Source organism: Salmo trutta, chromosome 8 (genome assembly GCF_901001165.1).
Source record: "Salmo trutta chromosome 8, fSalTru1.1, whole genome shotgun sequence".
Taxonomy (NCBI): Eukaryota; Metazoa; Chordata; class Actinopteri; order Salmoniformes; family Salmonidae; genus Salmo; species Salmo trutta.
In genome coordinates this window covers 20273536-20345624 of record NC_042964.1, presented here as the reverse complement: position 1 = coordinate 20345624, position 72089 = coordinate 20273536, and the positions used below count along the sequence as shown (strand labels likewise).

At 42.2% G+C, this 72089-nt stretch overlaps 2 protein-coding genes across 4 annotated transcripts; both read right to left on the bottom strand.

Moving 5' to 3' along the window:
- Positions 1-13817: 13817 nt before the first annotated feature.
- LOC115198428 (ventral anterior homeobox 2-like) lies at positions 13818-35686 on the bottom strand. Its single transcript, XM_029760352.1, has 3 exons — positions 35358-35686; positions 31701-31888; positions 13818-14883 (listed from the first exon to the last, which is right to left on the bottom strand). The coding sequence occupies exons 1-3, from the start codon at positions 35605-35607 to the stop codon at positions 14389-14391; spliced, it is 933 nt and encodes a 310-aa protein (XP_029616212.1). The 5' UTR covers positions 35608-35686; the 3' UTR covers positions 13818-14388.
- Positions 35687-44345: 8659 nt separating this feature from the next.
- LOC115198429 (UPF0687 protein C20orf27 homolog) lies at positions 44346-69829 on the bottom strand. 3 transcript variants are annotated; one of them, XM_029760353.1, is made up of 6 exons: positions 69651-69829; positions 58981-59059; positions 55805-55959; positions 54056-54194; positions 53216-53341; positions 44346-45986 (listed from the first exon to the last, which is right to left on the bottom strand). In XM_029760353.1, exons 2-6 carry the CDS (start codon positions 58997-58999, stop codon positions 45886-45888), a joined length of 540 nt encoding a protein of 179 aa, XP_029616213.1. In that variant the 5' UTR covers positions 59000-59059; positions 69651-69829; the 3' UTR covers positions 44346-45885. The 3 variants fall into 3 exon arrangements, with proteins under 3 accessions (XP_029616213.1, XP_029616214.1, XP_029616215.1); XM_029760354.1 differs by having other exon boundaries at positions 58981-59047; XM_029760355.1 differs by lacking the exons at positions 55805-55959; positions 58981-59059; positions 69651-69829 and adding an exon at positions 54386-54867.
- Between the last annotated feature and the right edge of the window lie 2260 nt (positions 69830-72089).

Below are 72089 nucleotides of genomic sequence, written 5' to 3'. Positions count from 1 at the left end.
GGGCATGGGCCCTGGAGCTTCAGCCCCGGTATGCCCCTACGTTAATCCAGCCCTGCCTACAGTACATAAACCCAACCTCACTCCGAATTAACTTTCACATACAGCTTGGTTAAGAAAAGTTATAGGAGTTACTTTCAACTATTTAATGGGATTTATGTAGTCTACGCAAATGAGTTTCGAGGCTGATCCATGTGTTGACACTATGTCTGAGCTGAATCAAACATAGCTCGTTTCCGGATCTGAGTAGGGTACATAGAGGTAGGCATCTCGATGGTAGACTTGTTCTCACTGAAGTGCATTACCCCTCATATACCAGTAGGAGTCAAATGTTCAGTCGGGAACTGTTGGACTGTGGCTTCAGGGGTGAAAATCTGATATCAACTTTGGAGGGAACAATTACATGACATTTTCTCAAGAGCAATTCCTGAGGGGGACACCAAAAGTAGTGCTGTAACACATAGCCTACATTGTAATATGGTAAATGTATATTGAGGAAACAAAGAAATAAGGTGTTTGCCGTACTCCTAACTACCGGTACCCAAAACTACACAACTAATCACAACAGCAATACCATTGCCTTTAACAAATCTTAGTTCAGTCACCAGTTTAAGTTGAGAGTGGGGGTATCCATGGCATTTTCCAATTATTTTCCTATTTTACAAGTAAAAAAAATTGAGAACCTTTCATAATGTTGCTAAACAAAGACTCAACAAACTTACCTGAGACTCTTACCTGTCTCTGCCAGTCTGTCCCTGCATATCTGTCCCCAACTCTGCTGTCTGTGTGCCATCTGTTGCCTGCTCTGCCTAATGACATCATTGTGAAACATTACCATTAGCATTTCACTTCTTTCTTATGAACATTTTATCAACTAGTCTGAGATATTAGGCTACTAGGGTTCTTACTTTGCGTTTTGGTGTACTGAAAAACACTCTGATGTCGTCTTTTATCTGCCATTTTTCTACCTGGCTGGCTGGCTGGCTAAACACACACGGTGTGTAGGTTATTTACAGTAGGAGATGGGCTTCTATCATCTTATCTTCTATCATTCTATATGGGCTTCGATCTAAAAGGTAGCTAGCAAATGTGAAACGGATTGCAGTGACAAGAGTTGCCAGCTGTATGAGTTCACCATTTACACAACATATGCTGCAACCTTTTGTAATTTTAATCGTTTGTTTCATATTGGCTGGCTTCCAACAATAGCTGAATTTGCAAAGCTAGCGAGCACAAATTCCGTTTCAGTGGTGTTTGCTATAATCTTTGCTACCCGGGTTAAATAAAGGTGAAATAAAATAAATAAATAAAAGTTCCCTTGCTACAATTTAGCTTTTGCAACGAGACCATTAAATATATTTAAGACAATGGTAGAAGAGAGTGTAGTTCTGTTCAGTTTGGACTTCAATTTATCGCTAACCTTATCACAGGGACTTTGAAGCACTAACTTACATGCATGCTGATCTTGGAATAAATTGACGATAGCAAAGATTCCATCTTTGACGACGCCACATAAATGGAATAGGTACTAGCTAGCTTAATAGTTAATATTTGTGCGCTAGCTCTGCAAATTCAGCTAGTGTGTGTGTGAACCCTGCCAACATAAAACAAAACATTGCTATGGCGCGATTGACTGGATGAACCTCATGTCAGTTACGTGCATTGAGTGCCTTTCAGACAGTAGACACGACCCCTCTGTTACCTTGCCAACTAAGGAACTGGCAGTGGATCAAACCATTGTGAGGCCAAGGGCGGGGGGTTGCAATCTTTTGAAACTTAAAAACGCGCTATTAAGTGTCTATAATCAACACAATTGCTTTCATTGCGTATTATTAATATTATTTAAATTACATAGTTATGTTTACAGTGATATATTGGGGGGGACAAATCATATTTTTCCCAGGATGGGGGGGGTCGTGTCCCCCCCGTCCCCCCTGGGATTTCCGCCCCTGTGTGGCTTCACATTTAATTTCAAAATACCTCTTTATTTAGGTTGATGGCATGTCATTGAAACAATGACGTTTTCAAACATCCCATTTTACTATCAACATTGAAAGATAAAATCAAATATGTCCAATCAAATATGAAATTCTACATCACTTCAACCACCTGATATATATGATATATAACAGGAATAAAATGATTTCTAACATTTCTTTGTGTAATTTTCAACACAATTTCAACGTATACATAGTTCTGATGATTATGTTGAAATCAGATTGATGTAAAAACCTGTTATTCAGGTTAAGTCAATGAATTTAAGTTGAAGTTTTACCCTAATTCAATGTTTACAACGCTGGTTGAAATTAGATGTAAACAGTACTGGTTGATTACTTTTTTCAAATCCAATGTATTTTCCACATTGATTCCACGTCGCAATAGACTGACAAATTACATTGAAACAACGTTGATTCAACTGTGTGTGCCCAGTGGGATAGCACTAAACTGACTACACACACACACACAAACACACACACACACACACAGCACTACACCATAGAACGAAGAAAAGTACATACAAGCAAAGATTACATTTGCTGATACTAATATTTTTCTAAACATTCCGATTATGACACTTCACAATAATATCCATGTTCCGGATTTAGCATCACTGTGAAGCGCAGTTGCGATGATAACTTTAGCCGCATGCAAGCCTGTTGCACTGGCCCGACAATCCATTAGTGTTTATCTTCTCTGCTTCCGTCCAATGCTACAGGGAGGGCTACCCAGCTCCGGGCCACCCATCTGTTCTCCTTTCTCCTGGCCCTCTCGCCTTTTCCCCTCTCAAATAAAGGCTCCAATCATTTTAATTGGCATCCTGGAGTCAATTGTCCCTGTGTCACTGGAAAGGAGGAAGCGAGGAGAGGAGAGGACATCAATAATATATGAATGAAGTTTGTAATTCAGAGAGGGTATAGCTAGTGGCTAACTTATCAACCAGTATAATATGAAATCTGTTTCCCCATTGAGCAAATGCTATAACTTACATACAGGCCTTGATATTTAACAGTGGGTTTTCCATACAAATGAAGTATTTTCTTTATATATATTTTTTATTTAACGAGGAAAGTCAGTTAAGAACAAATTCTTATTTACAATGATGGCATACACCGGCCAAACCTGGGCCAATTGTGTGCAGCCCTATGGGACTCCCAATCACGGCTGGATGTGATACAGTCTGGATTCGAACCAGAGTGTCTGTAGTGACATTTCCAGCACTGAAATGCAGTGCCTTAGACTGCTGCGCCGCTCAGAAGTCAAGTGTTGTGATGAATACAAAGAAGAGACGGACAGAAAGACAATTACATAGACATATATTTATACGCATATGAATACAAATACATATACATATTATACAATATCTTGGCCTTTCAAGCCATAGAGCATGAAAACAGCTCTTTCAAACCAGAACACAAAAAAATGATCTTTAAATAAGTGCAATTTGTTAGAGACAAAGAATTGTAAAACATACTGTATATATAAAGTTATTTTTTACATCATTCTTTTTTTGTTTTGAGTAAAGATCACATGGTACTGACATGGAGATAGTTGTGCAAAGACCTATATATTTACATTGAGTTTGTTCTTCACTGTGAGTAATAGAATGTTGCCGGTTAACTTGTCATGGTCAATTACAACTTTTACTTAGCCTGATCCCAGATCACTTTGTGCTTTTATCCAACAGCATGACAAATAATAGTTGGCCTAAGCACATACAGATCTGGAATCAGGTTACAACTTTAATGCCCAAAGGAATTACTGTACTGTACGGCCTATATACCCTTGGATGGCCTATATAACCTTAGATGTGCGTAAAAACAAAACACTGCCTCTGTATAATTTTTTTTTTTCAAATAAAGAAACATTGCCACACAATCTCATAGGACATAAACCATCAAACTCATGATACAATAGCACCATGTAGATGGAGAGAGAGAGAGAGTGAGAGTGTGAGAGAGAGAACTGGGCCGTATTTACAAAGTGTCTCAAAATAGGAGTGCTGATCTAGGATCAGCATTCCTACTCTGAGATACTTTGGGAATATGGGCCCTGGAGAGAGCTTGAAGGAAGAGAGGGAACTACTGTATTCTCCAGGGTTGGGGTCAGTTTCATTTCAATGCTATTCAATTCAGAAACTAAAGCAAATTCCAAATCCAAATTGAAAAGCATTGAAAAGAATCGGATTTATAGCGTACTTCCTGAATTGATGGGATTTTAAATGGAATTGAACTCTGGTATTCTTTACCCCCAGTCAATTCTCTCTGGCATGGGTTTCTTTGTATATGATGCTGTATTTTCGGTGCTGCACGGTGTCAGGAGATTGCACATCACAAAATAAACGATTCCATTCAGTCAGTGAGCCCAGAGAAATAGAAAGAGAGAAACTGTTTGATGCTGAACTATTTGCTATGAAAGCATTATCATCTTCGACCCAGTAAGGCCAAGGGCTAGATTTTCTTATGTGGTGCCTTCGAACAATTTTTTTTCTTCATATGAGGCGTTGTGTGTTTTTGAACATGAGAATGGCCTCTTTTTCAGTGTAACATTCACTATATAGCTTTTTAGTTTTGTGCTGCTTTTCCATGTGGTTACAACACTGCATTTGAACAAGTATAGCGTCTGTTGAACATGCAATACAAACACACGACTGACTGTACACCTGAAGGAACGGGAGTTGTTATTGAAAGAGATGGGGGTCACATGACCGTTCCTTCTCTTCTAGGTTAGTTATTATCTGAGGATGTTTTGAGGGGATGTGCTGGGTGAATATCGGAGTTGGATCCAGATACTGAGACCTGAAGAAAAAAAATACCATTTGACATTACAAGAGGAAATGCAGTAATTATTTCAAGGAATACCCAAAACGAAACCTAGGCTACTGTGTCTCACTCTCGCTGTATGAAGAGAGAATGCCTTGGGAAAAGCTGCAGGGGAGCAACTGAAAGAGTTTTGGGGGGAAAAGATAGAAAGAAACAAAAAAGGAAGTAAAGTAGAGGTGTGAAGCTAGCCAAGTCAGCCAAGTCACCCGTGATACAAGTCAGTATTCGACATCCATGCATGTCCGAGGACGTTGGGAGATGACGTGGAAATCAGCCACTAGTGCAACAGTGAGCGCTGTTTTCTTCAAATAGGCATTGGCCTCTGATTTCAAAGGTTGGAAGTTCAAATCTAGCAAAAAAAGGTTTCATTTTAAACCTATCCCAAACCTTAACTCTGAATGGTTAAGGTAAGTGTTAACACCTAAACTTAACCCTAACCTTAAAAATCCAGAGTTAATGCCTAAACTTAACCTTAAACACTTAGAAATGTGAAGTCTGCAACAACTTCAAAATGTGATGTTTAGAAACATGGATGAATGTGTAATTGTAACGTGAGACTGTGAGCCAGTTGAGCCAAGTAGTAGGACTGTGAAGCTAGCAAAGTAGTAGACTGTGAGAGCCTGTTGAGCCAAGTAGTAGGACTGTGAAGCTAGCCAAGTAGTAGGACTGTGAAGTTAGCCAAGTAGTAGTGGTGCAAAGCTAGCCGAGTAGTAGCAGTTTGAAGCTAGCTAAGTTGCTTCCTCCCTGCCTGCCTGCTTCGCTGCCTCTCAGGTCCATCTCTCCCTTCAATATTTGATGGAGGACGGTTTGAATTATGGATGTTGCTTATTGAAAAAAAAAACAGTGTTCAACAACAGCCCCAGTAGAACCACGGCAACAAGACACAAACAGAGACGTTTCCACAACTACAAGACCCAAATCGGTGCTACACTACGGCAACGAAAAAGGGACATTGGCTTAGTGGAAACCCCCGCAGCACTCACTCTCCAGGTCATAGAGTGAGTGCATTGTTCAAGATGGATAAACAAAAAGCAAGAACAGGTGGCGCACAAAAAGAGTGCAAAAAAGCTTTATCTGATCAAGCTCATGACAAATTACAGAAGATAACCAGTGCTTGACTTGGACTGAAACAGGCGCCGTTACTCAATTTGTATGCCAGTACTGTTTATATCTAGGTGCAGTAGCTCCACAATACATTTGAGCTAATATTCTATAAGAGGAACAGGAGCTCTAGCGGTAGAAGATTTGAGGTGCCGGTATTCAGCTCCGGTGAGCTCCTGCCCAAGTCAAGCACAGGAGATAGCCACATCAGCAAAGCTACAACCTCAACTGATGAAACACCATCACAGGTGGAAGCTAGTAGACCTACTTATGCAGCAGCTAGCTAGGACTAGCAGTCTCCCAGTCCCGACAGAGACCTCACTGCCTGGGCCTGGCAATGACAGTAGCCCTGCTCCTCCTCTTCTTCTTCCTCCCCTCGAGAATAGTGACAGTTCCTCTGGTGAGAGCGCCGGCCCTGTTTCTCCTCCTTCTCTCCCCCCAAAAAACCAAGCTGACGACTGCCAGAGACCCAGCGATGCTCAAATCAAAACAAATTCTATGAGAGCAACCCACCTTCTGTGAAAAACTGGTAAGCCTACAAGTGATGAGACGGATAGCCCCGTCAGCGTGTAGTCCGAGTTCCAATGTGTAATATAAATAGGTTACCAGCTAAATACTGTATATAGCTATACATACTGGTCTCAGACTGGAAGTAACATAGTAAATGTAAATCCAGAACAGTCAAATGAGTGTGATATGTTACATTTGGTATGGACGGTTGCATAAGATAGAAGGTTACTTAAGGCACAAACGAAGCGGGTGTGGTTGGGTTAGTGTATAATGTGAATGTCAGCAACGCAAAGGTTGTGTGTTCAAATCTCATCACGGACAACTTCAGAATTTTTGCAACTACTTAATACTTTTTTTCTACTTCGCAGCTACTTAGCATGTTAGCTAACCATTCCGCTAACCCTAAGCCTTTTATCTAACCCTTCCCCTAACCTTAACCATTTTAGCTAACCCTTCTCCTATCCCTAACCCATTTAGCTAACCCTTCTCCTATCACTAACCCTTTTAGCTAACCCTTCCCCTAACCCTAACTGGGGTGGCAGGTAGCCTAGTGGTTAGAGCATTGGGCCAGTAACCGTAAAGGTTGCTGGATTGAATCCCTGAGCTGACAAGGTAAAAATCTGTTGTTCTGCCCCTGAACAAGGCAGTTAACCCACTGTTCCCCAGTAGGCTGTCACTGTAAATAAGAATTTGTTCTTAACTGACTTGCCTAGTTAATTAAATAAAAGGTTAAAAAAATAACCCCTAGTACTAGCTAACATTAGTTACAACAAATTGGAATTTGTAACATAATGTACAATTTGTAACATATTAAATGGATGATGGACATCCACGAATTAATACATACCAAACATAACATATCATGCTAAATGGACTCCTGAGTGGCGCAGCGGCCTAAGGCACTGCGTCTTAGTGCAAGAGGCATCCCTACAGTCCCTGGTTTGAATCCAGGCTGTATCACATCTGGCTGTGTTTGGGAGTCCCATAGGACGGCGCACAATTGGCCCAGCATCGTCAAGGGTAGGCAGTCATTGTAAATAAGAATTTGTTCTTAACTGAAGAAAAAAATGGATGTCTTGGTTTTACGTACAAAACAATACGAAATGATCTGAGACCACATTGAGCTATTAGTAGGCTAGACTGCATTGTCTGCATAATGAAACAATCCCTAGTAAGCTATTGTTTTGACGGTGGACTGATTGTATTATTGAGCATTAATAGACTGGTTTTAAGCAGCACAAACGTTTTACCCAAGCTGCGAGAGAGCACAAGGAAGGCTAAGGTAGGCTATAGACCTAACAGGACAGTTGTATATTCAAACAATAATTTATTGGTTACTGATTAGTATGCTGTTGCATCGAAAAATTCATTTTACAATCTTCAATGTTTGAATTTCCCACTTTAATTACTGAACAAGTAAATACATTATTGCCGCCAGACAGCATTCTAAATAGCAGCACTGCGACACTGTAGGCCTATAGCTTCGTGAAACATTAACATTAGGGATGTACGATATATCGGTAAGCATATCGGAATCGGACGATTTTAGCTAAAAATGCCAACATCGGCATTGGCCCGATGTCTAGTTTAACGTAAAACCGATATCAAAGCTGACGTGCATACCTATATAACGTAGGTAGATGACGTAATGACGCCAAGAAAAATACAGCGCTACACGTGCAACACAGCATTCCTAACCTAGCCCACAATGTCTGCTGTGTGGATCTATTTTGGTGTTTCAAAGGAAGATAACAAAAAGGCCATATGCAATGTTTACGCTGCTATTATTTCCTGAGGAGGGGAGAAAGTGAAATCGTTCAATACCACAAACCTAATTACTCATTTGAAAGTGCATCACCCCCAGACGTTCAGCGAAAAAAAGCGGAAAAAAATAAGTGCACACTTCCAACAATTAAACAAATTCAAGTCAAGCAGTCATTTGAAAGAGTAGGACAATTTCAGCGAGACAGCTCAAAGGCAAAATCCATTGACACCAAGTTAATGGAATTCATTGCCCTTGACAATCAACAGTTCTCTGTCGTGGATGATGTTGGCTTTCCCCGACTGGTCGAGCACCTAAAGCCCCGGTACACACTACCGAGTAGGTGTATTTTTCAGAAGTAGCCCTACCGGAGTCACACAGTATCGTTGAAATGCACATCGATTGCTATGGGCGTCACTGCTATTAGCGTCATAACTGACATTTGGACCAGCAATGTCAGCCCCATGAGCATGCTCAGTCTGACAGCACAGTGGGTCGACGAGGATTTCGTACTGAGGAAAGCCATATTGCATGCTCAAGAATGTGGTGGTTCTCATACCGCTGCTGCCATTTCAATGGCATTTGAGAATATGTTTGAAACTTGGAAACATGAACACACTCCTAGCTCCATTCGAACAACTGACTCGAGAAATAAGCTCATCAACTGCGTCTGCGGCAGATGTGATACTCCCTATCATGTCATTGAAAAGCCTGCTCAACAAAACTGCTGACACAGACCGTGGGGTTAAAACTTGAAAAAGTACTCTACTAGAGGCTGTGAACAAGCGATTCGGTGGCATTCTCTCTGAGCCTCTTTACTGTGTTGCCACCATGCTCGATGCTAGGTACAAGGACCACTACTTCGATGCAGACAAGAAACAGGGCTTACGTGAAATGTTACAGACACAGCTGGACAAGATGGAAATGGACACAGTGACACAGTGACAGCCACGGAGAAGACTGAGCTGAAACTTCACTGCTTGACATGTATGATGAAATCCTGGTTGAGAATGAAATGACTGAACAAATGAACAACGAAACAGCACAGCAGGTAAGTGAAAGAAATAGGTTTTGATTATGTTTTACTGTTTTACTTTTTTTTACACCTTTATTTAACTAGGCAAGTCAGATTAAGAACACATTCTTATTTTCAATGACAGCCTAGGAACGGAGGTTAACTGCCTTGTTCAGGGGGGATTCGGGGATTTGTTTTTGCAGCCTTCCGGTTACTAGTCCAACGCTCTAACCACCTGCCTTACATTGCACTCCACGAGAAGCCTGCATGGCAGGCTGACTACCTGTTACGCGAGGGCAGCAAGAAGCCAAGGTAAGTTGCTAGCTAGCATTGAACTTATCTTATAAAAAACGATCAATCTTAACATAATCACTAGTTAACTACACATGGTTGATGATATTACTAGTTTATCTAATGTGTCCTGCGTTGTATATAATCGATGAGGTGCCTGTTAATTTCTCATTGAATCACAGCCTACTTCGACAAACGGGTGTTGATTTAACAAGCGCATTTGCGAAAAAAGCACTGTCGTTGCACCAATGTACCTAACCATAAACATCGATGCCTTTCTTTAAAACCAATACACAAGTATATATTTTTAAACCTGCATATTTAGTTAATATTGCCTGCTAACATGAAATTGTGTCACTTATCTTGCGTTCATTGCACGCAGTCAGGGTATATGCAACAGTTTGGGCCGCCTGGCTCATTGTGAACTGATTTGCCAGAATTTTACGTAATTATGACATAACATTGAAGGTTGTGCAATGTAACAGGAATATTTAGACTTAGGGATGCCACCCGTTAGATAAAATACGGAACGGTTCCGTATTTCACTGAAAGAAAAAACTTTTGTTTTCGAGATGATAGTTTCCGGATTCTACCATATTAATGACCTAAGGCTCGTATTTCTGTGTGTTATTATGTTATAATTAAGTCTATGATTTGATATTTGATAGAGCAGTCTGACTGAGCGGTGGTAGGCACCAGCAGGCTCGTAAACATTCATTCAAACAGGACTTTCATGCGTTTTGCCAGCAGCTCTTCGCTGTGCTTCAAGCTGTTTATGACTTCAAGCCGGGTGGGTATAATTTGTGGAACATTCCAACAGGAATCTATTCCAAAAACTTCGTAAATAACAAGGTTGCCAAAAAACAACGCATACAAAGTTGTATAGCGGCAGAATAAGATACCGGGTAGGGAGTGGTCTACTTCATTGCGTTTTTCACTCATCACGTTTATTCCAAAAAATGTCTGTCCTCACTCTGGTTGCCTATGGACAAACATTAAGAATAAGCTACGTGGTGAGTTGATGCCTATTCGGCAGCTAGTTAGCTAGGTTTGTATGCGTTGCTACTTTGTATGCGTTGTTGGTTGGCAACCTTTTACTTTACGTTTTTTTGGAACAGATTTCTGTTGGAACGTTCCACAAATTATACCCACCCCTTCAAGCCTATCAACTCCCAAGATTAGGCTGGTGTAACCGATGTGAAATGGCTAGCTAGTTAGCCGGGTGCGCGCTAATAGTGTTTCCAACGTCACTCGCTCTGAGACTTGGAGTAGTTGTTCCCCTTGCTCTGCATGGGTAATGCTGCTTCGAGGGTGGCTGTTGTCGATGTGTTCCTGGTTCGAGCCCAGGTAGGAACGAGGAGAGGGACGGAAGCTATACTGTTACACTGGCAATACTAAAGTGCCTATAAGAACATCCAATAGTCAAAGGTATATGAAATACAAATCGTATAGAGAGAAATAGTCCTATAATTCCTATAATAACTACAACCTAAAACTTCTTACCTGGGAATATTGAAGACTCATGTTAAAAGGAACCACCAGCTTTCATATGTTCCCATGTTCTGAGCAAGGCACTTAAACGTTAGCTTTCTTACATGGCACATATTGCACTTTTACTTTCTTCTCCAACACTTTGTTTTTGCATTATTTAAACCAAATTGAACATGTTTCATCATTTATTTGGGGCTAAATTGATTTTATTGATGTATTATATTAAGTTAAAATAAGTGTTCATTCAGTATTGTTGTAATTGTCATTATTACAAATACAGTATTTATTTATTTTTTCTTTATTAAATCGGCCGAATTAATCGGTATCGGTATCGGCGTTGAAAAATCATAATCGGTTGACCTCGAGTGTGTGTGTGTGTTTCATATCCTTTTATATCCTGCCTGTTTGGCCCTGTCCGGGGGTATCATCGGATGGGGCCACAGTGTCTTCTGATCCCTCCTGTCTCAGCCTCCAGTATTTATGCTGCAGTAGTTTATGTGCCGGGGGGCTAGGGTCAGTCTGTTACATCTGGAGTATTCTCTTGTCTTATCCGGTGTCCTGTGTGAATTTAAATATGCTCTCTCTAATTCTCTCTTTCTCTCTTTCTTTCTCTCGGAGGACCTGAGCCCTAGGACCATGCCTCGGGACTACCTGGCATGATGACTCCTTGCTGTCCCCAGTCCACCTGGCCATGCTGCTGCTCCAGTTTCAACTGTTCTGCCGGCGGCTACGGAACCCTGACCTGTTCACCGGACGTGCTTGTTGCACCCTCGACAACTACAATGATTATTATTATTTGACCATGCTGGTCATTTATGAACATTTTAACATCTTGACCATGTTCTGTTATAATATCCACCCGGCACAGCCAGAAGAGGACTGGCCACCCCTCATAGCCTGGTTCCTTTCTAGGTTTCTTCCTAGGTTTTTGGCCTTTCTAGGGAGTTTTTCCTAGGGAGTTTTTCCTAGCCACCGTGCTTCTTTCACATGCATTGCTTGCTGTTTGGGGTTTTAGGCTGGGTTTCTGTACAGCACTTTGAGATTTCAGCTGATATACGAAGGGCTATATAAATAAATTTGATTTGATTTCAACTATTTAACTGTACAAGAATGCTTAAAAGGCCGCTAAAATGTTAAATATCGGTTATCGGTATAGGGTTTTTTGGCAAAGAAAATATTGGATATCGGTATCGGCCAAAAACGTAATATCGGTGTATCCCTAATATACGTTAGGCTTAACATGAGAAAATTACGACCAAACACCGTAGCCTACCTCAGCGTTTATTTGTGAGGATGAGGTCAGCCATGTTTTATTGATGTCATCATGTAGCAACCAGGGACCTCACGAGGAGAAGAGATAGAGCCATCTTGAGCCCCCTATCTACGTGGCCTATTGTGACTCCATGAAGAGAGTCAACTGACAATAAAAGCAAGCCGATATTACTTATGGAATTAAAATATGAATGGCCAGAGCATAGGGAAAAAAGTTGTCTGGTCACAGTCAATACGGCTCAGAGCTTCAGGTCTCTTTGGGCAAAATCAAAACATGTGTCCTCCTGCTTCTCTGTATGGTTCAACAACTGAATCCAGAACCTGTAACTAACTCTTAAGCTGTCTTTTTAATTTTACCAGACAAGTCAGTTAAGAACAAATTCTTATTTACAATGACGGCCTAGGAACATTGGGTTAACTCCCTTGTTCAGGGGCAGAACGACAGATTTTTGGCTCGGGAATTTGATCTACCAACCTTTCGGTTACTGGCCCAACACTCCAACCAATGGGCTACCTGCCACCTCAATGGGTAGTCCGAATACATTGCATTTAAAACTGTACCTATGGGAGAGTGACTGTAGGGAGGATTAGTAGTGCACTATATGGGGAAAAGGGTGACATTTGTGATACAACCTGTGAATATCTGATATCTCAAGATCTCAAATAACTTTCATGAGAACGTACTTTCAACCAGAAAAAAGGGAGAAAAATGGAGAAAAGCTTCTAGGAACATAAAGTGCTTTATATCAAAGGTAAATTATGTGCACAGGAGAGTGTCTGGGAGGGAATAGCCAAATATCATTGCTAAATAATAGCAACGAGAAGGGAAAAAGAAGCAACTGGCTTTGAAAGTCCCAATCTGAGAAAAGATTTACATTAAAAACAGTTAAAAAGCGATGACGCATACTGCACCTGTGTGTGTTGACCTATCAGAACATCACATCACGAGAAGTATTGATATGAACCGGTTAGGAATTCTCTGTGTGTGTCTGTCTGTGTGTGTGTGTGTGTGTGTGTGTGTGTGTGTGTGTGTGTGTGTGTGTGTGTGTGTGTGTATGCATGCATGCGCACCAAACCTAGGTGATCAACATTCAACCACAAGAGAAGGAGTGGTGAATACCAGGTGATGTGGTAGTATACGTACCGGATAGATGGGTAGCATTTTATGTACACTAAAAACAAATACAAATCCCCCACCCCCCATGATGATAAACCCTTTGTGTTTCAAAACATTCTGAGATTATCTGAATGGGGGTCGTCAGGGTAACCTGCTTGCTTTAAACTAGAGCGTAGTCTCTGTAGCCAATGGTAACGCGTACTGCGGGCAGAGTGATACTGCTTCACTGGTGAATTACATATCAAGAGTTCATCTCATGGGAGGGGATAAAAGGTCAGTGGGTCAAGCTCATCAAGTTGACCTCGAATTTACTCCAGTTAATTGTACGACAAAACAACGTGAGGGTGTAGTGCAGAGCAGCGATGGAGCTAACAGCGCTATCGCTAACCCGCTACTTTGGCGAGGACATATCCCCAGTACCTTTTCTTTTTATATTTCTTAGCATGGATTTGACCTAAGACTAGCTTTAGTTTACACACCATTTGTCCACATTTTAAAACACACACACACACACACACAACCAACCAAATAAAGAATTTACAGGAATCAGTGTTGGACACTATACAATACGAACTAATATTAGAAACTGCTAAAGTGTATGATTATTTTACGTAGAACGTTCTGGCAGAAAGCTGCCACACATGATGAGAATCCTAGTCATTTTGCTGGGAAGTATGTAATGTATTGAAAGGGTAACTGGTTGCACTGCTTGTAATGCAATCTATAGACGATATTCAGTAGCAAGTAGCTGGAGAACGGGTGGGTACAGGGTGCAACCAATGACACAACACGGCGGCGCAAGGATAGCCCTGCTCCTTCTGGGGTGCACCTCCTCCCAGCAGTCTGTCTGTCCATCCTTGTCAGCCAATCTTGGACAATGATGTTGGTGATCCAACCAATGACGGACAACAGTGTTGGTGTGTGGATAGGTGGTGGTAGACCAGAGGCAGGGATGGAGGGAGAGAGGGGGGAGTCATCCCAACCCCATCCCAAAACCCCAAATAGCCGCCCCTTAGGAAACTGTCTTCTTCCCAGTCAGATCGCCATCCTTGGAGATCCTGTCTAGCCGCATGTAGGGTTCGAACGCAGAGGAACCGCACCCATACCCGGATGCCAGTTCATGATGAGCACCCCCTAGCAGCGGCATGGAGAAGCACAGTGAGTGCGACGGCGATACGCCCAGACGCGACGAGGGCGGAGTCCCACCCAGGGAGGGCAACGACAGCCCGAAAGTCCCGCCCACCCCATGAACGCCATTTCCTGGTGGTGTGCTGCTACCCGGCGAGGAGGAGGAGCCTCCGGGGCTGCCCAATAGAGAGCCGTTTCCTGGGTGGTGGCTGCCCAATAGGGGGTTGGGGGGCGGAGCGGAGAGGAGGCGCCCCTGCTCAAGGAGGCGCAGGATGTTACAGGTGGCCAGCGACTCGGAGGTGGAGGAGGAGCGCTTGTCAGAGTCCTTGGTTGTGTCTTTCTTCTGCTTGGTACGACGGTTCTGAAACCACACTTTGACCTGGAAGGACAGAAGAAGGGAGAGGAAAGCTAAAGGGTTAAAACATGGTTTTATTAATTAAATGGTTTGGTTCACTAAAACAGCTGACAACAGGATAAATAATAACTCTTACTTATGTACAGTTAAAACCATACAAACACATTACATTTTGTCACTTATCCAGAGCAGTTGGGGTTTAAGGGCCTTGCTCAAGGGAACATTGACAGATTTTTCACCTAGTTGGATGAGGGATTCGAATCAGCGACCTTTTGGTTACTGACTCAAAGCTCTTAACTGCTAGGCAGCCCCAGATTCATTCTCACCGATCATCTTAGCCATCACTGGATTTCAGTTAATTCTGTTGCATGAAACTTTAATCCAGAAGTCGTCATTGAGATTTAAAAGATCCCATTTTCAAGGGAGTCTTTGTCAAGAAGGCAGCTCTAAATTGAGAGAGTTACCCAACACATTACTGAAGGCTAGGGTAAAGCACATGATATGCCCACAATATGCACACGTTGGTGACACACAATACAAAAGTGCCTCGCCATCCATACACCCACAGACACAAGCATCATACATACAAAAGCAATCCCAAGTACACCTCATTGGATCAACACTGTTGTTTTTCTGACTGGGTTTGACCATGATTGGATGGTTTTACCCTCATCTCTCTCACTAAGGTGCCTGATCGAGACAGGGGGGAGGAGTCTGTGTGCGATTGGAATGGAACGGGGACCTTGTCAGCCAGTGAAAGTTAGAGTTAGTGAATCTGTTTTTTGTCTATGAGTGCAAAGTATACAACACATTTCCCAAGTACGACAAAACTATAAGCACAGCAATAGCTTTTAAGGGTATACGGGGTGCTGGTGTTACCTAAACCTGTTTCGACTGAGTCAAAGCAAGGACAAAGTGAAGTGTTGTGCTGTGGTAGGTAGGCAGGGCTACACAGTAGACTTCTCTACACAGCACACATCGTGCCATTCGTGAGGGTAGCTCACTGAACATTGACTGTCCTTGTTTCTGGATGTTTCATTGATGCGCAAGTGCTTTAATGTATATCGTGTGTGGTACTGTAGAGTTGGGGGGGGGGGCAAGGCATGTGCCACACACACACACAATACACAGGGAATGGGGGGGGGGTCAGGGGAGATCAGATGCTTTTGCTCACACACACGTCATAGGGTGGACTTGAGCTCGCCCATGAATTGAATTATCACTAATCTTTGCATGCTCTCACAAATGATTGACCTTAATACATTTCCGATGCCCTTAATTGATTGCATGTGTGTGCTGTGACTTGGAGATGGTCTATGCTAAATTGTATAAACCTTTTTTTTTTTTAATCACCCTCCTCCTGTGATTGGAGCATCCCCTAACCATGCTCTCTCTTTCGTTGCAGTTTTCGTCCTCTGCCTCCTTGATATCCTGGAGCAGGAGCACGAGACGCAGGCTGTCGGTCCAAACCGCGAAGGTCTGAGCTGCAGCGCTCTGGTCGGAGCCAACTCTGAGTCAATTTATGCTTGATCCGAAAATGTGGTCGGAGGCGCCTTATGGACGGTGTGACGCGGGCCAAATTGAGCTCTATACCACGTCTCCGTGCGCCTCTCAAATCTTGTAACAATGCGGAGGGCTCCGTACAGCTCCGCATTTACATGATTGGTTGACGGTAGGTGAAGGCGGGAGGTCCTGTATAAACACAAACTCACATTCTTGACCACTTCCTTCACGACAGCACAAGAAGTATGAATGCCCTGACTTCTGCAGAGGCCGCATCACCGCAAATGCCGCACGGCCAATGCAGACGTTGGATTGACCATGCAGCGCCTTTAAGTGGCGTCTGTCCTAAACATAGTTCGCCCTGCGTTCAGAGCTGTCATCTAGCATAGTTTTTTTTTGTAGGTCTTGCTCCAAGCGTCACTCCCCATGCGCCCCCGTGCTCGCGGTGATGGTGGCTCCGCCAGGCAGCTGTTGTTATTTATATTTTTTGATCAAGTTTTGCCTGGTGAATTGTATTGCTCATGACACCATTCAATGGGTGACCTGTCATGAACCTGTGTGTTTTATAGTGGAACTCAGTGATTTGTTGTATAAGAATTTGCCCCAAACATAACGCTTTGTATTCAGGCCTTCCCTGTAGCTCAGTTGGTAGAGCATGGTGTTTGCAACACCAGGGTTGTGGGTTCGATTCCCACGGGGGGCCAGCACAGAAAAAAAATGTATGAAATTGTATGAAATGTATGCATTCACTACTGTAAGTCGCTCTGGATAAGAGCGTCTGCTAAATGACTAAAATGTAATGTAAATGTAAATGTAGGACAAAAAGATCATGCAAACAGGATTGGAATATTTTTATTCTCTACAGGCCTCCGTTCTTTTCACTCTGTCATTTGGGTTAATATTGTGGAGTAATTACAATGTTGCTGATCCATCCTCAGTTTTCTCATAATCAAAACCATTAAACTCTGTAACTGTTTTAAAATCACCTTCATTTCCTTCTTCTCCAGCAACTGAGTTAGGAAGGAGGCCTGTATCATTATAGTGACTGGGTGTATTGATACACCAACCAAATCCTAATGAATAACTTCACCATGCTCAAAGGGATATTCAGCGTCTACGTTTTTATATTTACACATCTACCAATCGGTGCAAATCTTTGCGAGGCATTGAAAAACCTCCCTGGTCTTTGTGGTTGAATCTGTGCTTGGAATTCACAACTCTATTGAGGGATCTTACAGATAATTACGTGTAGGATTTGATCAAAAAATCATGTTAACAATTATTATTGAACATGCAACTCGTGCAATGGAGGAGATCTTCGTGGGCTATACTCAGCCTTGTCTCAGGGTAGTAAGTTGGTGGTCTGTTGACATCCCCCCCAGTGTCTCCCGACCCCCCCGTCTCAGCCTCCAGTATCTATACTATAATAGTCTATGTGCCGGGGGGTTAGGGACAGTCTGTTATATCTGGTGTAATTCTCCTGTCTTATCTGGTGTCCTGTGTAAATTTAAGTATGCTCCCTCTAATTCTCTCTCTCTCCCTCTCTCACCAGTCTCAACGTCAACAGTGAAGAGGTGACTCCGGGATGCTGGCCTTCTAGGCAGAGTTCCTCTGTCCAGTGTCTGTGTTCTTTTGCCCATCTTAATCTTTTCTTTTTATTGGCCAGTCTGAGATATGGCTTTTTCTTTGCAACTCTGCCTAGAAGGCCAGGATCCCGGAGTCGCCTCTTCATTGTTGACGTTGAGACTGGTGTTTTGCGGGTACTATTTAATGAAGCTCCCAGTTGAGGACTTGTGAAGCATCTGTTTCTCAAACTAGACACTAATGTACTTGTCCTCTTGCTCAGTTGTGCACCGGGGCCTCCCACTCCTCTTTCTATTCTGGTTAGAGCCAGTTTGCACTGTTCTGTGAAGGGAGTAGTACACAGCGTTGTACGAGATCTTCAGTTTCTTGGCAAATTCTTGCATGGAATAGCCTTCATATCTCAGAACAAGAATAGACTGACGAGTTTCAGAAGAAAGGCCTTTGTTTCTGGACATTTTGAGCCTGTAATCGAACCCACAAACGCTGATGCTCCAGATACTCAACTAGTCTAAAGAAGGCCAATTTTATTGCTTCTTTAATCAGAACAACAGTTTTCAGCTGTGCTAACATAATTGAAAAGGGTTTTCTAATGATCAATTAGCCTTTTAAAATGATAAACTTGGATTAGCTAACACAACATGCCATTGGAGCACAGGAGTGATGGTTGCTGATAATGGGCCTCTGTACGCCTATATAGATATTCCATTAAAAAAATCTGCCGTTTTCAGCTACAATATTCATTTACAACATTAACAATTCATGTATTTATGATTAATTTGGTGTTATTAAGTGTTATTAATGGACAAAAAAATTGCTTTTCTTTTAAAAACAAGGACATTTCTAAGTGACCTCAAACTTTTGAATGGTAGTATATATATATATATATATATATATACACGTCTTCTTTTTTTTACGTAGAATTAAGCTTAATGATAATGGCTCTAGATTGCAGGAAAAAAACTGTTGCAGGTATTTGAAAAATGCTAAATTCTCCAACCCCACAGCCATCCTCACATATTTTCTGCCCCCTCAGATTTTTGGGGTACATGACGCCCCTGCATAGTATTTACATGCTCTGCGACCATCAACGCATCACCTGTTTATTTTGAGAACCCTGCCATCTAATCCTGCTAAAAAGGGGATTGGGCTATTGGTACAGCAGACTGAGCACCAAGCGGCTTCCATTTTGCAGCTAGACACCATAAAGTGTTCATGTAATATTATTAACGTTTCACAACAATTTGCTGATTTGACAGTCAGGCAGAATAATGTGAGGATGTGGCTTTGAACATGCCATCTCTCAAGTCAGTGCACACGCCGTATAGCCTAGCCTACACAAGGAGGGAGGGATATCATGGGTTGCGTTCCAATGGCAACCTATTCCTTATATAGTGCACTAGAGAATAGGGTTCCATTTGGAAAGCATCAATGATGAGTAGGACCTAGCTAACCTATATGATTAGCAGCAGCATGGCAAGTACAGGACACACACAACACAACACGACCAAGAGCTGAGCTGCTGCATTCACGTCACACACAGCAGTCACAGAGAGGTCATATGTATATAAAACATGCAACCGATGGCAACCACAGGACAGAAACCTCCCCAGTCGCCACCACAACTCTCTCTTTAACATTTACTCACACACACAATCTCCGGTAACCTTGAAGAGAGAGGGGGAAAATATTCAGACACTCTAGGAGGAGGACAATGGAGGTAGAATCAAGAAAAATATTCACCCAGTTAAAGAGTCTTGATCTGATTGGACAGGTGAAAGCTATATGATAGAACTGTTGTTTACAGGGTTGGGGTTAATTCCATTTCAATTCTAATCAATTCAGGAAGTAAACTGAAATTCCAATTCTCTTCAATGCTTTTCAAATCAGGAAAATGTGGAATTGGAATTCAGTTACATTTCTAAATTTACGTGAATTGAATTGAAATGGAATGACCCCAACCCTGAATAAAACTGTTGTTTACACTTGGGGTCCTGGTGGTTAGTTAAGTCTCAGGACTTCAGGTCACCATCGTATCAGCGGTTCCATTAGTATGTACATAATGAGATTGGGAAGGGATCTTCCCCCGCTGAGAAGGACACTGATGCCACATCTTAGACTTAGAGTAAAGACCTGGGCCTCAATCCACATAGTCTCGGTCTTGTCTTAACCCTCTTTATGTATATAGTGCATCTGCCTAAGCTAATAACACCACTTCCCACACCAGGGTTTTTCAAACCAAAACCTCAGATGGAGTCTTGTGTCCCTAATGCCTCCCCATTGGGTGAAAACCCACAATCACCTCTCTCCGCCTCCTCGGTGGGGGCGTGGCTTAGCCAGGGACTGAGATGCGGGGAGGCTGGAGGGGGGCCGGGCCGTTCATATCACAGTCGTCCGCTTGAAGAAAAACCCTGGGGTTTACAGGGGACTACTACAGGAGGGGGTGGGGTGGGGGGGAATTATGAAAAGAGAAAGAAAACAAATCTCTACCCTCTCGTACATATACACTATTGGAAATAAATCCATCCTAATGAGATCCAGGGTTCAGAGCTAGGGCAGAGATTACAGAGAGAGAGAGAGAGAGGGGAGGAGAGCTGGCCTGGCAATGACCTGAATTTGCCCTGCAGATCTCCCGCTCCCCTCTGCTCTCTGCTCTGCTAGGGCACGGCCGGGGCACAGCCGGGGCAGGGCAGAGCAAGGCTGGGCATGGGTGGTTAGAACAGAGGTAGGAGAGGAGAGGATAGAGCAAAAGTAGAACATTCTGGATAGTTGGACTGCTACAGGGTAGTAGGCCTGTGTCCACTACTACACACTCCATCTCACAACACAAGGGTTAGAGTAGAGCAGGTAGGGCAGGACAGAGCTGGATAGTCCTGAGTCCACTAGTACTAAACACTGCCAAACCACAACAACACAAGCAGAAAACAAGCAGGGATGGAGTGGTGTTAGTTTGAGCCACCTGCTAGGGCTAACTAACCCAGGGCAAAGGTCAACTGGGAGTCCATGCGTGAGTCTACCGAACTGAAGCAGCTCAAGTGTTGGATGTCACGCTATTTACAGTCACGTCAGCAACGCAACACCGGCTGTACATGCAGACAGATAGCCGGTGTCATAAATAATTCGGTGTCTAATGAAGACATCAGACCTACACATCAGAATGATTCATTAGAAAATGTAATGCTATAAAAAAATATATATATATATGATTAGGCTGGCCAAAAAGTGGTAACACTTTTATCACCCTTTGTGTAGGATGACTTTGTTCCTAAGCCTCCATATAGTTCTTATGAAGGCTTTATGAATGCCCTATAAAGCTACTAAAGGCTGTAGGTGTGACCAAATAATGGGGTGTACTAGTGAGAAGCTAGTTAATCTCTCAAAAGAGAGTCTGTGGGGTAGGAAAGCCTGGCTCCATTAAGCGGGACGGACACCTGCTGACAATATTTCGAACACTTTCTGTGACCCTGGAAGAGGCTCAACGTTCCCCCGCGACCCCGCTGATCCTACACATGTGATGAACATCTGACCGCCTGGCCTCGGTCTAGGAGTACAATGACTTCGTTTTCTATATGACTGTATGGGCCCTTTTCTATAGGGAAACTCTATGGTAACAATGACTTTCTTTTCTATAAGAGTGCTCTACGGTAGCAATTACAAAATGTTCTGTATGGAAACGGTACGGTAACATTGTACCTGGATGAATATGACAAATGTTCCTTTTCCTTCACAGCCCTTCTCTCTCTCTCTCTCTCCAATCCCACGTTCTGTTCTAACACCTGGGACCTCATCCAAACGCGGCCCCAGTTTCAATTTCTAACTCCCACCCCCTATCTCGTCATCGTTTTCACCTTTTTTCACCTGCTCATCCTCTCGCCCTCGTGCCCTGCTCCTTTGCCCTCATCCCTCCCTCCCTCAAGCCCTCCTTTGCGTTACTGAAACACATGTCCAGGCAGGTTCAACCAAGGGTCGACCCCATCTTAGCCACTCACTGGTAGATGTAGCTCCCTAATCCTCCTTAGTGCAAAAGCACTTGGGACTATTATTAGGCCCTCTGCTCCCCGCTCTGTCCCCCTCCCCGCCCCACCCACTGCCCCGCCCCTGGGTGGGGCACGTCCTTCGTCCTAAGGTCCTATGATGTCGAGGTTTAGATAAACCAATTCGGCTTGTCGTTCTTGCTAATCCAATGAGATAATTGCGTTACGCTATTTCCCGGTGAATGAAATGAAGGCCTTGCACGCACGCACGCACACACACACACACACACACACATTCTTCAAAGAGATTTGTTGCACAAAAAAAAAAAAAAAATCCAAAAGCGTTTCGGAGACACCAGACAATGGCTGTGTAAACGTTTTTTGTGCAGATAATATCTCTGTTGTATCACCAAAAAATATCAGTTGTATCAGAACGTTGTGTCAAATGTGTTGAACATCAGTTTTACAACCTGAGACTGTACAAGGCCAGAGTAGGACATCAATCACTGTACATAAAATTCCTTAACCTCTTGCTCACACTTTTCAAATAATGAATACTACCCTGCAATGAATAGACAATGCAACAACATTTGTAACTGGTTTAGGCCCACGTCTGTCTGTCTCCCTTCCTTCCTAAAAATGTGTCCTACTCTTTCAGCTTTTATACAATCCCTGCCTCTGTCTCGTCCTCGCTCTCGTTCTCCTACATCTGTAGGACTACGTAATGCCCTGTACCCTCCGTGCTCCAGACGACTAGCCAGACAATGTCTGGAAGTTACTGAGAACAATGCACAGCGAAGGACATTCAGATACACACACATACACTACATGGCCAAAAGTATGTGGACGCTCCTTCAAATTAGTGGATTTGTCTATTTCAGCCACCGCCGTTGCTATCAGATGTATAAAATCGAGCACACCGCCATGCAATCTCCATAGACAAACATTGACAGTAGAATGGCCCGTACTGAAGAGCTCAGTGACTTCCAACATGGCACCATCATAGGCTGTTGTGAAGTGGAACGTCTAGAAACAACAACGGCTCAGCCACGAAGTGGTAGACAACACAAGCTCAGAGAACGGGACCGCCGAGTGCTGAAGCGCATATCACGTCAAAATCATCTGTCCTCGGTTGCAACACTTACTACCAAGCTCCAAACTGCCTCTGGAAGCAATGTCAGCAAAATTGCTGTTTGTCGGGAGCTTCATGAAATGGGTTTCCATGGCCGAGCAGCCGCATACAAGCCTAAGATCACCATGCGCAATGCTGGATTGGTGTAAAGCTCGCCGCCATTGGACTTTGGAGCAATGGAAAAGCGTTCTCTGGAGTGATGAATCATGTTTCACCATCTGGTATTCCGACGGACGAATCTGGGTTTGGCGGATGCCAGGAGAACGCTACCTGCCCCAATGCATAATGCCAACTGTAAAGTTAGGTGGAGGAGGAATAATGGTCTGGGACTGTTTTTCATGGTTTGGACTAGGCCCATTATTTCCAGTGAAGGGAAATCTTAACGCTACAGCATACAATAACATTTTAGACGATTCCATGCTTCCAATTTAGTGTCAACAGTTTGGGTAAGGCCTTTTCCTGTTTCAGCATGACAATACCCACGTGGACAAAGTGAGGTCCATACAGAAAGGGTTTGTCAAGATTGATGTGGAAGAACTTGACTGGTCTGCACAGAGCCCTGACCTCAACCCCATTGAACACATTTGGGATTAATTGGAACGCACACTGCGAGCCAGGCCTAATCGCCCAACATCAGCGCCCAACATCACTATTGCCCTTGCGGCTGAATAGAAGCAAGTCGCCGCAGCAATGTTCCAACATCTAGTGGAAAGCCTTCCCAGAAGAGTGGCAAATCCATATTAATGCCCAAGATTTTGGAATGAGATGTTCGACGAGCAGGTGTCCACATACTATGTACATACATACACACCCAGAGAGAGACAGAGTCCGAGAGAGAGAGAGAGAGACAGAGAGACAGACACACACTCACACACTCAGACCCCTGATTTTTGCATCCTTGGTGATAGCCCAAGACAACAAATTAAAGTCCCGACAGCAAAGCAATAACTGAGTGACAACAGCACAGACTAGTGCATGTGAGGAATCGCAGGTTTTTTGTATTTTTACCACTTTTTCTCCCCAATTTCGTGATATCCAATTGGTAGTTACAGTCTTGTCCCATTGCTGCAACTCCTGTTCGAACTCGGGAGAGGTGAAAGTCAAGAGCCATGCGTTCTCCAAAATATTTCAAAAACTAAAAGCATTGTACTTGGGACAAATCATTCACTAAACCCTAAACCTCAATTAAATCTTGTAATGAATAATGTGGACATTGAGCAAGTTGAGATGACTAAACTGCTTGGTGTAGCCCTGGATTGTAAACTGTCATGGTCTAAACATATTGATACAATGGTATCTTAGATGGGGAGAAGTCTGTCCGTAAAAAAGTGCTGCTCTGCTTTATCAACAAAACAAGTCCTACAGGCTCTAGTTTTGTCGCACCTGGACTACTGTTCAATCCTGTGGTCAGGTGCCACAAAAAGAGACTTAGGAAAATTGCAATTGGCTCAGAACAGGTCAGCACGGCTGGCCCTTGGATGTACACAGAGAGCTAACATTAATAATAAGCATGTCAATCTCTCCTGGCTCAAAGTGGAGGAGAGATTGACTTTATCACTACTTGTATTTGTGAGAGGTATTGACATATTGAATAGACCGAGCTGTCTGTTTGAACTACTGGCACACAGCTCTGACACCCATGCATACCCCACAAGACATGCCACCAAAGGTCTCTTCACAATCCCCAAGTCCAGAACAGACTATGGGAGGCGCACGGTACTACAAAGAGCCATGACTACATGAAACTCTATTCCACATCAAGTAACTCATGCCAGCATTAAAATTAGATTTTAAAAAACGATAAAAATACGCCTTATGGAACAGCGGGGACTGTGAAGCTACACAAACATAGACACATGCATACACGCATGATAACAAACGCACTATACACACATGTACACATAGATTTTGTGTTAGAAATATCAGGTAGTAGAGTAGAGGCCTGAGGGCACACACTTAATATGTTGCGAAATCTGTTACGATGATATTGAATTTTTTATTTACTTTTTATGTATAACTGCTTCAATTTTGCTGGACCCCAGGAAGAGTACCTAATGGGGATCCATAATAAATACAAATTTGAATTTAAAATCCCAAAATGAAGTCATTAAAACTATATAGCCTTATTTAAATTATTTGATTGGATTTTCAGTTTACTTCCTGATTTGACTGCTTTTAAAGCCAACTGACCCCAAACCTGCTCTAGAAGCCCAACTGCTGCTGTTTAAAAAAAAAGAGACACTCTGTACTACAGTATATGTGGAAACTCTACATAGGCCCTGGAGTTATCCCTGGTCCGGTTATTCAACGTGGCTAGGGAAAACTCCTGGCCCCTGCATACATATGGCCACTCGTGTACCCACGGTGCACTAAGACGGTTACTGTGGGTCGGGTCTAAAGAGCTGAGCTCCCCAGAAGGAGAAGTGACAGAGGGATGTTTGTCAGCAGAGAAGGTATTAGTAAGGATGTGTGTGTATAGGATTCGGACAAGCTGATGTTTCAAAACAGAGGTGTTATGCATCTTTTTAATACGTCCTCGGATCCTACCTCCTCACAGGGCTTTAGTAAGATTAGGATCAGATCCACTCTCTGAGTCTCTGCTCTCTCTCTATCTCTGTCTGTCAGTCCCTCTGTCTGTCTGTCTGTATCTCTATTGGTATCTCTCTCAAGCGCGAAAATCTAGGGTCAGTACAGCATAGAATAAATTACCCCTTGTTTCTACAGTATGTTTCCAGCATTTCATATCTCTGTCTTGATCTTGCATTCAGTTCTGCAGAATACAGGGTTGGAGGTTGGACACAAGTATCGCAGACCTGCATACCACTCTAGACATGATCAACATTACACACACAAGCACTCACTGTACTTCACACGCAAGTCTCTAAAACAAACATGGTTGTGGATGTTTTCCAGCAGCCCATCTGATTGTGCATGTTAGCTAGCTTTGCTGCCTTGATAGATCAAAATACATCCAAATGTTTGGTCATGCCAGCTCGCTAAAACCAGCTTTTGTCCAAAACTCCACAGAAACTACTGTGATTCCATACATTTTGTCACTTAGCCTTCTACCATTTGTCCCAGCCCAGGATAAACCAGTTTTAAACAGCCCCTTCCACCATTAAATCCATGGCTTTTCCACAGATGGGCAGCACCGAACAATAAATTGATGCAATGCAATGTAAGTAAAATGGTCCCTGGTGATGGTAAACACTGATAATGGCCAGACATCATGGTTGGTACCAGTTGGGATGGGAAGAGTGTTGGGTAGGTAAAGAGAGGTTTCTGGGCAGCTATATGCATAACTGTCTCATTTCCCAAAATCCAACCAGTTTTGAACAATAATATAACGTAATAGTCATGTTGAAATAACATGGAAACTATGTTGACACAACTTCTTTATGTCCAAGGGGTTTGAGAGCCTGTCAGGTGACAGATTACGATATCTTGTCATCATTTAGACAAGAGTAAAAAGATAAACCCTCATTCGCTTAAGTATTTTGTAAAACATAATTGTTTCAGTCTAGACCATCATTTCAGTCAGAGGGAAAAGTCATTTCAGAAAAGTCATTTCAGTAATGGTGCTAAAAATGTTGTCCTACCAGGGCCACCACCCACCAATAAGACATCTCCATTCCTCCCAGGGCCACCACCCACCAATAAGACATCTCCATTCCTCCCAGGGCCACCACTCACCAATAAGACATCTCCATTCCTCCCAGGGCCACCACCCACCAATAAGACATCTCCATTCCTCCCAGGGCCACCACTCACCAATAAGACATCTCCATTCCTCCTAGGGCCACCACCCACCAATAAGACATCTCCATTCCTCCTAGGGCCACCACCCACCAATAAGACATCTCCATTCCTCCCAGGGCCACCACCCACCAATAAGACATCTCCATTCCTCCCAGGGCCACCACTCACCAATAAAACATCTTCATTCCTCCTAGGGCCACCACCCACCAATAAGACATCTTCATTCCTGACATTGTAGAATGTATAGCTTATGTACAGTTCAAATTAAAAGGTAACAGAATGAAAGGCATTAACATTTATCGATGTGAAAGGCAATCATTAGACCCTGTCTACTGTGTGTCTGAAATGGCACCCTATTTTGAATATAGTGCATTCCTTTTAAAACAGAGCCCTATGGGGTAGGGCCCCTTTATAGGGAGTAAGGCGATGTTTTGGGCACACTCTTAGACTATGGTGTTTTTCAAGCAAGCTGAAAAAGCCTACTCGGTGGTTTGATAGACGGAATTGAATCACGTTTTCATATTGGAAGAGAATGCAAGTGGACGGGATGAAAGGGCTCCAAATTGTATGGAGGTATTAACCGAGGGTCAACCCAAAATATACTTGTAAGCTTAAATGTAAAACAAGGGTCTGAGAAAACAATTGTCGAAAAACCAAGCAAGCACAATTTTGACATTCAGAATCAGAACCACCCAGAAATGTAATTTGAGTATTTTGTCAGCTGAGTAAGTCAGTGCTGCTAAACCGATAAAGAGGAGTCAGTCATAGCAGCTATAGCAAAACCATTACCATGCCTTTATCAATGTATCCCCTGATATAATATGAATTTTCATAATGGAGAGGTCTTTGAAACACAACAGGTGAAGTCAGTGGATGCTTCATGCTTCACTGGTCTCAATCCCCGTGTTTCCCCCCCCCAAAAAATTGAATACTGATTTGCAAATGATGAGAAACTTTCACCAGAGCTCAAGTAACTCCTCTAACTGCTAAAGTAACAGGTCTCCTCCCCTACAGTGCCTGTGAATCGACAGCGTTTAGCCCGCTAGGAAGGTGCACCTGGCGTAGGCGATACTTGTGGCCGCACAGGCATCCCCAAGACAACCTCCATAACGTGCCAAAGAGCCGCGCTACGCGGGAAGGGGGGGCCACCTGCTGGGCTCTGGGGAGAGGCGAGGTGTTTCCTGAGTGAGGGAGGATTTTACTTGAAATGTTATTCATCCCCCTCTCAAATAGTTTGCTTTCATGTAGCTCGTGTCTCTTGGTGAACTCAAAGCTTTTACGCACAACTGGTCTGGAAATTAACTTTGTTTTTACTGCGAAACTGTTTAGGTTGCCCAAAGCACATTGACACCTCATTGAATAAGTTGTCTTACATGAGGCTATATTATAAGGATGGCTTACTCATGTCATACCTAAATGAACCGTTTGATGTTTAGCCTATCACGTGAACGAACAGCAAAATAAGGACATTATCTTATATCTTTCATGACAATTTGGCTAAATGTAAATGTAGACTGTGGCTCGTTGCCTGTGCAATTTTGATAGTGACCAAACGTATTTAAGTCATAAATAAGGGCATTTCCTATAAGGGAATTTCGTATATTTTTCACTCAACTTTTAACGTAAATCCAATTAAGTGACATTTAGTTGTTGATTTCACGTTGAATTCACGTTAGTTGGCAACTCAACCAAATGTAAATCAAACTAGATGTTGAACTGACGTCTGTGCCCAGTGAGTGCAATATCACAGGTCAACCCCCATTGAGGTCTGCCTTTGATAACTTAATAAACATTATAAAAACGACATGTTTTATTAAGCCCAATGAAGCCTATCGTGACCGAGATTTCGTGCTGGTAACACGGAATAAAAAATAGGCCTACCAATGTCTAAATTGAGCAATTTGAGCTATATGTTACAGCACAAAACATGCTTGGCTAAATTAGGCTACATGTTATTACGTTGTTGGATGCACTAAGGTTCAGGCTAAGAGCCTATTACATTTATTCGATTACATTTTGATATTAGGCTATTATTTATTGACAAATTAAGTAGGACCTAGTATAGCATTTGATGAATTCAATCATTTAATAAATCGACGAGAGAATGGGCATTTAAATGTCTCAGTAGGCGCTAAGTGAAGAGCCGTTTGATGTAAACACTCTTTGCAGTTACCAAACCATGCAGAGGCCCACATCTACATAGCTAACAGCAAAAATAGGATTTGTGATACGCTTGGGTTGAAGTTTACTGGAATATTGTGCTAAACTAGATATACTAGATATAACATTACAAGTTTGTTTAGTTGAATAACTTGGTGTGACTTTACTTAGAAATATATTGTTTGTTTGGATGCCAAAGTGGACATGTTGACAATAGTAATAGGTGAACATCCTCCCCTCCAACAGGCCTATGAGGCTGTATGGACACTACAGAATCAGAATATTGTGGATACAATGTATTGGATGGTGCTGTAAAATGAACTTGACTTTGACTGGAAATATTTGGAGAGGATGAATACGAATGAGGTGGCCAAAACGCACTCAGAAATCAGAGTAGATTTTTTTCTCCCAAATGTGCATTTCAGTACTCACTCCTGAAATGGAAGATTAAATCGTGTTTCTGACCATCAAGGTATAATGTTGCCTTAGTTAAGCTGAGTTAGTATTATAAATTATTCATAAAAGCTATTATTACTACGCTCGGTCGTACATTTCACGACCACTCTCTCTCAAAACCCATAACCAAAAACTTCGAAAATGGCAATGCTTTAAAACACACATATAGGCCACTGTACGTTGCGTAAGTGGACCTGAAAATCAAATCACTGGTTTGACTCTTTATAAAGCCTTGAATACCAGCAACTCATAAAGATACAGCTAAGAGCCTCTAGGTCTACCCGAACAAAGTGAACATATAAACTCTGAAATTTAACTTCACTGAAACATAAAAAGTGAAAGCTTTTAGAAAAGACAGAATGATTAATCGCCTAATGTGGTTGTTCTTTGTTTTTTGGGGTATTTTTTTATTTTAAATTCGTTGATTAGGGCCTATATGCAAATTTGCTCCTGGGACTGTTCAACGTTGTAAATGATCAAAACAATCAAAGCAAAAATATATTAGCAGACGAAGTGCGCAATTTCAATGGAAACAGCTTCAAGAAATTACTCTAAAATGCTCCAACACCTTCTGGGTATTGTTTTCAATAGCCTCCAAATTAAAAATGTTTTTATTTTTACCTTTATTTAACTAGGCAAGTCAGTTAAGAACAAATTCTTATTTTCAATGACGGCCTAGGAACAGCGGGTTAACTGCCTTGTTCAGCGGCAGAACGACAGATTTTTACCTTGTCAGCTTGGGGATTCGATCTTGCAACCTTTCGGTTACTGAGCTAAAGGATGACTGACAATGTTGACTATAGAAATATGTGATTATTACAGTTTTAAACAATCTGAAAGAATGGCTGGGTAAGCTGTATGCCTATAACCGATGTATTGCTGCCACCAAGTAGCTCATATACCCCATACATTTTCTTTGCCCTAAAAAGTGGTAGGAATAGGCCCCTCCCACTGACAGTCACTACTATGCCCTGAAGAACATTGCATGAAGCGTCCCAAAAGTATTAGCTTGCTTTCCTCGTCTCGTCTCCTCTCCCTCATTGCCATTGATCTGTAGGGGTTATCAATTCGCTGGACAATTGTCCATTTTTCAGCTATGTGTAATTGTTCCGTTTTTGCTGTATCTATAGCGTACATAGTGTATGTGGATGATGTGTAAATTCTTCTTTTAGATATTCTGCCTGGATATATTCAGTTGTGTGGTTAGCACCATTTCACCAGGTCAAATTCCTGGTACATATAAAATGTACGATGCGAATAAAGGTGATTCTTATCAGTGGTCAGGGAGATGCAGTTTGACTGTAGGCTACTTGGTATTTAACTAGCGTATTTAACAAGTGTTTTCATTCACACCAACCCTTTCAATCTTTCATTTTCAGGAATGGATTTATGGACCACACATTGCGTTAGGTCTAGCCTACTACATGTATTGTGGAAATGATGATAACTTGACATGTAACTAGTTTAGTTATACAGACATAACTCGTAGAATTGGATCAGAGGCATAGTAATGCATCAGTTGGCAAATAACAAACGAGGCCCTATTCTTTCACACCATGTTGGGTGTTATTCTCCATCCTTGCTCAAATCATTCATGTGGAGGGCACTGGCTAAAGCAGCCTAGCCTATATCCATCTCTCCCTTGTTACTGTTGTCTAGACTAAAGTTTGTTTTATAGGCTACAACCCACGGCTATCTACAACAAAAAGTTGAAATAACACAAATACCTATTATTATTATTATTATTAGGCTATTATTATTATTGAATACTTACTGTAAAGCACCGAGGTAGTTTTGTTGTTTGGTTTATTTACATGAGACGTCCGGCGATGGAGCTACTGTGAATTCCGGCTAAGAAAAGTCAGCACTGATAATATGTACTCACGAATAGAACCCAAGAATGGAGCCATTGCGCAAATCCTAGCCTATAACATGATGACCATTGGAGTTTCCAAAAAAAATACATTGGTTATCATGTTAGATGTACATGTCGTGCTTTCTCTTTAATAGATGCAACTCCATGACAAAAGTTGGGTATAAAAACATATGAGACATTACAGAATGCAATTGTGTACAGCGATGAGATATCATGATAGCCTTCCTTAAAAAAAAACATACCTTTCAATATAATATTTGAATATATAGGCCCACAATGGGGACTCAATATTACCTATACAAGTTGTCTTTATTGGCACAATAGGATATCAATATATTATCGATAACTCACCACTTCTGAAGAAATAGGCCTACACTGTCAAATTATGCATGTTTCTTACCTGTGTTTCGGACAGGTTCAACTGCCTCGCCAGCTCAGTGCGCTCGCGGCCGACTACGTACTGGCAGCGCTGGAACTCGAGCTCGAGCCGGTAGAGCTGCTCGGCGGTGAATGATGTCCGCGTTCGTTTTGGCCTGTCGAGGTCCAGACCCTTTGGCAACACGATCTCCCGGATGGTTCCCTTGGCATCTGTGGATATACAGCCAGACAGTGTGTGAAATGTCCAATAGTCTTATTACAATTGTATATACTGTAGTAGCCTACCAATGTCATTATTTGTTTGGAGCGACCAGGAAAATATTGTTAAACATTGTGCTCCTACGCAATATAAGAATAATCTCTTGACGTGATCATTGTTTTCAGTATGAGGACATTGACATCTAGTTGTCTTCCTTTGAAATATAGGCTAGTCAAGTTTGTAGTAAAATAAATAAAGAAGGGGCAGGAGTAATAGATGGATAATATATTGTAAGAATCACAATATCCGTAAATAATACCATTTTTTTTGGGGGGGGGGGGATAGGCTACCTCGGAGTTTCACACATTCACTATAGTAGCTTGCTTTTTTTGCCGTGTTTGTGGGAATATTCTCAAAAATGTATAGCCAGAACAATGAGAACTGAAAGATACGTCCCTATCCCATTATTAAATTATACGCCTACCGGTACGTAATTGTCTTTCTCAGCGCAAGTAGGCCTACATTTTTGGAGAGCATGTTCTCAGAGTTATATTTCAAATTAAACCTCATTTAACCGGCTAGTTGACGCATCAGTACACAACGTTTAATATAGTAATTTAAGGGACAACGTGAAATCGTTTTGTTCAAGAAAACATCATGAAATGTGTGCTTTTATATAAAAGTATGGAATATGCCTAAGATGCTATTTATGCAATACCAAAAACCTATTAAGTGCAAAACATATAGGCTAACCAAGCTGGGTCCCACAATAAAATAAATATGTCAAAGGAGCAGTAGCCTAGATCTGTCGAATCATGTTGCGTCTAAATCTATTTCAATTCCTCAGCAAAACTTAATTTGAATCAAAGTTATAGAAGATATAAAAAAATCTGAATTCCTTGAAAGAATGGAACATTATATACTACTATATAATATACTATATATATAATATACTATACTACTGCATCATGCGTAACCACCGTATACTATTTGAAGTTTCCTTCGTATGATGTAGGCCCTACAGCCTATATATTGCACATTTCATGAGGAAATAGCATCTATGCAGCACGGTCTCTGCGTAGAGCTTGTCGAACTTCCATGCAAGCATCCATGGTGTTAGCAAGAGCTACAGAGACGCGTTCCAACATTGTGAATATTTCTAACTTCTAACTAAACATCTACTCATTAATAATAACCAAGATTAAAATCCTCAAAATGTACAACTTCGCAGCAGGGCCTTTCAAACGGTTCGCACGCACATTGAGACTTTGCACGTAGACAGACCGCCTGACCCTTCTCTGACCTCGGCTTCTCAAGCGGTACCTAGCGCATTCAATCATCAGCTTTTAAAAACAAATAGTGACACCGAGTATTGCGAGCTTGGTGTGCGGAGCAACTCTGCCAAAAGCGCTCAGCTCGCCCTCACCACATCTAATCAATCTCGGTCTACCGCCGAGGCCGTTCACTTCTACAATTACCGGGCTTTCTGTTCAGATTCAGCCCCAGGGCACGCGCAATGAATTAAATTATGTAGACCTTTCCTGTAGGTGATGTGTAGGATTATCGTTGTTCAAATGAAAGGTTAATTTATACATTTGGTGAAAATCAAATGTGCACAAATAGGGGGTAAACTTTTTTTGTAAGAAGATAAATTAATATATCAGTGCTTCTGTGGGCTAATAGTTTGGTGATTAACTGATATCTGGTGTTACGGTATCCACGACAAATATTCATCTCACATTGGTGTGAAAACTATCCGGGTAAGGGGCAGGGATATGCTATTTTAGAAATAAGTGGTCAACTTGAATGTTATGAATAGGCCTACAAGTTCAAAAATTTCAAAATAAACTTAAATCAAAATGTTTTTTTGCTCCTCACTATGACTATTTAGTTAGAAAGCCATATTTATAATTTTGATATTGTCTCACTAAGGATTAAACAAACCAAAAAAAATCACCTGTATACTTTAGGGTTTGTTGACATTGACATTATAATGCATTTTACAGCCCTGACTAAAGAGCAGCGCAAAGAGATGTCATTACGCTCTGAACAAAACTACTGAGTCACATTCAATCAATTTTATTCAAAGTCAGTCAGTCACATAGCCTATAACTACTATAGACTATTTGACATGCAATAAGTATTCTATGTAATTTTGCACACACCTTTAACAATTTGACATGTTTTACAAACTGTTTCTTCTTTTAAATATAATTTATTTCGTCAAATGCATACTCCTGGAAGTATTTTACTATATTTTAATACGCATTAGGAAGGTAACTAGTAATATACCAAATATGGCATGGTGTTGTTTTGTTATGAGAAGGGATTGCTGTTGAGGGGATGTCCCCCCTCCCTCCCACAATGATTATTGTCATAATTTACTACAAACTATTGAACCATTATTACCATCATGGCCGCATACACTTCCAAGATATTTGGACATGGTGAAATAAACTATGGCGATATTAGTTGTGTGACTCATGCAGAGAGTCGGCCACTAATTACACAAATATACATTTTCAAATTGAAAATAGTAACTTATGCTTTGTTTCATTCTCAACGCATTTAAAAAAAAAGAAGTTGTAGATCCTAAGAACCACAATACATATATATTTATATTGTTAAAATAACTTAAGTGAGTCTACACATTTTGGAGAATTCCATCCAAAGATGGCAATAGGCCTAGAAAGGTGGGGCTCCATTTCTTTTAATCAAAAAGAGCATGGACAACATATTGCTTAATTTTGAGTAATAATACCTTAACTCAAACAAAGATAACAACATGGCTATGAATAAACACACACAGAAGTACACGTGATGGTTTGTGTGTTTTTTTAAGTAGTTTATTTGCCAATAATTACTTACAATTTGTTGATTCATATAGTACAAAGCAGCTACTGCTATTATTATATGTTATTATTATCTCTAAGCTCTACTGTACATTTTAATCTCAGATGTTCATAATTTTCATTATAATTTCGCTAGAATATTTTTCTTCTATAGCAAATTTATTCCAAAAAGGTATCAGGAGTCTTTTAAAATAAAGATGCTGTCAGTTTATAGGCTAGCTATATATTCATTTTTTAAGTATATTGGACATATAGTATTATATCTTCACCTGCATATGAAATACCTTATTTTATTTTATTTACCATAAATCACTGCAACTATTTGCTTATTTGTAAGAGTAAAATTATTATAGTAGTAGTAGCAGTGTAGTAACATGGCCTAGTAACCTAGTAGTAGTAGTTGTAGAATTAGGCATTAGTAGTTGTGATTGCAATAGTGGTATATTTGCAAATGCATTAAATATATTAAATTAATTTAATGGAAATTCTCAAATATTAAAAATTATAAACACCTGGTTTTGTTCAGTAACTTATGCAGACAATATGTGCCCTCTTTTTGCAATTTATCCTTCTAGATTTCCATTTTCGAAACAACAACAACAACAATAAATAATATTTCGTTACTAACCTCGAACTAAAATCCTCCGGCAGTAGTCTGGGTCCACTCCTAAAAGTTTATCATGTCCGTCTTCACTGGAGGAGGTCGGGGTGGAAGCCGATGTACCCGGGGTATCGGTTGTGCTCTGCACCGGCGACCTGCCCCCTAGTTCGGTATGGCATTTGTCTATCCCGTCACGGCACTGAGAGTTGGATCCAAGGCGGGGGTTGTTGCGATCCTCGGCGATCTCATCGCCCATATTCGTGGGTTGATCGAACATCGATGTGAATATTGGTGTATAGATAGATCTTCCGTATTCTTCACCTCGCTATTGAGCAGTTATTGCTAGTCTTTGCACTTTTAAGTCATTTGCAATGGTTCTCTTCAGCTGTGGCGAGGCAGACCATGCCCCAGAGTAGATCCAGTTACAAAACAGCACCCGTCACGCCGACCTGGGATGGAACCGAGCTGCACTGCAAGTGTCTCGGCATGTTTCAGCACTATCTTGCGATCCGAAGTACAGGAGAGAGATTGTGGACGGTGGTGAGAATGAGGGGGCCCTTTGGACAAGCCTAGGGTCCCTCCTCAGCTATAGGACCGCGCTAAATCGAACATGCATGTTGTACGTACAGTGTATAGTCTACAAGGGGAGAGCAGATCTATGACCAAAGAAGCTGGGAGGTGCTACACTTGCTCACCCACATATAAATAAAATGAAAGACGAGCGCGTAACCAGCAGAAGAACAGTCTCAGCCTTTTGTACAGCTCAGTCAGTTCACTCTCTGCATCCAAGAAAGGAAACTTTTTTTTCTCCTATAAACCATGCACCCCAGAGCATGGCCTTGAAATCAGTTAGTTTACCACCGTTTGAGTTGTTGGTTTCGGTGGGGCTGTCTTGGCGTGGTCACGGATGTTGTGTTGTTGGTGGTCTGCTCGGGGTCTTCTTCCTTTGGAGAGCGCAATAATGTATGTGTAGAGCATGTTGAGGAGGGGCGTTCAAACAGGGGAAAGGGTCACATACGGACGGTGAACCAAGTGAGGCTTGACCGAGCCATTATCTGTGTGTAGCCTATAAGTCTTGTATGATTGTTCAGATCATCTTGGTGGCGATAGTTTTGCTTTGTCTTGTCCACGGTGTGACAGTCATATGGACAATAATGTTGTGGCAGGGTGCACTTTAGAGGCTGTCACCAGCAACGTAATATCCGGTTTGCTCGTCTTTGATTGGTAAACAGACAGATCAGTCAGTGTACGTTCTAAGAAGTGTATACCGCCGAAGAACCCTTCACTGTTAAAAAAAATAAAAAATAAAAAACTATTATTATTATTAAGTAACTGGTTCCACAGCCTTTTTAGTTCACTCAACTCTTCGGTCCAATTGTTAACTGAACCTAAAAAATATATATATTTGGCCCAACTTTAGAAAATGTAGGCAAAAATTAAATCAACTTAAAATGTGTTTTCTGAAATTTACATTTACATTTTAGTCATTTAGCAGACGCTCTTATCCAGAGCGACTTACAGTAGTGAATGCATTCATTTCATGTCATGCATTTGTTTTCTTTTTTTCTTTTTTGTACTGGCCCCCGTGGGAATCGAACCCACAACCCTGGCGTTGCACACACCAGGCTGGCGTTGCAAACACCATGCTCTACCAACTGAGCCACAGGGAACAAGTTGTATCACATGTTCATTCAACTAGAAATTATTATTTGGGCATTTTACCTAAAAAAGGCTGTGGAACTAGTTACACAAACACAGTGCTTTAACATACAATGTTTTCAATTTACATATTTGACACAAGTTAACGTGATTACATTATGCATGTTCATTTATACAGTAATGAATATTCAACATGTTCTTACCTGGATTTGAACTCACAACCTCTTGCTTCACTCCAATCTTCCTGCTATGCCACAATGTCTGTGTTATACAGAAAAAAAACCAAATTGCTGAAATAAGTAAATCAAATCAATGATGAGAGAATAGTCAGATTACCTGATAATTGACATGGTCCTGGTGGCAGCGCAGGAAGATCGGAATGGCAAGAACTAAGAGGTTGTGAGTTCAAATCCCAGGAAAGGATGTGTTAAATAATAGTTACTGTACAACGTAATCATACATGTCAAATATGTAAGTTGGAAACATTGTATGTTAAAAGCACTGTGTGTAGTTCCATACATTTGCTTAGGTAAGATGCTCAAATAACAATTTACAGCTCAATGAATACATGAGACAAGTTGAGCAAACACAATTTTAAGTTGACTGAATTTCTGCCTACGTTCTCTCAAATTGAAGATGAATTTGGGCCAACATTTTTTTTTTTTCATCTAACACTTGGACTGAAAAGGTGAGTTAAAAAAAGTCTGTAAAACCAGCTACTGAATAATAATTAGTTGAAACAACTAGATTTGTATTTATTTATTAAGTTTAACAGTGTGCTTTTTATTCTAATAATAAAATAAACAATGGAACACTATAGACATTTTTCCAAACTAGTTTAAACTTATTTAAAATTATAAACGAAACTACTCGAAGCCAAGAAAAGTCAAGATGCAATGAGTTCAGTAAACCACGGTAGGCTATTTTGCCATTATTTTGAGAGGAAAATCATGAAATTCCCTTCTACAAATCTGGAATGTATGGAAGCTTGTTCCTGCCAAAAAAACCCAACGAGCTATGAGATAGTAAGTCAGAACAATGAGTCATACTTATGAGATAGTAAGCTGTTATTATGAGATGGTAAGTAATTATTATGAGATATGAAAGTCATAATTATGAGATAGAAAGTCGGAATAATGAGACACTATCTCATAATTATGACTTACATATCTCGTAATAACTTACCATCTCATAATTATGACTTAAGTATCTCATAACACGTAATGAGATTTTCTTTTTTTTGGTGTCAGAAACGGGCTTCCATAGTATGGGCATTCCAAGAAAACAAAAAAATAGAGAGGATGCTTACAGTTTAGGGAATGTTTGATAGGCCAATTACAGACCAAGTCGGTGTGTAATGCACATATCCTACTAATAGGATAATAGCATAGCTAAAACGTCAATGATAAAACAGAAGTGACCACTCATGGTAGGCCTCTACACTCTTAGAAAAATGGGGTTCCAAAGGGTTCTTTGGCTGTCCCCATAGGAGAACGCTTTTTGGTCCAGGTAGAACTCTTTTGGGTTCCATGTAGAACCATCTGTGGAAAGGGTTCTACATGGAACCCAAAAGGGTTCTACCTGGAACCAAAAAGTGTTCTTCAAGGGGTTCTTCTATTGGGACAGTCGATGAACCCTTTCGGTTGCAGATAGCACTTGTTTTGTTTCGAAGAGTGTAGCCTAGGTTACATTTAGCTGTTCACTAGAAAGGATTTGGCCTATAGGTTTACTTGCTTAGATCTATAGTCTACCTGCACAGCCTAATTTCTGTAACAAAAATCCATCTATTTGATTACGCCACACATTTTGCACAACTCCCGGACAAGACCTTTGATGGTAATATATACTTTTGTCAACTAAGAGTTCCAACTGAAAGTTGCAAGAGTCTATAAAAAAAAAGAGACTTCAATATTGAAAAGTAGAAATACTTTACTGGATGGCTTCATTTAAAGTTCATATTGTTATTTATTTCCCAACCGCAGGCCTATAGGCTATAACCACAGTTCTACAGAAACACATTAACTTCGCTAAATTAGTTAGCCTTGTTCCATCTGCCCATTAGGCCTAGTATAATGCAAAAACGTGGACTACCTCGCTCAAATTCACATTGAATAGCCATTGAATTTTCCCTATTGAAAAGGCTTTTAGTTAATTCGAGTTAATTGAATGCCTAAACCGTTGTTATGACTGCGCAGTAGGCCTAATTGTGGCTGTTGCTAATTGTAACTGGGAACAACTGCATGTGATTGTCTGTCTGTTGTAGGCCTACACAATTATAAAGTAAAAAACATCCACATTGTAAGTGATTGGGATGACATAATAACAGTTTTGCCAGGTAGAAAGATGCTAATTATTGAAATTACTCATTATTCGTTTCAGATGTTGTAATCTGTCAATGCGTTGAATGGACCTGACAATCAGATCTTCCACTCAGCAGCAAGACAAGAGACGGCTGATTTCCGCAACAGCTCTGTGTGAGGGAGTATAAACCACACACACATGCACAAAACGTGTTTTGGTTCTAATCATATACACCCTTCCACAAGCGCAATCCCTCTTCCCTAGCCATCACACGTGATGAACTATACAACTACTCAAAATGCATCACAAGTTTTCAAAATGTAAAATTGTATCACCACTTACCCATTGCCAATCATAGTTTTTCCCTTTCCGTTTTCACTGCAAATAATGTCTTAAATTGAACATCCAATATTTTTACCAGTCTGACAAGCATTGTTGACACAACTACGAATGTCTACGGTTTCCCATGGGACCATAATTGTTTCAATCCCAGAATGATATCTGTTGTATACTGTATTTTAAGTGGAGGGTGTTGGGTTGATATGATCTCGTCAACTGACTTTCCTTTCTTACTTTCCCCTGTGGGGATAAAGTTGAATTGAATGCTTCAGTCTCTTTCCAGTCATCTAAACAGCATTATGAAGTCTGTTCCATTCCCCCCCCCCCCCCCATAAGGCCCATTTCACACATCTGCTGAATCCTACTTAAAGCTGTGAGAAAGCGTTCATCTTCAATCTTCACACACCACCTGTATAACTATTTCGTACAATTGTATTTCCCATAACTAATTATACTGTTTGACCAAGTTCACAATGGTTAGGCTACCAAAAGGTTATAGGCTGCACATACAAAATAGTTACAGGTAACGATACAGACTCTATAATGAATCGTTAGTTAGCCTATTTAAACTTAATCTAGCAGACAAATGTTAGTTTATATAGTGTTTGTGCGTCTGATTCAACTCCCAGTGGACATGGATTCTTTCAGTCAATCCAGATTACTGCAATCCATCGGGTCGCTCTTAGGGTAGCAAGCCATGCAGTGTTCATATTCAACAGGCTTTACACCATCAAATCTTTAAAATCATTTTTTTTTTGCATACAAGTTGTGTTGGGTTATAGGTTGTGCTGCGTTATAGGCTACGCCAGGGGTTAGCCTCGAGCTATTTGAGTCAGATAGATGTATATATAAATGTATATATAAAAAATATAGCTATTTCGGTTGCATTCTCCGATACTGGTCCCCTGCCATGCTTGAAGTTTGTAACTGTTTTTAAAACATAACATTGTTAAAATGTTAACGATAATTAATTGCCATCTTGGGATTTACAGGGCTTTCATTATTGTTATTAGTATAGTATCTGTAAAGGTGTTTATAAATTACTATAGACATTTGTTCCAGCGTGCATTGTAGGTCATGACATTGGTTTTAGGCTACATATTTGCTAATTGTATTACAACTGTATATTAATTTCCATACATCTTAATTGTCTTTACTAAAAAGGAACATATTTTCTTAAACAAATATCAAGTTAATAATTGTCATATAGGCTTATTCTTCAATTAAAAACTTTCATGGTGCTTGATTGGCATATCATTGATTGTCTCTGCAATTCTTCCAATGTGTTACATGTTTTAAAGTAGAATGGACACTGGAACAGAGGGGTTCTGAAGAGAGCGAGGGAGGGGGTGCACGGCAATTAGTGAAGACAGGTGTTCATCGTGGGTTTAGGCCTATGCACCAAGACCCGCAACTATAGCAACAACACAAGTACATACAATACACGTTTATTTAAATGTGTCAACTCATTAACATAGGCCTATACAAATAAATATATTATTTATATATATATATATATATATATATATATATATATATCATGATTTTTGTTGTAGGCTAATCTTTTTTGTAGCCAACCTGGGACTATATTTGCGCTTTGCTCTGTGGTTGATGTCAAACAGATTCAACTCGTCAGAATAGAGATGAGAGAGTTTCGAACACTCTCGGTGGGTCTCGCCTATCATACAAGGCTTTTCTCTCCCGGTAGAGCGAGACAAGGCTCTCGGGGCATAATTCTATTCATTTCAGATATTTTAAAGAGAGAGAGAGAGAGAAAGACAAAGGGTGATAATTGAACATGAAACATATTACCCATGCTGTCATGTGTCAAACTATTGGATTGGTGACGATTAGGCTTTAATATCCGATGCAGTAGTACTGTTTCTGGTGCCAGAAGCCTGTAGTCTGGTGTCCCAACTGCATGAACCTCAACAGCGTCTGAATAGTGAAAATAATTGAGCCTACCTTTAACCGACTGTTGAATTGTATAGCCTATGCTTTGAATTAATGATTGCATTTTGCCTCATGGAACGGTAAGACCAACCATTCATCACTTAAATTCTAATCATGGATAAACTGAAATGAGAAACTTTTTCTAAGATAACAGATTGAATAGATGGCATTTACTAAATTTGCTTGCAATGTGTCTGTGGTGGTATATGATAAAGACAATACTTTTGTTTTACTGAGAAAATCAAAGTTTATTTGGAAGGTAACATACTGTACCTTTTGTTACAGGTGGTTGGAGGCCGTTTACAGTGTAGGCAACTTCATTTTCAACTCATTTAAGCCGACATCTGCATGTCAAAGCATTAAAGTAGAATGGAAAGTTTGGTCTCCACCAAAAACTCTGATATGTAATGAAAGGACAAATGTTTGGAACATTTTTAATTAACTGTATATTTTATTTGGGAAGATGTATAAGCTACATAATACAGGTATATAGATGGTATATTTATTTTGATATCAGGTCACATATCTCTTAATATTTATTTGTAACACAAGTCACAATTTATAAGTGATGTATACAAAGTCAATTTCGCATGCATGAAATAGCCATTATAACCGTAGCCAACAGATGATATGTCTTTAGGCTTTAATTGAAGCCTACACAGGCTAATGGATGAAGATGATGCAAATCCGGATTTGATGACTAAACGATTTCACAAACAACTGTCCACAAAACAAATGAGACGTTTTCGGTTGAGGGACCAAGACCCGTTGTCCCTGCTCTGGTGAACGCTGTGATTTCAAGGCTCAGAATTTAGTTCCGGCTGTAATCGAAATGGCGGTAGTCTCGTTTTGCGCGTTAAATGTGTATACCTACAGGTCACGGACAGAGTAACGCTAGCCAAAAAACGATACACAGAAAATGTATCAGTTAAATGTTCAAATAGTCTACATGGGCTCATATATGTAATATTATCTAAAAGAACAGACGTTCAAAGTAGGCTAATGAATATTGGAGGTTGGCAGTCCTTTAAATCTTGAATCCAAACGGTGTTTCATGTACTTGTAGGTTTAGAGTGGATGCAACACACCATGTAGCCTACTATACTGACCTACTCTACAATAAATACATAAAATATGACTCCTAAAATAGTTGAATAGTAATGATAGCCTAATCAGAGGAAAAGTACGCAAACAATGATTGGCTTACTGCTTTGCCTGTACACTTTGAACAATCCAAAGTATAATAGTAAGCTTTTTATTATCCCTACCATTTTGACATGGAAATCTTAATATTTCATTTAAATGACAAACACCCTGCTTCTGGATCCTTCATTTTATTTTCATATAGTCATCATGCGAGGTGGGTAGTTTACTATGCACCAGAGGGGTGTGAAACGTCGATGCCTAGGAGGGCCTATAAGTTAGTTCAGTGATGTAGACCTACTATTGAAGCAGTGACTGAAATGTATGGAGTTGCGATCATCCTCTCAGTAACGTGATAAATATGATATCCCTAGAGAGAAAGGAGAACGCTTTAACAGTCTACACTTATGCTGTCATTTAAAATAGTCTGTTTAGTGTATCAGTAGCGCATCATTGTCAATCATTTCGGCCAGTTGATCCGTTTTCTGAAAGCTCTTTTTAAATGTTGAGAGCTAATGAGCTGTTCCCTGAAAACTAGTGCACACCATTCTGCAAGGGAGATGCTATGTCCCTATTCTCTACCCTCCTCCCAAAGTAAATGTGCACTTGCACACTCCGAGTCATTGATTTAAGCATTGAACTGGTGTGAGAATTGTTTGGAGGGAGTTACCACCATTGTTAAGTTACATCCATGACCGGAGCGTGCTAGTGCATACTTCGAGAGAAGGGCGGAGATCCAGGACAAAAAGATTCTAGAGAGGTCTTGCCATTTCGTTCCCACCCGGTCACACTGGCCTCATGGTTGCTGGCTGGGGAGGAGAAGGAACAGGAACAGGAACTAGAACAGGAACCGAAATGAGAGAGACTGAGCACAGACAACGGAATTCTCTGTGGCCGTGTCAACTAAGTGGACTGACTGTGAACCGTGTGTGTGTGTGTGTGTGTCAACTAGGGTACTACTGGGTCATGTTTACATCCCCCTCATCCAAATGAAGTGATTGTGAAGTTATGCATAAAACACGTTATGCATTTCAAAAAAAGAAGCAAAGTCAATTTACACAAGGGGACTGGGACATCTAAAGGGGACGGAATCGAGTCTTGCATCTTGGGTCTAACGGCTAGTTACGGTCACGATGGAACCAGAACACGAGAGCAGCCATGAAGTACTGGCCAGGCTTTTATAGTCGAGGAACAAAGAGCACACACATGCGCCAACCTAGAGAAGTCTTGACCGTTTGTAAGATCTTAATCTGTGGTTGCAGTGTTAGGGCAAGTTGTGCCATGATCGGGACTGAGACAGGGACACACAAGGATGTGTGAGGTAGAGGGAAATGGAGGTGAAGCAAGAGCGAGACAAAGGGGACTAGGAAAACGGGTGCGTCCGGGTAAGTGGGGGGGGGGGGTCAATTTTCTGCCTAATCTATGGATCTGTTCCAATATCTAGACTACAGCATACCCATAGCCTATGTGAAACGCTATAAACCTCAGACGATAGATGTATCCTGTAGTCCCATTACATCCAACAGAACACAGTAAAATGGTACAGTAAGGACCACCCTCCAGCGAAAAAAAATCACAGCGTTATGCAATAGTGAAAAAAGCACAGTTATACAAAAGTACTTATTTTTTCAAATACATAAACTTTATTCTTTCATGGCGTAACAAAATAAGAGCGATCACAACAACAAACATCTATAAGGGAACATGTATTGTGTAGTGTATTGACTGACAACATGCGCCACCCCTCCTAGTACAGTAATCCCTCATTACAGTAACCTAAGAACCAGGGTTGGGGTCAATTCTGGAAGTACAATGAAATTCCAATTCTTTTGAACGCTTTTCACTTGGAAATGTGGAATTTGGTTTGCTTTCTGAATTGACCCAACCCTGCTAAGAACAGACATGATGCCCATCACAATGTGGATGGAGAGTATTATTTTGATCAGTCTGACTGCATGAACAATAGTGCCCCCCTCTTTTTCTACTCTTAACCCGTCGGTGGGACAAGATCGGATGGTGTCCAAACGCGAATCCACGACCCGTTTCACAATCATTTGAATTCATGGCAGGGTTAGGGTCAATTCAGAAAGCAAAGCAAATTCCAATTCCGAATGATCCACATTGAAAAGCATGAAAGACAATTGGAATTCCAGTGTACTTCGTGAATTGATTGGAATTTAAATGAAATTGACCTCAACCCGGGAGAGTGGATTTAGTATGGACACCAGATAACAAGGGATTAAGACGTTATAGAGCCTATTATACACAAATATAAAAACAATTAAGGGCGAACACATTTAACACATGTAGATTGTGTGATTTGATAAAGAAAACAGGTTTAATTCCACTTAGCTATGTGAAATACAGAGACTGATTGTACTAGATATTCTTATTTGATGGGAATTTACAGTGACTAACTATACTTCTTACTAAGAGGTTAGGTTGCAACAAGAGTATGTAGTGCTCAGAGGGGATGGTGAGGGGGTTGGGGGAGGGAGGGCAGGTTAGTGAGTGGTAGATGGATTATTTTGTTCCATTTTTATTTGATTTATTTAACCTTTTATTTAACTAGGCAAGGGATAGAAGGCAGTTGTTGATGGTAAAAGCTGTACAGCAACGTAGGCACTTGCAATTGATTCATAGCGTATAATTATTATTATTATTATGAACTTAAAATAAGTCATTTTCAATCCCTCCATGTTAGATGGGAGGGATACATTTAGTGGTCTTTGTCGACCCCTATGGGTACTTTTAAAGCCAGGCTGGGTGAAATGGGCTGAAAATTGTTAGCGTGAGCTTTGCTGCCCCCTATAGGTTTACTCAGAAAACACATTCAACACAACATAGGGGCACGCAGTGGAAAGGCATGGGCAGTTGAAAAACGTATATCGTCGCAGTACTAATGACAATTAAAAAAATAGTACCTGTTTCAATGCATTTCAGATACATTAACTAACTAGACTGGAGGTATGCTCAACAGAGATCTGATCACATTAGCCTTGCTTTAAAAAACAAACTACTGTCCATTTCCTAATTTCATCCTCCTTTTGGACCAAAACATCTTGAATGGTCAGGGATAGTTTGGAGTGGATGATGAATTCCAATATATGTGGCACTGTCTTTTTGTTTGAGTGTGTGTGTGTGTGTCACATTGCCTGGTCTAGTCAAATCCTTGCCAGTCACTCTGTTCAGAGTCGTACTCCAGCTCCACTCCCAGACAACGCACTCCTTCCAACAACATGGGTGTACCATGGTGACGGTCTGGAAAACAGAGAGAGAGAGAGAGAGAGAAACAGAGAAAATAAAAAAAGGGGAGAGAAAGAAAGAGAAAATAACATTAGGTTATTTCTCAGAAATGGTTTAGTCTACAAAATCAGACCAGTGCCAGTCCTCTATTACAGTGTGTGCTAGTAAAGTAGAGTGAGAGAGAGAGTCAGTAAAAGCCCAAAAGGATTTAAGCTGTGTGATCTGTTTCCCGGCCCCTTCACACACACACACACACACACAACCATCCCCTTCCCCATCGCCTGCCTACAGACGTTCATGTTCGCCTCCCCACTCTGTACCTACGTCCCAAAATCACACCCTATTCCCTATGTAGTGCACTACTTTTGACCAGGGCCCATAGGGCTCTGGTCAAAAGTAGTACACCAAATAGATAGTAAGGTGCCATTTGTGACATTGCATGTGAATACGAACGCTCCCATCTACCCATCTAACAAGCTCCACATTTATGTGTGATTCACTTAGTTTCACTCAAGTTATCACATTATTGAAGTCATCAGTGACGCCTAACCCATGCTGTTCAGACGCACCAGGAGGTGGCAACAGCACACTACTACATAATTGTTCTCAACCTATTATCCAAAAACGAATTGATAGTAGCAGTATCTGACTCCAAGGCGCTAGACAGTTACTCAATTCAACAACACTACACCATTGCCTTGCCTTGTTTGGGAAGACAATAACTAGTTGGCTACAGTAAAACTAGACTGCCGCATCCAGAAATAACTGACACATTTCGGTTGAATGTGTTCAGTTGTTCAACTGACTATGTATCCCCTTTCCCTTTCTTATTTAGAAATTATATTATTAGAGAAAGGAGGGAGGTGGTTTTCAGCACTTGTGTACACAGTAAATGATGAGGGTTCACTGTACAGCGTGGTTCTCAAACCTCTCCTCAGGGACCGCGGACATTCCCCAATTTAATTGTATCCTTGAACTAGCTTGACTAATTCACCTATTCAAGGGCTTGATGATTAGTTGACAAGTTAAAATCAGTTGTATTAGATCTGGAATAGTTCAAATACATGGAACAGCGGTGTGTCCCAGATGAGAGGTTTGAGAACCACTACCTCTACAGAGCACATACAGCACGATACAACACAAGTACTCATTTTTAGGACGGACAGAAGGTTTGTAATCGTTCCAAGATGGCGTAGCAGTCGACCCGTGTGTTGTGTTTGTCTTATCCCGTGTATAAATAGCCGCTTTTAAATTTTCTCGTATACATTTTAATCTCACTTTTTATCTTCGAACTAAATATACTTTCCTGCAACCCGCCTCACCCAATTTGGTACAGATCTGATATTTTTATTCCTTATAACTGGAACCTCCACCAGGAGCTAGCCAGCTAACTAGCTACTAGTCTTTGTTAGCCACGGCTAGCGGTCTTCACCTTTTAGCTCGGACACCGCATATCGGACAGTTTCTCCCTACCACGTCACCGGATTCTTGCCACTCTGGATCATTACACCAGATCATCGCAGCTAGCTAGCTGCTACCGAGTGGCTACTGTTAGCTAACGCCGCTGTCCCGATGCAAGCACCAGTTAGCCTTGAGCTAGCCAAGAGCTAGGCCCATATACCAGCTAATTCTAGGGCTACAATACCTATTTTGCCAATTGGCTTTGTTTCTGGACCCTTTAGCTTTCTAAGCTCCGTGTCTCCCACTCGCCTAGCCTAGTACTGACTACTGAACGGCTCCCTGACTCACCTATTGCTGTTCTTTGGACCATATGATCACTCGGCTACACAGCTGATGCCCCTGGACTGTTTCAGTAACACGGTACCTCATTTTGTTTATCTGTCGGCCCCAGCCTCGAACTCAGGTCCTGTATGTACCTAACTGACCCGCTCTGTCCATTCATCGCCATTTACCCGTTGTTGTCTAAGCTCTCCCTATCAACACCTGTGACCGCTTTATGCCTCTCTCTAATGTCAATATGCCTCGTCTAGTCCTTATTGTGTTATTTCACTAGAGCCCTCAGTCCCGCTCACCTTGCCTTAGACAGCTCTTTTGTCCCACCCCCCACACATGCGGAGACCTCACCTGGCTTAACTGGTCCAACCAGAGACGAAACCTCTCTCATCATCACTCAACGCCTAGGTTTACCTCCACTGTACTCACATCCTACCATACCCTTGTCTGTACATTATGCCCTGAATCTATTCTACCATGCCCAGAAATCTGCTCCTTTTACTCTCTGTTCCCAACGCACTAGACGACCAGTTCTTATAGCCTTTAGCCGTACCCTTATCCTTCTGCTCCTCTGGTGATGTAGAGGTTAACCCAGGCCCTGTAGACTCCAGTACCACACCTATTCCCCAGGCACTATAATTTGTTGACTTCTGTAACCGTAAAAGCCTTGGTTGCATGCATGTGAACATCAGAAGCCTCCTCCCTAAGTTTGTTTTATTCACTGCTTTAGCACACTCCGCCAACCCTGATGTCCTAGCCGTGTCTGAATCTTGGCTTAGGAAGGCCACCAAAAACTCTAAAATGTCCATCCCCAACAACAACATTTTCCACCAAGATATAACTGCCAAAGGGGGCGGGGTCGCAATCTACTGCAGAGGTAGTCTGCAGAGTTCTGTCATGCTATCCAGGTCTGTGCTCAAACAGTTTGAGCTTCTACTTCTAAAAAGCCACCTTATCAGAAATAAGTCTCTCACTGTTGCTGCTTGCTATAGACCCCCCTCAGCCCCCAGTTGTGCCCTGGACTCCATATGCGAATTGATTGCCCCCCCATTTATCTTCAGAGTTCGTACTGTTAGGTGACCTAAACTGGGATATGCTGAACACTCCTGCAGTCCTACAATCTAAACTAGATGCCCTCAATCTCACACAGATTATCAATGAACCTACCAGGTACAACCCCAAATCCGTAAACACAAGTACCCTCATAGATATCATCCTGACCAACCTGCCCTCTAAATACACCTCTGCTGTCTTCAACCAGGATCTCAGCGAACACTGCCTCATTGCCTGCGTCCGTAAATGGGTACGTGGTCAAACGACCACCCCTCATCACTGTCAAACGCTCCCTAAAACACTTCAGTGAGCAGGCCTTTCTAATTGACCTGGCCCGGGTATCCTGGAAGGATATTGACCTCATCCTGTCAGTAGAGTATGCCTGGTTATTCTTTAAAAGTGCTTTCCTCACCATCTTAAATAAGCATGCCCCATTCAAAAAAATGTAGAACTAAGAACAGATATAGCCCTTGGTTCACTCCAGACCTGACTGCCCTTGACCAGCAAAAAACATCCTGTGGCGTACTGCATTAGCATCAAATAGCCCCCGCGATATGCAATTTAGGAACCAATATACACAGCCAGTCAGGAAAGCAAAGGCTAGGTTTTTCAAACAGAAATTTGCATCCTGTAGCACAAATTCCCCAAAGTGTTGGGACACTAAAGTCCATGGAGAATAAGAGCACCTCCTCCCAGCTGCCCACTGCACTGAGGCTAGGAAACACTGTCACCACCGATAAATCCACGATAATCGAGAATTTCAATAAGCGTTTTTCTACGGCTGGCCATGCTTTCCACCTGGCTACCCCTACCCCGGCCAACAGCTCTGCACCCCCCGCAGCAACTGTCCCAAGCCTCCTCCATTTCTCCTTCACCCAAATCCAGATAGCTGATGTTCTGAAAGAGCTGCGAAATCTGGACCCCTACAAATCAGCTGGGCTAGGCAATCTGGACCCTCTCTTTCTAAAATTATCTGCCGCAATTGTTGCAACACCTGTTACTAGCCTGTTCAACCTCTTTCGTATCGTCTGAGATCCCTAAAGATTGGAAAGCTGCCGCAGTCATCCCCCTCTTCAAAGGGGGAGACAATCTATACCCATATTACAGACCTATATCCATCCTGCCCTGCCTTTCTAAAGACTTCGAAAGCCAAGTTAACAAACAGATCACCGACCACTTCGAATCCCACCGTACCTCCTCCGCTATACAATCTGGTTTCCGAGCTGGTCACGGGTGCACCTCAGCCACGTTCAAGGTCCTAAACGATATAACTGCCATCGATAAAAGACAGTACTGTGCAGCCGTCTTCAATGACCTGGCCAAGGCTTTCGACTCTGTCAATCACCGCATTCTTATCGGCAGACTGAACAGCCTTGGTTTCTCAAATGACTGCCTCGCCTGGTTCTCCAACTACTTCTGATATAGAGTTCAGTGTGACCAAATCAGAGGGCTTGTTGTCAGGACCTCAGGCATTCTCTGTGGGGGTGCCACAGGGTTCAATTCTCGGGCTGACTCTTTTCTCTGTATATATCAATGATGACGCTCTTGCTGCTGGTGATTCTCTGATCCACCTCTACACAGACGACACCATTCTGTATACATCTGCCCCTTCTTTGGACACTGTGCTAACTAACCTCCAGACGAGCCTCAGTGCCATACAACTCTCCTTCCGTGGCCTCCAACTGCTCTTAAATGCTAGTAAAACTAAATGCATGCTTTTCAACCGATCGCTGCCCGCACCCGCCCGCCCAACTAGCATCACTACTCTGGACGGTTATGACTTATATATGTGGAAAACTACAAATACCTAGGTGTCTGGTTAGACTGTAAACTCTCCTTCCAGACTCACATTAAGCATCTCCAATCCAAAATGAAGTCTAGAATCGGCTTCCGATTTCACAACAAAGCCTCCTTCACTCATGCCCGCCAAACATACCCTTGTAAAACTGACTATCCTACCGATCCTTGACCTCGGCAATGTCATCTAAACAAACTTCAGTTAGTGCTAAATACGGCTGCTAGAATCCTGACTAGAACCAAAAAATTTGATCATATTACTCCAGTGCTAGCCTCCCTACACTGGCTTCCTGTTAAGGCAAGGGCTGATTTCAAGGTTTTACTGCTAACCTACAAAGCATTACATGGGCTTGCTCCTACCCATCTTTCCGATTTGGTCCTGCCGTACATACCTATACGTACGCTACGGTCACAAGACGCAGGCCTCCTAATTGTCCCTAGAATTTCTAAGCAAACGGCTGGAGGTAGGGCTTTCTCCTATAGAGCTCCATTTTTATGGAATAGTCTGCCTACCCATGTGAGAGACGCAGACTCAGTCTCAACCTTTAAGTCTTTACTGAAGACTTATCTCTTCAGTAGGTCCTATGATTAAGTGTAGTCTGGCCCAGGAGTGTGAAGGTGAACGGAAAGGCTGGAGCAACAAACCGCCCTTGCTGTCTCTGCCTTGCTGGTTCCCCTCTTTCCACTGGGATTCTCTGCCTCTAACCCTATTACAGGGGCTGAGTCACTGACTTACTGGTGTTCTTCCATGCCGTCCATGGGAGGGGTGCGTCACTTGAGTGGGTTGAGTCACTGACGTGGTCTTCCTGTCTGGGTTGGCGCCCCCCCTTGGGTTGTGCCATGGCGGAGATTTTTGTGGGCTATACTCGGCCTTGTCTTCGGACGGTAAGTTGGTGGTTGTAGACATCCCTCTAGTGGTGTGGGGGCTGTGCTTTGGCAAAGTGGGTGGGGTTATATCCTGCCTGTTTGGCCCTGTCCGGGGGTATCATCGGATGGGGCCACAGTGTCTTCTGATCCCTCCTGTCTCAGCCTCCAGTATTTATGCTGCAGTAGTTTATGTGCCGGGGGGCTAGGGTCAGTCTGTTTCATCTGGAGTATTCTCTTGTCTTATCCGGTGTCCTGTGTGAATTTAAATATGCTCTCTCTAATTCTCTCTTTCTCTCTTTCTTTCGGAGGTCCTGAGCCCTAGGACCATGCCTCGGGACTACCTGGCATGATGACTCCTTGCTGTCGCCAGTCCACCTGGCCATGCTGCTGCTCCAGTTTCAACTGTTCTGCCTGCGGCTACGGAACCCTGACCTGTTCACCGGACTTGCTTGTTGCACCCTCGACAACTACAATGATTTTTATTATTTGACCATGCTGGTCATTTATGAATATTTTAACATCTTGACCATGTTCTGTTATAATATCCACCCGGCACAGCCAGAAGAGGACTGGCCACCCCTCATAGCCTGGTTCCTCTCTAGGTTTCTTCCTAGGTTTTTGGCCTTTCTAGGGAGTTTTTCCTAGGGAGTTTTTCCTAGCCACCGTGCCTCTTTCACATGCATTGCTTGCTGTTTGGGGTTTTAGGCTGGGTTTCTGTACAGCACTTTGAGATTTCAGCTGATATACGAAGGGCTATATAAATAAATTTGATTTGATTTATAAAATAGCCTCCAACACTCTACTCAGCAAATTAGATGTAGTCCATCACAGTGCCATCCGTTTTGTCAGCAAAGCCCCATATACTACCCACCACTGCGAGCTGTATCCTCTCGTTGGCTGGCCCTCGCTTCATATTCATCGCCAAACACACTGGCTCCAGGTCATCTAAAAGTATTTGCTAGGTAAAGCCCCGCCTTATCTCAGCTCACTGGTCACCATAGCAACACCCACCCGTAGCACACACTCCAGCAGGTATATTTCACTGGTCATCCCCAAAGCCAACTACTCTCTTTGGCTGCCTTTCCTTACAGTTCTCTGCTGCCAATGACTGGAATGAATAGCAAAAATCACTGAAGCTGGAGACTTATATCTCCCTCTCTAACTTTAAGCATCAGCTGTCAGAGCAGCTTACCACTGCACCTGTACACAGCCCATCTGTAAATAGCCCACGAACTACCTCATCCCCATATTGTTATTTATTTTTGCTCTTTTGCACCTCAGTATCTCTACTTGCACATCATCATCATCTGCACATCTATTGCTCCAGTGTTAATGCTAAATTGTAATTATTTCGCCACTATGGCCTATTTAAATAAAGGTGAAATAAAATTAAATGTAAAAAAAGTGGTGACTACAACTTTTAGTTTCATGAAAATTGTGCAGGTGATCAGATCTCACAACGCCTGGAGAAGTGTTTATCATCTCTCAGGAACCACACTGACATGATACAGAAATCAGATCTACACGTGCTCACATCTCAAAGTACTGCTATATCATTTTGGTCGCTAAACACTTCTCCAGGCATTGCGAGATCTCCTGCACAGCGTGACTGCAATAAAGACGACTTGGAACAAATTGGTTTTGTTATCATGGCTGTAACTGTAGACTGACCTGCTGCGGGGTGAGGTTTCCCCTTGGTACAGATCTAGGATCAGGATATCCTTCCTCAATCCCAATCTTAACCATGAGTGGGAAAAAAACAGAGTCTAGGGACAACTTCCCCCTACACTTACCCATGACACGGGCTTGAACCTTGACCCCCACACATACTTCCTCCTGGCTCTCACTGACCAGCATCACCTCCTCACATAGCACCCCCTCCTGGTGGGCCATGTACTCACACGTCACTCTCAGACCACCTGGGGGGGGAAGATGGGAGGAAGGGAGAGAGGGAGAGAGAAAGATACTTGTTATGACTGCAATAATTGTATTTTTTGTTTACTTTTCCCTCTCTTTTTTCTGTATTTCTCACTTCTTACACTCAATGAAGTATTGTTGTTTCTTCTTGAATGGGTAGAGTGGACAGAGACGCCAGACTCACAGGGCCAGGGGAGCGAAATGTCAACCAGAGTGGAAAAACTCTGGGGTCAAGCACATTAACGCAGCTGGCCAACACTACAAATAACACACACACACACACACACACGAAAGTAGAAGGTCATGGTATCCCAGCAGATGGTGGAATGGAATGGCACAACTAACTTAAGTCAACGCTAGAACAAACTACTGTAGTGAGTGAGTGGTAATAAAAACCCTCATTACGAACTACAGAAACCCCCTGGGGGATGTTAGCAATCTTTCAGTGTTTCCTGTACATATTAGATGTCCAGCTACTATAAAGAATGACTGATATGAAGGTCTGGTCAACTGGAGACTGGACAAAGATCAGTGAATTTCAAAAGGGTTTGGATTACGTCTGGGTGTAGGGAAAAGGCTGTATCTGAGGGTTGGGCTGACAGCTACGGTAAAACCGAAGCATGGGCTAGTAGGTCGAGGTAGCTGGGGCTGGAGTTAGATGGACGGGTGGGACTGGGACTAGGTATGAGGCCGGCTTGACCAAGACTCGGACATACCCTCTGCTACAGGAGTGATATCGGTGATGCAGATGTGCTGGTTGGGTACAGGAGCTTGACACACAGCCTTCCCCAGTGACGGAACCTCAGGGAGGTTGAAGACAATCTCATACTTGTGCTGGGTCTTCAGAAAACCAACCTGAGGGAGAGAGGGAGAGAGGGTGAGAGATGAGAGATGAGAGATAAAGAGAGAGAGAGAGAGAGAGAGAGAGAGAGAGAGAGAGAGAGAGAGAGAGATGGACAGGAGACAAAAAAAGAGACTATTAATTCACCATATACACAAATGCCCAGGAAAAGCATTTTCGAGCAATAGAAGATAATTAGAGCTACCCTGCAAAGAAGCTTCCGGTTTTGAACATGCACATCCTTAAGTTTCATCTGATGACAAAAATTGCTACAAAAAGAAACTTGCTTTTCTCTCTCTGATAAACATCCTGTCTGGTTCATGTGATTTCATAAAAATGACAATGCAATTTAACAACAGCGAGAAAGAGAGTGAAGACTAAAAAAACATAAAAAATACAATTAAAAATGTCGAGCAAGCAAAAAAAGCTGCAAGAGAAGAGATAAGGAGGGAGAAAAGAGCAAGCCAGAGGAAGAGAGAGGAGCCAAAAGATAACCCTCAGCACTTCCAGTGAGTCTCGAATGCCTCAAACAAGCAACCCAAGCCTCAAATGCCCCTCTAGCAACGTCAAATAAAACACAGAACAAGTGAAGAAGATCGAGAGGGAAAAGTGTGACAGAAACAAACAAACAAAGCCAGTGCTTTGATTATACAGCTATGCAGCGTATCGTCCATCTCCAACCACCCCACACACTACAGCCCACCACATCTGATCGACACAAGCCCGGTTGCCAGTCGCGCCTCTGGCTACGGTTGGTCCCCCCCCCCCCCTTCGCGCCTGTTTCCATGGCAACCCTGAGGTTCCTAGTGGGCAGATGAGAACTTCAGACACGCGGCACATTCAACCCCGCCGTCTGTCTGGTGGATCCCGCTTCCCACACCAGGGCAGTGGAATAAAAGGGCGGTCAGAACAGCACAGCCATACTGCCCAAGCCTACTGTTACAGTGCTGCAGAGACTAGAGGTTCTCTGATCCACTTCAATGCCTGGTTCCACATCTCCTTGTGCTGTATAGCCAACTTGGTAATTTGCAGCACAAACAGATCTGTGACAAGGCTAATGGCTCCTCAAACAGTCCAAAAAAAATGGGGCTAGCTACTAGCGAAGTGGAGATTAGTTTAGTTTACTAGGATCCCACTTAGCTGTTGCTCATGCAGCAGCTACTCTTCCTAGGGTCCACTAGCTATGGAGCCCAGGAAGTGTAGCTGATTGAGTTTTTCTTGGACAGGTCACATGGTCAGGATAAACTCAGGGCCCTAACGTGAACAGTTGATGGTTGGAGGGCTATGGGAGCAGGTAGTAAGGAGAGATCTATCTGGCATAAGTGGAACTGAACCTTAAAAACAGAGACCGGAAATGAGAAGAGATGAGAGAAAAGCTTCTTGGCCAGGTCGCCTCCCCTTAGTTGTCATACAGGGTGAACTTCTCGTAGTTTAAAATGGCAACACTGGCTGTATTGACTTTTACAAAGTAAAGAAGGGTGACTGTGGGACTACTAGAGATTTCAAGGGGTAAGTTTCAGAGTATCCTAGCTCTCTGGGTGTGCCGTTTTTGCCAACTGTTATGGTCATTGTCACGCCAGACATGTTAAATTGCCAATCCCCCCCCCCCCCCCAAAAAAAACACCTTGACCATGAAGTTCCCATCGGGCTGAGGGATCACCATGACGACAGAGTCGCGGAGCTTCTCGTCAAAGTGGACATGGGAGGGGGTGCCGGCGGCAGCAAGAGCGGTGGCTGGCTCTTCTGAGAAACTGACGCCCCCCGCCTTTGCCGCAGAGCCTGAGGAGAGAACAACCACCTCAGTATACATAAACAACAGCGTTGACACACACCTTCAGTCACACACACACACACACACAAAAATCACACACAAAATTGCAAGGGCCTCTGGTACAACAGTTCACTATGCAAGCTATTTTCTTATGCCAGTGACACTCAGGAATAAGTCACAAAAATAAAAATGGTTTTCTTTACAAGCGAGAAGAACATGGCAACTTGAACGTTTTGATTGTAAACCCACTTATTTTCTGCCCGTCTGGGGTGCGTGTCATTCTGGTGCCTTCAAATGTCTGGGAAACTCGGATCCCTCTTACACTGAACAAAAATATCAACGCAACATGTAAAGTGTTGGTCCCATGTTTCATGAGCTGAAGTAAAATATCCCAGAAATGTTCCATATGCACAAAAAAAACTTCTCAAATTTTGTGCACAAATTTGTTTACATCCATGTTAAGTGAGCATTTATGCTTTACCAAGATAGGCCACAGCTGTCAGGGGGATGGATTATCTAGAAGCTGATTAAACATGATCATTACAAAGGTGCACTGTGTGCTGGGGACAATAAAAGGCCACTCTAAAATGTGCAGTTTTGTCACAAAACATGGCCACAGATGTCTCAAGGGAGCATACAATTGGCATGCTGACTGCAGGAATGTCCACCAGAGCTGTTGTCAGAGAATTTAGTGTTCATTTCTCTACCATAAGCCACCTCCAATGTAATTTTAGAGAATTTGGCAGTACGTCCAACCGGCCTCACAACTGCAGACCACTTGTATGGCATTGTGTGGGCGAGCGGTTTGCTGATGTCAACGTTGTGAACAGAGTGCCCCATGGTAGCGGTAGGGTTACGGTATGGGCAGGCATAAACTATGGACAACGGACACAATGGCATTTTATCGATGGCAATTTGAATACGCAGAGATAACATGACGAGATCCTGAGGACCATTGTCGTGCCATTCATCCGCCGCCATCACCTCATGTTTCATGATCATGCACAGCCCCACGTCGCAAGGATCTGTACACAATTCCTGAAAGATGGAAATGTCCCAGTTCTTCTTTGGCCTGCATACTCACTTGAGCAAAATTATGGTAACTTCCCAAAGTTCCCCGGTTTTTCAGAAATCCCAGTTGGAGGATTCCTGCTTATACTCCAGTGATTCCAATCTTCCCATTTCTGGAAAACCAGGGAATTTGGGGAAAGTTGCGGTACAGAAGAACAACAGAACTGTTATGGAAGTGTGATGTATAAGACGCGTAACTCTTGCGACGCCCCAATCATCTCTCCTTCCTCCCAAAGTGTACACTTGTTCCCTTCACTGATTTGAAAGGAAATTACTGGTATAAAAATATGGTTGAAACTCCCTCTAACCCATGCCTAGACCAACCCAATGCTATTAAGATTTGTGGGAGGTAGTGAAATGTGTACACATCAGGAGAAATGATTGGAACGCACCCTCCGAGTAGCTCTGTGTCCACTCCAGTATGAAGCCTAGCTACTAGGCTACGCTAAATGTGTGGATTCAGACAATGCTAAGAGATCCACAGCCCTTCAAACAAGACCGTTTGGTTAATCCACATTCTCTGGACACCAGCCCAAACAGCACTTCGGAGCATTTACGTGAGCCTGCCTCAGGACTATTCCATTGCGCCAGTCAATGACCTTCCAGGACTCTCTCTCCCTCCATTCTACATCCCAGATGCATTAAAAATACATTGAGGTGAAACCAAATTAGAAAGTCCCTCATTCAGTCTGTAGCTTAAATGAAATCAAAGTGAGGACGAAGACCCAGGGAGAGCTGAGCTCTTTGTGCGCAGAAACAATCTCCTCGGGGACCGGGGTTATTAATGACAGTGACCAGTCTCGCAGCTGGTGTTCTCTTGCTGTGTTTCTATGAGGTTCCCTGAACAATTCCTGCTTATCTGTCATGTGCATCATATTCATTTCACACTGTCGCTCACACACACACACACACACACACACACACACACACACACACACACACACACACACACACACACACAGACACACTTCAGGCTTAATTCAGTCAAGTCCACATTGTGGTTTTGCCCACAACTAGAATCCCCTCACATGATACGCGTCCAACGACTAACTGGATAATTGTAGTCCTCAGAATAAAGACGTAGTACGTGTGCATTGTAAACAAAAGACATGGCATACGTAAACATCACCATGTAGGGTTTGGATTGAATTCCAGCCACTGTCTCCCAGGTCTTATTCTCTAGTCTCATGTTGCCTGTACCCTTCCTGATTATCACTTCTTTAAATTACACACTTACTAAGTATTTGTATACTGTTGTGCTGTTATAACATAGGGGAGGGTGAGAGGGAAAGAGGGAGGCAGAGTGAGAAATAAAGAGGGGGAGAGCCTTTACCATCTCCATGCCAATACCTCCCGTGTTGCTGCCACAAACCCTCCGAAATCCCAAACCAAAAACTATTACAGGTTTGAGTACTGTGTGCTGTTCGATCAGTGAAAAGCCTGATTTTTGGGTGCTTTATTTTGATAGCAAACTTAAGGACAGTGATGGAGCCCTTGGAAACTGGGCCCATAGGTCTCTAGTCAGAAGTAGCGTACTATCTCCGGTCCTCAAGTACCCCTAACAGTACATATTTTTGGTGTGGCCCCAGACAAGCGCACCTAATCATCAAGCCCTTGACAAGTTGAATCAAGTGTTTTTGCACGGGGTTACAACAAAAGTGTGCGCTGTTTGGGGTACTCGAAGACCGGCGTTGGGAAACACCGATCTAGGCAATAGGGTACCATTTCGAAAACAGACAGTATAAGGGAGACTGATGGGAACCTGACCCAGACATCGACAATGTCTGCCAACCCGAAGAAGAATAAAGAAACGTAGTAAAGGATTTAGGCTAAGGTTCACTCAGCTGCACCATGTTTTGAACTTGAACACACTTTTGAAATACCAATTCTTGCAATGAACGCCACATAATAGGGAAAACACACAAATCTCAGATCAACAAAACAAGTACGATACTTACTCTTCCTAGCAGTAGCCATGCCAGGGTCAATCCTACACAGAATCCACCCGTCACAGCCTGGTCATCTCTATGGCCCAGCCTCAAAACAACATGGAGAGACAGAGAAAGAAGATAAAGGACAGGATTCAATGATAAAGTATGAAAGCTGCCTCCCAAGTGGTGCAGTGGTCTAAGGCCACTAGAGATCCTGGTTCGAGTCCAGACTCTGTTGCAGCCAGCCGTGAACGGGAGACCCATGGGGCGGCGCATAATTGGCCCAGTGTTGTCCGGGTTAGGGGAGGGTTTGGCCGGCAGGGACGTTCTTGTTCCATCGCGCACTAGCGACTCCTGTGGCCGGCCGGGCGCAATGCACGCTGACACGGTCGTCAGGTGTACGGTGTTTTCTCCGACACATTGGTACGGCTGGCTTCCGGGTTAAGTGGGAATTGTGTCAAGAAGCAGCGCGGCATGGCTGTGGTTGTGTTTTTCGGAGGACGCGCGGCTCTCGACCTTCGCCTCTCCCGAGTCAGTACGGGAGTTGCAGCGATGGGACAAGACTGTAACTACCAATTGGATAACACGAAATTGGGGAGAAATACATAAAATAAAAAAATGTAAATAGCTAGAATCCATAGTTGCTACATCCATTTTGGACGTATTAATTAATGATATATACCCATTGATTCTTGAAGAATATAAACTTAAAAATGCCTCATAAGCATAATAAACTGTCGTACCCCATCAGAAGCCAAAATATGTGCTTGTTTTACACCAATGGTGTTCAAACAATGTAAATGTAAAACAAAAAAAACACTGTATAGCCGCAAAACGAGGGCCGAGACAATGCCAGTATCGCAGCAAGGAAACAAATCACAAAGCGGATTGAACTTTAGTTAAACATCCCTAATTTATTTATTTTCCAAGCTATAGCACACAATATTTTTACATACATCATGTTATTAAAGGACCAAAGAGTTTAGTGTCCTTTGTGTGTGAATTTTGGCATCTAAAAAAATATTGCGATAGTACTCAAAACATGGTTAGAACTATAATTTTTATATCGTGGATGGTCACTCCTTGCGTCCATAGCTCAGTCTATCAATTTAAGAGTGGTCACATTTGTCCAGGCCCATACCTCAGCTTTTTACCAAAACAGAGGTGGGGTGCCACTTTGTTATTGGTAAGGACTCTAGCTTTAACACAAGTAGGGAGGGCAAGAAAGAAAGAGCTAAAGGAAGAAAGGAAAAAAAGTGACGTAACAGTAATGAAATCAGGAAATAAATGCTTCTGAAAGACAAGCTAATATTTGTCTTTAATAAATCCTAGCCCCAGGTTACTAATTCTGCAGGTCAAAACAACAGCACCCAGCTGTGTGTGCCAGGCTCCATCTCCAAGGGACTGGGACTTGAATGAAAGAAAAAACAAAACATTCAAAGAGGATTACATGTAAACCCAAGGAGATTCAGATGGTTTGTTATTACATTTTCAGGGAAACTTCTCTCGCAGGTTTCTGTAAAAGAAAGCACAAAATAATACCCTAACAAAAAACCAAGGGAGGCAGGCATCTTAAAAAGGTTGTCGAAGGACGCAGCACTCTTAGTGATTGAAGTTACATCAAGTGAGGGTCATAGGGGGGTGCTGACATACTATGAAGATTAACAAGTTGCTCTGACTACCTGTTAACCACCGGCCTGAAAATAATTCCGGTAGGTTGAGGTGACCAATGACTAGTTTGTTTCACCATATTGCTTTTGCCTATTCAGTCGTTTCAGATCAGTCAGTAGCTACGGCAAGAGGTTGTTGTATTGTCCGAGCTGGCTAGCAATGTTGCTGCTAATTTAGTGATGCTAAACAGCAAGCTGACAATATTGAAATGTCCATGCTAGGTATGCTTAGTCTAAGAGATACAACAACGCACAATTTAAATTGTGTATCGTCTTGTATTTTGTACAGAATCTGATTCTACAAACATGCGCTTCCAACCCCTTGTGCCGCACAAGGTGGAGGTATATTGGCCAATATATTTACAAGCTGACGGTTAAGATGACACCATTTACAGTAAGCACGGAATAAAACATGATTTGGGTAGTGTTTGTATTGTTGTGTTATGGGGTTACAGGTGGATAGAGGTAGCCTGAGGACCACAGAGTACCCAAGCATGAGGGAGCGGACATACCTTGCGGTTACGGAGCACATCAAGATTGTGGGACAGAAACTAGCAAGGGACACAGAAAGGTAGACAATCAAGACTACAACAGTCATGAAATAATCACCTCATTATTCTCTCTGCAGATTCTCAAAACGCAATACAAAGACATGTGTACAAAAATCCCCTGTAAAGGCCTGCTATTGACAAGAATGATCTGTCAAAGTCAATGGGCTGGGGTAGGTTTACAGAGTACTTTGAGATGAGGAAGGGGATTTTGGTTGTGCTTAGACAGTAAGTGTACTGGTGTTTTTCCTCAATCTCCCATACACAACCATTCATACTGTGTAAGAACTGCCTTCCTAAGACTTTTCACACCTTCTTTAGCCCCCCCAGCCCATGCACTTTGTTGACTGCTCTTTATTTTCAAAAGCAGCTCCCAATGTCCCCTCATTGTCCCTAAACCAGCCTTTCTTAAAGTATGGGTCACGGCCCAAAGTGGGTCACGGACCTGTTAATGGTCTCAGACTACATGTATAATTATTTCATGAATTACTGGAATTGATTTGGCCAAGTACAACTGCACTCTCTGTTTAGCAGCGGTGTCCCTGCTCAGTTTGGCAGCTGTGCAAGTGGGCAGGAGATGCCCGTGTGCTTCGCGGTTTACCGGATATTTTTTCTGCCGTTTTCTTGAAGATCACTCCACGACCCACACACTGCAGCAGCACGATCGTCAGCTAGCAAGGCATTGTTGTCATTTTATAACAGGTGAGGATAAGCAGAAATAAGGGAGTACCGTCTCTCATAGTTGTCGATGTAAGTTTCTCTTTCAAACAATCCCCTCGTACACAGCTAATAGCTAGCTAGCTAACGTTAGCCGAAGCAAGCTAGTTAACTACTAATAGTTCAACCATAAGTAACAATACAAATGAATATGAAAAATGTTCAGGCCTACTGTACATCTTATTGTAGAAATGATTGTTGAAAACAAGTCTAGGTTGAAACTGTTGTTGTTAAAATACAAGTAATCATTTTTATTCTGACCTGGAATAAAATGATTGAAGCAAGATGCTTTTTGAGGCAAAAAAACACACAGTTCTGCGCTGCTCATCTACAGCAGGAAGAGATCTCCTGCCAGACTGAGAAAGCAGTAGATGTTATGATCCATTTTGGCACTACATACAGTAACCAGTCAAAACTTTGGACACACCTACTCATTCAAGGCTTTTTCTTTATTTGTCCTATTTTCTACATTGTAGAATAATAGTGAAGACATCAAAACTATGACATAACACATGGAATCATGTAGTAACCAAAAAAAGTTCAATCTAAATATATGTTATATATCAAAGTAGCCACCCTTTGCCTTGATGACAGCTTTGCACACTCTTGGCATTCTCTCAACCAGCTTCATGAAGAATGCTTTTCCAACAGTCTTGAAGGAGTTCCCACATATGCTGAACACTTGTTGGCTGCTTTTCCTTCACTCTGCGGTCAAACTCATCACAAACTATCTCAATTGGGTTGAGGTTGGGTGATTGTGGAGGCCAGATCATCTGATGCAGTGCGCCATCACTCTCCTTCTTGGTCAAATAGCCCTTATACAGCCTGGAGGTGTGTTTTGGGTCATTGTCCTGTTTAAAAACAAATTATAGTGGGACTAAGCGCAAACCACATGGGATGGTGTATCGCTGCAGAATGCTGTGGTAGCTATGCTGGTTAAGTGTGCCTTGAATTCTAAATTAATCACCGACAGAGTCACCAGCAAAGCATCCCCCCACCATCACACCTCCACCCCATGCTTCACGGTGGGAACCACACATGCAGAGATCATTCGTTCACCTACTCTGCATCTCACAAAGACACGGCGGTTGGAACCAAAAATCTCAAATTTGGACTCATCACACCAACAGACAGATTTCCACCGGTCTAATGTCAATTTCTCGTGTTTCTTGGTCCAAGCAAGTCTCTTCTTATTATTGGTGTCGTTTAGTAGTGGTTTATTTTGAGCAATTTGACCATGAAGGCCTGATTCACACAGTTTCCTCTGAACAGTTGATGTTGAGATGTGTCTGATACTTGAACACTGTGAAGCATTTATTTGGGCTGCAATTTCTGAGGCTGGTAACTCTAATGAACTTATCCTCTGCAGCAGAGGTAACTCTGGGTCTTCCTTTCCTGTGGCGGTCCTCATGAGAGCCAGTTTCATCATAGCGCTTGATGGTTTTTGCGACTGCACTTGAAGAAACTTGCAAAGTTCATGAAATTTTCCGGATTGACAGACCTCCATGTCTTAAAGTAATAATGGACTGTCAGAAGGAAAGAAATTCCACAAATTGACTTTTAACAAGGCACACCTATTAATTGAAATGCATTCCAGGTGACTACCTTATGAAGCTGGTTGAGAGAATGCCAAGAGTGTGTAAAGCTGTCAACGCAAAGGGTGGCTATTTGAAGAATCTCAAATATAAACTATATTTTGATTTGTTAAAGAATTTTTTGGTTACTACATGATTCCATATTTTTGATGTCTTCACTATTATTCTACAATGTAGAAAATAGTAAAAATAAAGAAAAACCCTGGAAAGAGTAGGTGTGTCCAAACTTTTGACTGGTACTGTACCTATGCGAGTCAGGCATCTCAACTCTGGCATACTTAAACCTCTCGGGTAGGTGGCACCTGGCCAACATCCGGTGAAATTGCAGAGCGCCAAATTCAAAATACAGAAATAGTCATAATAAACATTCATATAAAATACAAGTGTTATACATCGGCTTAAAGATTAACTTCTTGTTAATCCAGCGCTTTGTCAGATTTCAAAAAGGCTTTACGGCGAAAGCATACCATGCGATTATCTGAGGACAGCGCCCCGCTTACAAAAGCATACAAACATTTTACAACCAAGTAAAGGAATTACAAAAGTCAGAAATAGCGCTAAAATTAATCACTTACCTTTGAAGATCTTCATATGGTTGCAGTCACAAGAGTCCCAGCTACACAATAAGTGTTCGTTTTGCTCGATAAAGTCCCTCTTCATATCCCAAAAACTCAGTTTTGTTGGCGCGTTTGGTTCAGTAATCCACTGGCTCCAACGAGGTCAAAACATGGAGACGAATACATCCTAATAGTACCGGTAAAGTTCGTCGAAACATGTCAAACGATGTTTATAATTAATCCTCAGGTTGTCAATTGTCTAAATAATCGTTAATATTTAAACCGGACAATAGCGTATTCAATAGAAAGGAAAAACAACGAAGGGCGTGCGCAAACAAAATCGGTCACGCGAGCAAACCAGCTCTGCTTCATTCTACAGTCCACTTACAAAATGGTCTCAATCTTCCTAATTTTTCAGAATACAAGCCTGACACAATGTCTAAAGACTGTTGACATCTAGTGGAAGCCATAGGAACTGCAATCTGGGCCCTAACCCATTACATAGTCAATAGGCATTCAAACTCACATAAACAAATCACACTTCCTGGATGGATTTCCCTCGGGTTTTCACCTGCCATGTCAGTTCTGTTATACTCACAGACATTATTTTTTACAGTTGTAGAAATTTCAGAGTGTTTTCTATCCAATACTACTATGCATATGCATATCCTATCTTCTGGGCCTTAGTAACAGGCAGTTTACTTTGGGCATGTTTGTCATCCAAACTTCAAAATACTGCCCCCTACCCCAGAGAGAAGAAACAAGTGCAGACAATCTCAATGCTGAGCATGACCTTGGGTTGCGCTGTCAAATGCAAATAGTGTGGGTCAATGTAAATAGTCTGGGTAGCCATTTCATTAGCAGTTCAGCAGTCTTATGGCTTGGGGTAGAAACTGTCGAGGAGCCTTCTGGACCTAGACCTGTCGCTTGCCGTGCGATAGCAGAGAGACTAGGGTGGCTGGAGTCTGGACATTAGGGCCTTCCTCTGAGACCACCTGGTATAGAGGTCCTGGATGGCAGGAAGCTTGGCCCCAGTAATGTACTGAGCCATATGCACTACCCTCTGTAGCGCCTTGTGGTCGGATGCCAAGCAGTAGCCATGCCAGGCTGTGATGCAACCAGTCATGATGCTCTCGATGGTGCAGCCGTATAACTTTGAGGGTCTGAGGACCCATGCCAAATCTTTTCAGTCTCCTGAGGGGGAATAGGTGTTGTCGTGCCCTCTTCATGACTGTCTTGGTGTGTTTGGAACATGATAGTTTGTTGGTGATGTGGACACCAAGGAACTTAGAGCTCTCGACCTGCTCCACTACAGCCCATTCGATGAGAATGGGGTTGTGCTCCTCGATCCTCCTTTTCCTGTAGTCCACGATCATCTCCTTTGTCTTGATCACGTTGATGGAGAGGGTGTCGTCCAGGCACCACACTGCCATGTCCCTGCCCTCCTCCCTATAGGCTGTCTCATTGTTGTCGGTGTTCAGGCCTACCACTGTTGTGTCGTCAGTAAACTTAATAATGCTGTTGGAGTCGTGCTTGGCCACGCAGTCGTGTTTATTATGTGTTTACTATGAACAAACTGTCAACTCTTGAGTTATCTGCTTGAAATCCAACATAATGTCTAATCCCTCGAGAGGGACACAGTTCACAGGACACAGTTCTGCTACAATGACACGCAGGGAAAGGAATTATATTTCTGTATCTAGAATCCACTCCAAGAAGAACAGGCACCACACGGTATTTTCTGTATACTCTATTGTACAGTTTGAACAACAGTTGAACCGTGCCAGCATAACATCAACATTAGGATAGTTGAACATGCGTGCACAAGCAGAGATATCTAGCCTAATAGAAAGAAATATGGCATAACTCAACCTTTGCACAGCAACCAGGCGGTACAAATTAGTCTAGGTATGTAAGCAGACAGTGGATACCTACAGCCATGTCTATCAGGCATGCTTAGGCAAATATTTTCTATAGCACAACCAGCTTCAGTTTTAGAGATTTACAAAAGTTAATTGTATTATTGTTTCTCCTCACTGTTTGCTAGTAAACTTAGCTTGCTGGATATGCAATACTTGTTACTCTGTTTGGAATCCTATCTTGTGTCATGCCTATCATTTTGTGCGATTAAAATGCTTCCAAGGTCATAATCACAACCAATGTCAACCTTCATCAATGACGTTAAATAGATAGCTGGTAAAATTATTTACAGTTGCTGATGTTACATGTTTGCTAACAAGTTACAAAATGAGAGGCGTGGCTAACTAGCTAGTCAACTCCAGTCACGTGCTAACTTTTGCTGGTAAACCTAGCTTTAGGTGGCTGGTTGTAACATTGTAGGGTTGCAGTTTAGTAGCTAGCCATATCTATGACTAAAAAGAAGAGGTTTCACAATGGAGATACAATCGGCGATCTTTTGTAAAACCTCTATTTTTAGTAATAGATATGGCTACTGGTAGTTGTGTACCTAGCTAGCTAAATTAGCAAACAGAAAAATACATAGATTTCCCCCCACTGGATCACAGTATTATGTTAGCCAGCAATACACAATATCGGTTTGAGTAGATAAACTAAAGTTAGCTTGGTGGCTAGGCAATGCATTTGTCATCTGCCCTCTTGGTGCTGGTATCGGTAGTAACGTTAGCTGAGCTTCTAACTTTAGATAAATCCAAATCTTCTCCATATTCTGGTTGAAACATGTGTGGTTGAATGTCACCATGTAGCTAACGGATGCTCCATGGTCAAATTCGTGTTGATGAGAGGAATCACTTGAAGCCATTGTGTTTGGTCAGTTCTTTCCGTTTTGCGCAAAGGATTGTTGTTAGTGTCTGCCTCCTTTTCAAAAAAAGCACGGCTTGGGGGAGGGACAGGTGCCAGGGCATGAAGCACCGCCCAACACAAGTTGTAGTCTTTCAAAGACAGGGAAACATGTGTATGCTTGAATACTTAGCAATGAATCCATCGATAGGAACAACAAAAGTTGGCTCTATCGAACAATGAAAACCATATCTTCACCCAACCTATAGTGTGATCAGTATAACATAGAGCCTTTGCGAAATGCCACAAAGTAGGACAACATTAATTTAAATCAATACACCGGAAGCCATCATAGGGTGTATCATTCAGCGCGCAAAACGTTGACCTCCCTTCCCCCTAGGTAATTATGTGTGAAACACATCTCACAGTCCTAGAAATGCCTCAGACATGATGAAAACAAGCTCAGATTCCCACAGGGTGAAATTCCCCTTTAATTCTCTGTACTGGCCAACGATTATAAAGGCAATTCTGATCCAACCATAAACTCATACATTGTGCCCCAGGCCTGAGAGGGTGGAAGTTCAATATGTAGCTAGATATAGAAGGCTAACGTTAACTAGCTAATGTTGCCCATGAAAGGAAGTTAGGCTAGCGAGCAAGCGTCTTAGCCAAGTAGCCTAGGACAACAACAAAAATAAATGCGTGTACTGTATGACAGAGTCATAAACCGTTTCAACAACATGAAAGAGAGGAAGATGGCATTGGCATTTCTCTACAAGTAGGGTGAGTCAATGTTTTTTTACTCGCGCACACACACCATATTTAGCTTATGTTGATTGGACAAAAATGTTTTGGTATCTTTTAGTTGTCACTGTATTAGACTAAGCAGAGGTAATTTGATTATGTTGAAAATGTTGAAGTTGAAATGGTGCTGGAATAGTGAAGGCAGCTCCTGTTTTCTTTGCTCTCCAGTTTTGTGATGAAACACAGGTGTGGTTTAAGTCCTTCAGCCACCATCTTCTTATTGGCTCGGGCCTTAGTTCACAGGCCTTGCAACCGCAATATATAGGCCTAACAGTCAGTGGTGTAAAGTACTACTTAAGTCGTTTTGGGGGGTATCTGTACTTTACTATTTACAGGGCATTCGGAAAGTATTCAGACCCCTTGACTTTCTCCATTTTGTTACGTTACAGCCTTATTCTAAAATGGATTATTGTTGTTTTTCCGCTCATCAACCTACCCCATAATGACAAAGCGAAAACAGGGTTTTAGACATTTTTGCAAATGTATTCAAAATAAAAAACATACCTTAATTACATAATTATTCAGACCCTTTGCTATGACTCGAAATTGAGCTCAGGTGCATCCTGTTTCCATTGATCATCCTTGATGTAGAACTTGATTTGAGTCCACCTGTGGTAAATTAAATCGATTGGACATGATTTGGAAAGGCACACACCTGTCTATATAAAGGTCCCACAGTTGAAAGTGCATGTCAGAGTAAAAACTAAGCCATGAGGTTAAAGGAATTGTCTGTAGAGACAGGATTGTGTCGAAGCACAGATCTGGGGAACGGTACCAAAACAATTCTGCATCATTGAAGGTGCTCAAGAACACGGCCTCCGTCATTCTTAAAGGGAAGAGGTGAACCAGCAAGACTCTTCCTAGAGCTGGCCGTCCGGCCAAACTGAGCACCCGATGGTCACTGACAAAGCTCATCCCTACTGCATCTGATCTGGCAGACTCACTGAACACAAATGCATAGTTTGTAAATGATGTCTGAGTGTGCCCCTGGCTATCTATCTGTCAAGAAAATTGTTCTGTCTGGTTTGCTTAATATAAGGAACTTGAAATGATTTATACTTTTGATACTTGAGTACATTTTAGGAATTCCATTTACTTTTTTAATTAACTAGGTAAGTCAGTTAAGAACAACATTCTTATTTACAATGACTTTTCACCTTTACAACTTTATATTTGGTATCTATACTTTTACTGAAGTATGACAATTAGGTACTTTTTCCACCACTGATCAGATTATAGCACAAACAATTATCACAACACTTAAATTGTAATATGCTGGGAGTTTTTTTTGGGGGGGGGGGCTTGGATTGTGATTTTACCCCCACACACCGCTACTGCTTATAGCTGACTAATACAGTATTCCATTCAAACCAATTTCATAATGAGATAGATGCAGGGCCCGGGCCCGGGCCCGAGTTTGGGAAACCCTGGCCTAGAGCAGATACACACCGACAGCCGCATCATTTGGATATGTATGCAACAAAAGTTCAATATTCACCTTCTATCATTTCTGTCAAGCCGTTTACGCACACAGTTTGACGCATACGTTCGATAAATCCAACGTATGCACCACATCGAACGCAATGCTGCAAGGCAAACGCAGCGTTTCATTGGAAATGAATGTAATTCTGGTGTATCAAAATCCAAAAACACTGTCGGTGTGTTCGAAGCGTTTAACAAATCACTTATGCTACCAGTGACTATTATGGGTTCTAAAAAGTCTCTCACTTGAAATAAGTTTAGTCTACTAGTTAACTGAACCTTTTGGTAGATGTACGTAAGTTAATGTACATTTAGTCAACTGCAACAGTAAAAAAAAATATATCGTATTTCTGTACAAAAGATTAGTTCATAGTCTGATATTTCGATAATATGCGGATACGTCCTGAAACGAGTTTGTGCCTGCTGTCTTGACACGTGCTGTCTCTTCGGACTTGAAGAGCTTTGGCAAGTGGCAACCATAGAATTACTCATTTAATATATGATCTCTATGTTAGCAAACTCAGTTTGGAAATAATTATCACCGTATTTTGGTCTCCAAGAACTCACCTTGTAAATTCTGAAATTGAGGTTAAATGCGCACACAGTGCAGTTAGTGTCCAAGTCACCGAGAGACAAAATAATATGGTACCTCAAACAACGAAGAGGGATGAACAAATAATGCATCCACTCCACTGAGCTACGAATCAACACCCCTTTCGCTGGATTTCGACCCGCGCCAACTTCCGCATTTGTCACGTGGTTTGCCATCCAATTTAGGAGATAGTAGTAGCTATGGTCTATAGTAAATTACAGCGTTTGCCTATGTTTATGTATGTATACGATCAGACGTTTAATTCACACAAATAAAGTCTACATTAAGAACTATCGAAGGTGCATCGGTCGATAGTCTTTCCAACCACCTACATTAATTGTATTATGTCGCCCCTTTGTGGCCGCTTCTTGTAGCTGACGTGAGGATGAGATTCGGCAACTTGGAGGACAGTGGAAATGGATAAAATCGGGGTTTTATATAGTGATGGGTTGTTCGCGAATATGTAAACACAGCCTGTAGCTGCACTTACCTGACAATCACCATACAATCACCCTGCGTGAAAGTGCATTTAATTTCAAGTAATATAGGCTTCATTCTTGTCGAAAAAGGACAACCGTAATTGCTAAGTGTGATAGGTTAAATAGCAGTTACGTTAGAAACATTACAAAATAATATTTAGATACATTACAAAATAATATTTTTGTGTCTGTAAAACTAACTATGCGAGAAATGTGGGTGGAAATGATTTTATGTGCAAATATTAGCTAATACAACGTGTTATTGGAACACAGGAGTGATGGTTAAAAATAAAACAATTTGTACCGAATAAAAAATACAAGTTAAATGGGTTTCCATCACATTTTCAACTCTACTGATGGTTTCCTTGAAAATGTTGTGCTATATAGTAATTGTGGCCACTGGTATTGGCATTTGCGCTCTAGCCAACAGCGCGCAGATAAAGAGTGCACAGATAGCGCTGTTGGCTAGAGAAAAATGCCAATACCAGTGGCCACAATTACTATTTATACAATTACTGTGTTCCAATAACACGTTGTATTAGCTAATCCAAGTGTATCACTTAAAAGCCTAATTAATCATTAGAAAACCCTTTTGAAATTATTTTAGCACAGCTGAAAACTGTTGTTCTGATTAAAGAAGCAATGAAACTGGCCTTCCTTAGACTAGTTGAGTATCTGGAGCATCAGCATTTGTGGGTTCGATTACAGACTCAAAATGATCAGAAACAAATAACTTGCATGTTGCACGCATGCATGCTGACACGGTCGCCAGGTGTACGGTGTTTCCTCCGACACGTTGGTGTGGCTGGCTTCCGGTTTAAGTGGCATTGTGTCAAGAAGCAATGCAGCCTGGTTGTGTTTCGGAGGATGCATGGCTCTCGACCTTTGCCTCTCCTGAGTCGGTATGGGAGTTGCAGCGATGAGATAAGACTGTAACTACCAATTGGATACCATGAAATTGGGGGATAAAAGTAACCCCCCCCCCCCAAAAAAATGGAGATTCTTCAAAGTAGCCACCCTTGGCCTTGATGACATGGCATTCTCTCAACCGGCTTCACCTGGAATGTTTTTCCAACAGTCTTGAAGGAGTTCCCACATATGCTGAGCACTTGTTGGCTGCTTTTCCTTCACTCTGCGGTCCAACTCATCCCAAACCATCTCACTTGGGTTGAGGTCGGGTGATTGTGGAAGCCAGGTCATCTGAGTCAGCACTCCCACTCTCCTTCTTGGTCAAATAGCCCTTACATAGCCTGGATGTGTGTTGAGTCATTGAACTGTTGAAAAACAAATGATAGTCCACTTAGTGCAAACCAGATGGGATGGCGTATCGCTGCAGAATGCTGCGGTAGCCATGCTGGTCAAGTGTGCCTTGAATTCGAAATAAATCACAGACTGTGTAACTAGTAAAGCACCCAACACCATCACATATCCTCCTCCATGCATCGTGGTAGGAACCACACATGCAGAGATCATCCGTTCACTTAATCTGCGTCTCACAAAGACACGGCAATTGGAACCAAAATTCTCAAATTTGGACACATCAGACCAAAGGACAGATTACCACCAGTCTAATGACCATTGCTCGTGTTTCTTGGCCCAAGTAAGTCTCTTCTTCATAGTGCTGTCCTTTATTAGTTCTTTGTAGCAATTAGAACATGGCCTGATCTATGCAGTCTCCTCTGAACAGTTGATGCTGAGATGTCTGTTACTTGAACTCTGTGAAACATTTATTTGGGCTGCAATTTCTGAGGCTGGTAACTCTAATGAACTTATCCTCTGCAGCGGAGGTAACTCTGGGTCTTTCTTTCCTGTGGCGGTCCTCATGAGAGCCAGTTTCATCATATCACTTGGTGGTTTTTGCGACTGCACTTGAAGAAACTTTCAAAGTTCTTGAAATTTTCCGGATTGACTGACCTTCATGTCTTAAAGTAAGTA

Bases quoted from the DNA above. Each gene is read 5' to 3' on its own strand.
- LOC115198428 (XM_029760352.1), bottom strand. From the start codon at position 35,607: ATGTTCGATCAACCCACGAATATGGGCGATGAGATCGCCGAGGATCGC. The intron at 31,889-35,357 runs GTTAGTAACGAA...GTATATCCACAG, and splicing joins CCGGAGGATTTTAGTTCGAG to ATGCCAAGGGAACCATCCGG. The intron at 14,884-31,700 runs GTAAGAAACATG...CTGTCCTTCCAG, and splicing joins TGAACCTGTCCGAAACACAG to GTCAAAGTGTGGTTTCAGAA.
- LOC115198429 (XM_029760353.1), bottom strand. The intron at 53,342-54,055 runs GTATGTCCGAGT...TTCCCCCCCCAG, and splicing joins TATCACTCCTGTAGCAGAGG to GTGGTCTGAGAGTGACGTGT. The intron at 45,987-53,215 runs GTAAGTGTAGGG...TCTGTTTTCCAG, and splicing joins GGTTCAAGCCCGTGTCATGG to ACCGTCACCATGGTACACCC.